Source organism: Mirounga angustirostris, unplaced genomic scaffold (genome assembly GCF_029215605.1).
Source record: "Mirounga angustirostris isolate CCGP_5_RB_7025 unplaced genomic scaffold, mMirAng1.0.hap1 SCAF_5, whole genome shotgun sequence".
Taxonomy (NCBI): Eukaryota; Metazoa; Chordata; class Mammalia; order Carnivora; family Phocidae; genus Mirounga; species Mirounga angustirostris.
The window spans coordinates 170,546,450-170,616,059 of NW_026991713.1; the positions used below are offsets into that span (position 1 = coordinate 170,546,450).

At 53.6% G+C, this 69,610-nt stretch overlaps 4 protein-coding genes and 1 long non-coding RNA gene across 5 annotated transcripts; 2 read left to right on the plus strand and 3 right to left on the minus strand.

Annotated features, from left to right (window-relative positions):
- Positions 1-9,482: 9,482 nt before the first annotated feature.
- Positions 9,483-11,220, minus strand: TMEM270 (transmembrane protein 270). Its single transcript, XM_045870860.1, has 3 exons — positions 11,149-11,220; positions 9,866-10,261; positions 9,483-9,776 (listed from the first exon to the last, which is right to left on the minus strand). Exons 1-3 carry the CDS (start codon positions 11,218-11,220, stop codon positions 9,483-9,485), a joined length of 762 nt encoding a protein of 253 aa, XP_045726816.1.
- A 12,114-nt stretch (positions 11,221-23,334) lies between these two features.
- METTL27 (methyltransferase like 27) lies at positions 23,335-28,171 on the plus strand. Its single transcript, XM_064593122.1, is given in 7 exon segments — positions 23,335-23,386; positions 23,637-23,763; positions 24,335-24,463; positions 24,691-24,826; positions 25,087-25,179; positions 26,783-26,903; positions 26,905-28,171. Coding segments are annotated over 6 exon segments (729 nt in total). The 5' UTR covers positions 23,335-23,386; positions 23,637-23,640; the 3' UTR covers positions 27,032-28,171.
- An 18-nt stretch (positions 28,172-28,189) lies between these two features.
- CLDN4 (claudin 4) lies at positions 28,190-29,841 on the minus strand. Its single transcript, XM_045875528.3, has one exon. The coding sequence runs from the start codon at positions 29,610-29,612 to the stop codon at positions 28,983-28,985; it is 630 nt and encodes a 209-aa protein (XP_045731484.1). The 5' UTR covers positions 29,613-29,841; the 3' UTR covers positions 28,190-28,982.
- A 25,442-nt stretch (positions 29,842-55,283) lies between these two features.
- Positions 55,284-66,709, minus strand: LOC135364582 (uncharacterized). Its single transcript, XR_010411983.1, has 3 exons — positions 66,571-66,709; positions 62,601-62,728; positions 55,284-56,242 (listed from the first exon to the last, which is right to left on the minus strand). It is a non-coding gene; the product is annotated as an uncharacterized LOC135364582 (long non-coding RNA).
- A 1,048-nt stretch (positions 66,710-67,757) lies between these two features.
- On the plus strand, positions 67,758-69,023 carry CLDN3 (claudin 3). The gene has a single exon (XM_045872058.3). The coding sequence runs from the start codon at positions 67,991-67,993 to the stop codon at positions 68,645-68,647; it is 657 nt and encodes a 218-aa protein (XP_045728014.1). The 5' UTR covers positions 67,758-67,990; the 3' UTR covers positions 68,648-69,023.
- Positions 69,024-69,610: the final 587 nt, after the last annotated feature.

Consider the following 69,610-nt stretch of genomic DNA (forward strand, 5'->3'; position numbering starts at 1 on the left):
TTCCCCACCTGACTCGGGACAGAACCCCAGGTGGGGGAGAGGGGGAAGGGCCAGGAGGGGCCATGGGAAGCCCACCTGGGGAGCCTGTGGGGGTCAAGCCAGGGCTTTCTGTGCAGTCCCCGAGGCAGGGGCACTGAGCCCACCACCCCTTCTGGCACGCGCAGCCTGCCCAGGGTGGAGGAGGGAGGTGCTATCCGGGCTGAACCTTCCTCCTTTTGCCAAGTTCAACCGTGTAGAGTCCAGTTAATCTGGGTCTTAGCAGGAGCCTCCTCCATTTCCTTTCTTCCCAGGCTGGAGCCCCCCAAGGAGAGCCAAGACCCCTAGGACCACAGGACAAGACCAGCACCCATCCTTCCTGCCTTGGTTTCCCCACATCAGCTTGGGCCATAGAACCTCAAAAGCGCACAGGAGGCGTGGCCCGGGGACTCGCTTCCCCCCCACCGCTGCCCCCTGCCCCATGGAGCCTGGAACCTGGCCTGTCTAGAAAGCCCTTCTGGCCTGGCCTGGGCTGCCCCCCTCACTTCCGAGAGGGGTTCCGCTCCTCCCACTCCTATTGTCCTCCCCCTTGGCCCTTGGCCAGCCCCCATGTCCAGGCTGAGCCCACTCCAAGCCAGCCAGCGAGGGAATGGGGGCGTCAGGCAGAGGCTCTGGGAAGCCTGGGTCTGCCCCAGGAGTTTGGGAAATGGAGGTTTCTCCCCAGCCCTCTTGGCAGGAGTGGGAATTAGGGGCTCAGTGAGAGGGGTCAGAACAGGCCTGGATTTGAATCTCTTGTCAGCGATGTGGACAATTGATTTATCCGCTCTGAGCCTAGGTTTCCTCATCTGTAAAATGGGGATGCGCATGATACCTTCCTGCCACACAGTGTGGGGATTGAGATATTACATCATGTAAAAATGTGCTCGGCACCAAGGAGGCGCCCGGTGAGGTCGATGCCATGTTCATGCCGAAAAGGGAAGGCGCTCTGGTTGGTGGAAGAGGTTGTCAGAAGGTGGCTGTGGGACAAGGAGGGCTGGTCAGAGTAGTCCAGAGATGAGGCCCCAGAAGGCCCTCTCCTCCTTCTGCTTAATCCCCAGGCAGGTCAAGTGGTGGCAGAAGCGGATGGAGGGAGCCCCCCCCAACCCCACCGCAGGCACATGCGTATCCGCAGAGACCCCCAGCCACAGCCCTAGGAACTCTCAGTGACCCTCCACACCACAGACAGTGCCCCCACCTCAGGACCAGGTGTTACCCCGGAAGACTATGCACAGCAGGTGGGCCCATAGCTGACCATGACAGCCCCCCGTGGCCCCAGACTCCTGCCTTCTAGAAGAGCCAGGGGAACGAGCCCCCTCACTGGCCAGCAGGACTCAGATTCAGGCAAAGCCTGTCTCTGTTTGACTTTGGAGGCTTTGACAAGGCAGGGACCGCTCCTCATGCCTGGACACCTCAGGCAAAAGCCTGGGGCGGGCAGACAGGACGAAGTGGTCCCTGTGACCGAGACGCCTATGCTTCTCCCGGGCTGGGGTCAGCAGCATCACCTCTCAGGGTCCGAAAGCCACCCCTGTCTCTGCCTCCCTCTGTCCCTTCTCCAGCCCTACCTCCAGAGCCCCCCACCCCGGCCATGTGCAGAGAGGCAGTGGTTAAGGACACGGACTTTGAACCCAACTCAGCACCCCCCCAACCCCGATGGCTAAGTGGACCGTAAGCCTCAGGGTCCCCGTCCATAAAATGGGTCCGTGATAACAACAGTACCTCCGTCACAAGGGAGCTAGGAATGAGTTAATACAAAGCAAGCCCTCAGAATGGTATCTGGCCCATCACGAAGCTCAATAAATTCTAGCCCTTGTGATTTTTTGTGTCTCTGTCCTGCATGTTTGTTGAGTCAGATTTTCCGTGGGTGAGGAGGTAGGGCAGGAGACATGAAGCTCCATGGTTTCCATTGCCTGGAGCTCCATGTCCTCCGGGCTGGAGGCTAAAGCAATAAAGGATTCCTTTCAGTTGGGGCCAGTGATGCTCTGGTAAAGGGTGACCACAGGATGCTAACCCTAACCCCAGGCCTTGGGGGCGGGGCCAGCAGCAGAGCCCAGGCCATTCTGGGTGGGGAGGCCCCAAGGCCCTGAGCCCCGGCCATAGGCTGGTGATACTTCTCTGTATGTTCGATGCCTTTTCCCCCCTTCCCCCCTGACCACCCTCTATGCCCAATATCTGGCCTCCACCCCAGGCCTGTTTGTACCTCCCACCGTGGGAGGCTCAGAGTCTGAGGAAGCAGCATCTCGGAAGTCTAGAATCTGGGATTACAGGGCCTAAGCGTAGCCTGAGGAGCTCACTACTGCAGTGACCCTGACGAGGTCCCTGTGCCGTCGCTCCATAGGGCCCCGGGTCCCCAGGGAGGTCAGGAGGGCAGTCTGAGGAAGAGCTGGTCCGGCCACCACTAGGCAGTCCCCATGACTCCAAAGTTTCCTCCAAGCCAGACCTGCGTCCCTGCCCCGGCTGCCCCACAGTGTGGCCCTGCCCCGCGCAGTCTCTCCGGCATGCCAGCCCTGGTTCCCTTGGGCAGCCTTGTTTCCCGGGCCCTCTTCTCTGCATCTGGGGCCTCTGGGAGAGCACGGGTATTGGCAGGGAAAGGGGGAGGAGCAGGGAAGTGACAGCCAGACGCATCATGTGAGGCAGGCTTCATGACCGGGATCCAGTACGGTCCCCCCACAGCTGGTGGACACCCCATAGAACCCTCGGTGCCCTGGGAGGGGCCGGGCAGGCGACACTGGGGGGCCCGGGAGGCCCTTTCAAGCGATGCCAAGGGCTGCAGGGTGAGTTGGTGCAGAGTGTCATCTGTCACCACTCCCGGCAAGGGACATGTGTCCCCATTATGTCAAAACTATGCTGTTCCCAAGGCAACCCCCAGGAGAAGCCCTATGAGCTGTGTCATCCAGAAAGGAAGAGTGAGCCCCCTGGGCACGGGACCCCCGCCTCAGGGAGGGAACCCCAGGCAGCCCCAGCTCCAGCCCCACCAGGCACGGGCAAGGCGGAACGACCGCAGGGCTCCAGCCCTCCAGATGTGCAGCCAGCATTCCTTTGTGGAGACAGGGCTGAGCGGCAGCCAAGGGCCCAGATGGGCCGCATTAACCTGGGAGCCGGCTCTTTGGGGCCCAGATGCTCCGTGTTTAGCCGGCTAGCGGCTTTGGGCTCCAGATGTGGGTCTGGGCTGGGGGCGGGACACAGCTCCAGATGTATGCAGTCTGAGCAGGAGCGCGGCAGGGCTCAGCTGCAGCGCCCCGGGCATAAGGGTCTGGGGCTTTGGGGACTGGGACAAGGGGCCTCCACACCTGCCCTCCCCAGCACCCCCAATCCCAGGGCCAAGAGGGGTTCAGGGTTCACACACACAAAAAAAAACTCTGACTCGGGAGCTGCAGAGCCCAAAGGTTCATGCCTCATTGTGTGAGCAGGGACAGAACCCAGTGACCTGCCCGGGGTCACACAAGCCAGGGATGGGCAGCCCCCCAGCTGGAGCAGAGGGTCTGACGTCTCTCCAATCACAGGCAGCGGTGGGGGAGCGAGCTTTGGGGATGGATGCCTGCCTCTCGCCAGAGGGACTGGAGCACAGCTAAGCAGAGGACCTGGGCCAACCCCTGACCCCCCCGGAGCCCCAGGCACTTGGCCGCCCAGGTGAGGTGGTGGAAGAGATGTTCCTATTCGCTGAGCCCCACCATGTGCTGGAGCCTATGCAAGCCCCTCACCTGCCTCGTTGGGTCCCCACAACTCCCGTGCAGGGTGTGGGGTCCTCATCTCATAAATGGACAGCTCCCGGGGGAGCCAGCCTGTCGAAGGCCACCGGGCCAGGCCAGGCAGAGCCAGGCAGAGCCAGGCAGAGCGGGAGGAACACCGGGGACCTGCCGCTGCCCAGGACTTGGTCATGAACTTGGGGATCTGCAGGCTGTGGCTCAACATGGCCTCTGCGGAAGACCTTTGTAAAGGAGCCCAGGCGAGGTGCCCTCCTTGGGGCCTGGCCCTCCTGTCCCCATATAGCCCATCTGCCCTGGATGGTGGGACAGCCGAGAAGCCCAGAGACCCCCGCCTGAGCCCCAGGCATATAGCAGCCCCTCCCACCGCCCAGGGGGCCCTCAGCCTAGAGAACTGGAAGTTCTCAATGTCTCCTCCTCAATATCAGGAGCTGCCTGCCTGCCACCCCCTTTCCCCAGACCCTAGGAGGACTGCTGAGATTGCAGGGATGCGGGCAAAGGGCGGGCCCAGCGGCCATATCTGCACACTGGCTCTGGGCTCCGAGCCGGGAGGGCATGGAGGCCGCAGAGGGCACCGGTCGGAGGCCAGGCCCAACTGACCGCCAGGGGAGCGCCTACAGCTCCTGGGCCCCTGAGGAGAGGGGAAGCAGACACAGCAACTCCCCAGGGCTGGTGGGCATCCCGCGGGCTCCTTCTGACCCTGCCCCAGCAAAGCCACCCAAGAGGGAGACAGCAGGACGGCACAGTGTGGCCTGGGTAGGGAGGCTGGCGGGGGGGAGCGGGCTGAGGCAGAAGCACAAATAGGTCACGTCAGGCGAGCGCTCTGGGCGGGGGGCAGGAGGGCCCGGGAACCTCCCTGGACCTGGCTTTTCCTAGTTGCTGTGGCTGGCCCGTGCCAAGCGAAGGGCCCCCGGCTGGCTTCCAGAACACAGGCTGACACCTGAGTCCACCCTGGGAAGCATCCAGGCCGGGGAGCTGGGGTGGCACTGAGCAGGGGGAGGCTTGCGAGAGGGACACCGAGGGCCTGAGGAGAAGGCCTGGTGGCAGACGCTTGGTTCCCTGGCTCTGGCCTGCTTCTCGCTGTGACCTTAGCTGAAGCTCTGCCTCTGGGTCTCCCCCCCTCTGGGCGGGGGGCAGGAGGGCCCACCTGGGGCCCACGCCCAAGCCCCTCACTTCCTCCGCTGCCCACACCCCACCCCAGGGCTCCAGGACTCCATCCCCCAAATCAAGGGGACCCCCATTTCTCTCCTGGGGCCCACGCCCAAGCCCCTCACTTCCTCCGCTGCCCACACCCCACCAGGGCTCCAGGACTCCATCCCCCAAATCAAGGGGACCCCCATTTCTCACTTGGAGGCTCTGCCTGCCGTCTGCCCAGTGCCCCCGCCCACCATTCGACAAGCTGCACCTGGACAGCGCCTGACACCCCTGTTTCTCCTGAGGTTGGGATGGTGTCAGGAGCTGGGGGACAGGAAGATGCCAGAAAATGAACCCCTTTCCCAGGGCTGTGGGCTCAGGCGGTGAGTGGGAGCTCAAGGAAGAAGGGGGAGGCTCACTGCAAGCAAGGTCAGTCAAAGGCCAGCGACTCAGGCCGGGGACTAAGGAGGGGGCCCCTCACAGTCAGTCATGGCTGGGCAGCCAGGGCCCTGTGTGTCTTGGCGGAGCGGGACCCCTGGGCGGCCAGGTATGTAACAATTCCAGCCATTTCCTGTCCTATTAATGAGAAAGGGGCTGATATAAATATACGCTCAGCATAAATAAATACAGGCCAGGCCCGGGGCTGCATAGCAGACAGATTGCGTGGAGCTTCTGGCCAGCCCTTCAGCCAGCTCCCCCGACCCTGCCCACAGTGCAGCCCCCCCCGCACCGCCCCCCACTTGTTTTCCTCCGGCAGACCAGGGCCCCTCCACACACAGAGGCCCGAGGCAGATGGACAAGCGCCCTTGCCCTAGGCCTCAGGAATGGGGTTCCCGTGGCCCCTGGGAAGGCGGCAGGCCCGAGAGAGGGAGCTGGGGTTCCCGGGCCCTCCTGCCTCACGCACAGACCCGATGACAGTCCTGTGAGGCCTGAGGTGCTATGCTCCCCAGGCCTGCTCATAGGTGGGGAAACTGAGGCTCACAAGGTTAAGGGACTTGCCTAAGGTCACACAACTGGGAGGTTGCGGATCCGGGATTCAAACCCGAAGCTTTCTCACCCCAAGGCCCGTGAGCTGCCCACTGTGTGTGAGGGGCAACCAGGGGCAGCTTCGTGCCCTCCTGCCTTCCTCCCAAGCCCCCGCCCCTGGATGCCAGGGCCCTCAGAAGGCCCTGGAGGACTTCCGGTAAGGCCTGGAAGTGTAGCTCCACGGAGCCGGACCTCAGCTTGGGGCCTGGCCCTCCTGTCCCCATATAGCCCATCTGCCCTGCACCTGCAGCCCCAGCCCCACCCCACCCCACCCCTGCCCCAGACCACCTCCCAGCTGGAGCATCCAGGTCACTGAGGTCCCTCGAGTGCTGACTGTCCCATCAGGGATAATCTGGTCACCCCACACTGCACAGACATGGAAACTGAGACCCAGAGGCAGAGCTTCAGCTAAGGTCACAGCGAGAAGCAGGCCAGAGCCAGGGAACCAAGCGTCTGCCACCAGGCCTTCTCCTCAGGCCCTCGGCGTCCCTCTCGCAAGCCTCCCCCTGCTCAGTGCCACCCCAGCTCCCCGGCCTGGATGCTTCCCAGGGTGGACTCAGGTGTCAGCCTGTGTTCTGGAAGGCAGCCGGGGGCCCTTCGCTTGGCACGGGCCAGCCACAGCAACTAGGAAAAGCCAGGTCCAGGGAGGTTCAGAGCCTGACAACGTTCATACAGCACGGGGCAGATCTGGGGCGGGCACCCAGGGGCTGTGGTGCATTCATCTCTTGTAAACTCAGTTCAAATGCCCCCTCCTTCAGGAAGCCTTCCCAGCCACCCGGGCCCAAAGGATGGGCTCCCAGTCTGCCCTCAGGCCTACTCTGCCTCCCAGGCCTTGAGGTATTCTCTCCCCAGTGTGTCATGTGAGTGGGCACTTAGCCCAGGCAGCCACACTGGAGTGCCCCCACCTCCTGCCGTGCAGAGCCCCAGTGTGGAAAGTGGAGGCCAGGCCTTTTCCAGCTGTGGCCTCATTCCCACCAGCAGCCAAGGATTTGGGAGCCAGCTGGATGAGGGGGCAAGTTGAGCAGGTGGGCATGCCCGGGACAGCATCATCCTGAGTCCCAGCTGGTCTCCTGGCCCCAGCCCACACCTCAGGTCCAAGGCCACGCTTGGCTCTCGGCCTCTGCAACCACAGCCCCTCCCCCAGCCCTGGTCCCCCCGGCCCCAGAGGTCTCGGCCCCAGACCGCTGGGGATGTGGCAGGATGGGTGGGAGCGTGGCAGGTGGAGGGTCACAGAGGAGCTCCCCAGGGCCCGGGCCACCGCCCACCTGCGCCCCTCCCTGCCCGCATGCGGTTCCTCTGGGGCCCACCCCCTCCGGTGCTTCAGAGCTCCCAAGGGGAAAGAGCAGAACTGGAAGCTGACCTCAATGCAGCCATTCAAAAGGACAAGACAGGGACGCCTGGGTGGCTCAGTCGTTAAGCGTCTGCCTTCGGCTCAGGTCATGATTCCAGGGTCCTGGGATCGAGTCCCGCATCGGGCTCCCTGCTCCGCAGGGAGCCTGCTTCTCCCTCTGCCTCTGTCTCTCTCTCTGTCTCTCATGAATAAATAAATAAAATCTTTAAAAAAAAAAAAAGGACAAGACATCCATGTGGACTGACTTGGAAACGGGTGGGCGGCATGTCGTCAAAGGCCAAAAAGCCTCTCGCCTAATGATGTGCGGAGTAGGATTGGTCTCCGTCAGAGATGGATCTGCAGGTGTAACATGGGAACATGCCTGCAGGCTTGCATACAACGCATCATGGCTGGAAAGATACGCAACACACAGATGACCCCGTTTCTCTCAAGTTTCGAACCAGAGAGGAAGGAAACCTTTTTATCTTAATATGTCCATATTGTGGGTAATGTTTGAAAAAGTTAGTAGAAGGAAAAATACTAGTACCACATACACAGTCTTGCCTCTAGCGGGACCACCGGCTGGTCCCAGCCTCCAGCCCATCCCCCAGCTCCATCCTGGCTCCCATCATTTCCCCCTTCCCTGCCCCCCACCAAAGCAGGCCATCACCCTTCCTGTCCCCCTCTGGCCGTTGAGGCCCCTCTCCACCTGCACCCTCCCTCCCTCCCAGCACCCCGGGCCCCGCAGGCCACAGTCCTGTCAAGCACCAGCTTGGGCCCATGCAGCTCAGGGCCCATGCAGCTCCATATGCCTGCCCCGGGGCCTCCTTCCCACTCCCCCCAGTCCCCAACCTCAGCAATGGGCCAAGTCCACACACCTCAGCACACAGCTTTCCCTACAAGTTGTGTACGTGTTCTGGAATCCCAGTCATGTTTACTCCAGCACCTTCCCAGCAGATGTTCTGCCTCGTGGGCCAGATGGGAGCCCCCAGGGGCAGGCCAGGTCTGCTTGTCAGACTCAGAGAAAGAGCCCCAAAGTTCACCCCACACCTACCCTGGGCCATCTGCAGGTCCATATGGGAGGCAGGGCAGGAATCTGGCCCTAATTTCCCCAGGAACCAGAATACAGAAGGTGAACACAGGGCAGAACTCTCTGGAACATCTCCCCATACTCACACACCCTTGGGCTTGGGAGTGAATGGAAGGTGATTGCTAACTCCCACGAAACCATCCCTCCCCATCCTGTCATGGAATCACTGACCTCGGGCAGGGGGAGTCTGCCCCACAGCCACCTGAGCTTGCTTAGCTCCCTCAGCTGAGATTTGGGATGTTTCCCTCTCCCTGGAGGAGATGGATAGATGGATGGATCTATGGATGGATTTGTAATCGAGGTGGGTGGATGGTAAGTGGGTGGGTAAACAGGTTGAGGAATGAATGGATGGGTGGGTGGATGGAGGGATGGATGGATGGATGGATGGATGGATGGATGGATGGATGGATGGGCAGATGGATGGAGGGATGGATGGAAGGATGGATGGATGGATGGATGGATGGATGGATGGATGGATGGATGGACAGATGGATGGACAGATGGATGGGCAGATGGATGGATGGATGGATGGATGGATGGATGGATGGAGGGATGGATGGACAGATGGATGGACAGATGAATGGGCAGATGGATGGGCAGATGGATGGATGGACAGGCAGATGGATGGATGGATGGGCAGCTGAGTAGTAAAATGAGGGGCTAAGGGTGTAAATGAATGGATGGGCTAGTTGCAGACTAGCTCAGGAGTCACTACTTCTCCAAGGAACTTTCTAAATTTCTGCAATGTGATGCCTTAGCACCCCCCAGAGGCCAGAGTCTCTAACGACTCATCTCCCTTAAAGCCCTGGGCACAGAGAGTCCTGGGAATCAGGGGCACAGACCTAGCGAAAGTTAAGTCTGTGCCCCAGTGCTGGCTCTTCCCCTGACTCACTCTGGGGACCTTGGGAATGTTCAACCTTCTGAGGCTCAATTTTCTCATCTGGAAAATGGAGCTAATCAAACCTGAAACCTATAATGCTATGAGATTTAAACAAAGTTATGTACATCAAGTGTCGGAGGGGGTTATCTGGCACAGATCCAGGGCCCACGGAATATGATTTCCTTCCCAGAGGCAGCCTTAGGGCACGCATGCGCGCACACACGCACACACGCACACCAGTAGGGAAGAGGGACACAGAGCGAGACCCCAGGCCACACCAGATCCAGAAAGGCAAATGGGACACACTTATTCTGCAGGGGTCCCGTGCTCCGGCAGGGCTGGCCCAGCCTTGGGGCCCAGGGGCTTGGGGAGCGGGGACGTGGACGAGGGTCCCGAGCCCTGCAGGGGCTCAACCTCCTGGGCCTGGGCCAGCTGGGCTGTGTGCTCAAAGGCAGCTTGCAGCAGGTGGGAGGCAAGGCAAGTGGTCCAGGTGATGAGATAGGCCAGGTGCCAGGTGAGCGCTGTTGTGGTCTCCACCCACCAGTACAGATGCCTCAGCAGGGCCCGGAGCTCCGGCACCACACGGTTGTCCAGCAGCGCCTGGAGGGGATGCGCCGATGGGCAGATGGCCGGGCCCAGGGCCCCCAGGCCTGCCCCCACGCAGCCCGGCCCGCGCCCGGCCCGCCCACCTTGCTGAGCAGCCCAGCCAGGCTGCAGCGACGGGCCCTCCGGCACAGCCTCCAGATCAGCAGCGACAACAGCAAGCCCGCCAGCATCAGGCTGTGCAGGCAGGACAGAAGCAGCTCCATGCCGGTGGCCGCAGACAGGCCCAAGGCCGGGGCCCAGCGCCGCACGCCCGCCCACACCAGCCGGGGCGCCCGCAGCCCCAGCCACACGGGGACGCCTAGCAGTCCCCATCCCGCCCGCAGCGCCCGGCCCAGGGGGCTGGCGGCCAGCCCGGGGGCTGGATGGGCCTGGCGGCCGCGGGACCCACAAGCCTCCTGAGCCAGCCCCGACAGCCAGTGGTTGAAGAGGAGAATCTTGAGGAGCAGCAGATTGTAGAGGTGGACCCGGTTCTGGACCAGCTGCAGGAGGGAGGGAGAGCCAACCCGTTGTCACTCACGTGGGGGAGGAGCCCCACCTGCCACCGCGGGCCAGGCCTCCTTCTCTCCAGGCCTCAACTGCCCCAACAAGAATGATCTTTATCTGCCCACCTCTAAGGACTCCTTTCTCAGGAGGGGGCTTTAGAAAGTATTTCGTATTATCCTTGGTTTTCTTTCCTTTGGATTGAAGTGAGTATTTATAATACTCTAGACAGAAGGAAGTAGGTTTATTATTATTATTATAGAAGGAGTGACCATCCATCCCCCTCAGCCCTCTGATCCTGCAGGATTTGAACCCCGGGCAGGTTTTGTCTCCCAAACACCTGGGCTCTCCTGCCCACCCGTTGCCTATTGGTGTCATGAGGGCACCTGGGGGCAAAGGGCAGTGCCGTTAGGGGTAGAGAGATGGGAGGCATGGGGGCAGTGACCGAGGGACTGAGGGACCTACGGAGAGAGAGGGACCCAAGAAGATCTCCGGGCTTCTGTCCTGGGTGACAGGGTGGATATGATGTCTCCCATCCACGGGGAGAAAAGAGTGAGCTTGAGTGGGGAAAGAGTCTGTAAACGGGTAAACTCCACCTGAGTCCTGGGGCTGAACAGCCCCTCTTCAGAGCTCAAAAGCCCCCTATCTGGATCCCATGCCCCCTTGTCCAGAGGACCACCTGGAGCGCTAGGGGGCGGTGTGGGATACAGCCACCTGGGGTTGGCTGTGCACCCCACCAGGGCCACCGTGGCTTGGGGGTGGGGCTTCTGAGGCAGGCAGTCACCTAGTGCCATGGGTTGGGACAGGTCCATGCGGTCCAACAGCTCCGAGGTGGCTGTGAAGGGCTGGGAGGACCCCACCCCAGTGCCCCCTGCACCCCACTCACCAGCACTGAGAGCTTCACCACCAGCAGCAGAATCCCCAAGAGGCTGGATCTGACCAGAGGGACGGCCTCCATGTCTGGCCCTTCTCCTCTTCCTCCAGCTGGGAGAGGGAGGGTGACCTCACAGATACTGCGGGTGGGGGCCAAGTTACCATGGGGACCCAGTTGCCGCAAGAGACCCCCTCTTACCTGCCTCCCGCCCCTGCCCTACACAAAAACTAGGGTATTTGTCTTCTCCGTCCTGTCCCCTTCCTGGTTGGAGACTGCCCCAGACTCCACATCTGGCCTGCCCACAGGGACGCCGAAGAAGGTCCTCAGATGGACAGCCGTGGGGCCTGCGTGATTCCCGGCAATCTGTCGGGCCCTTCCCCAAACCGTGGCTGAGGGTGGCTGGGTGCTACACCTGCCCACATCTGTGAAAATCCCAAAGTATCAAAGGCCCAGGAAATAGAAATCTTAACCCCCAGGGCCACGGGTGACACAGTATTTGGAAACAGATGGGAGCCTCAGCTGCCCAACCTGCAGGCTCCCCGCCAAAACACACACACCCCACCCCCAGTCACAAAGCAGAGAAATGAAGTTGTGACTTTTCCTCTCAGATCTTAATGATGCCTGAGAGCCGTGAGAGGAGAGCAGGGGAGAAAAAGTGCGCTGACCCAAAGGCCCCAGAGAGTTCTGGAGAGAGGCAAGGACTGAAGGAAAGGGGACAATTTGCTGAGCTAGCCCACTCCAGGAGGCCATCGGCCACCTGGAGCATCTCACGAAGCTTGCCGGACGCTGGGATTAGGGTCAGAGGCTTAGAATTTTCTGGGAGAATCCAGAACCTTGATCACAGGATTTCTCACTTTGCTCTCCCGTCTGGGTCCGGGTAGGGGGCCCCAGGAGGCTGCAGGAGGGGGCCATCACGCCTTTTAGAAAGTTTTAAAAGCACGCCCTCTGCAGGACAGGCTCCTGTAGTGCAGGGCCGGGTGACTGGAGGGCCCCCCGGTGCACATCAGAAAGGGCGGGTGCCACCCCAGCCCTGGCACACAGCGTGATTTCAGTCCTCACTTGCCACCTCGGCTGGGCACCCTTGTGCAGGATACAACCTGCCCAACTGGACATGGGAACCTGCCATAATGAGTCCCTGGAATGTCAAGGATGACCTCTGCCCAGGGCAGTCCTGTTCACCCATTCGTTTCCTCTCCTGGGGCAACAGCTGGGTTCTGGGGGGTGAAGTGTGCAAAGTCCCTCCACTCAGTCCTCTGCCTTGCCCCTCCCCCACCCGCCCTGTGTGCCTGCAACATTACGGCACTAAGGGGTCACCTTGAGCTAAGTTTTGAAGGGGGGCCATGGGGGCCGTGGAATATTCTCTTACACAGTGAGAGCCATGCAAGAGCTGAGGCAGCAAGGAGATTGCTGTGGGCTCTAGGACAGTCCCTCCCACTCGTGAGGAGGTGAGACTAGCGAGAAGGGGTCTGGGGCAGGGGCTGGGGGGCGGCATCAGCTAGGAATCCATAACATATACAGGGAAAGGTTCAAGATGGTACCCTACTTGCAGGCCAACCAGCCAGCCTGCCCAAGTTCCTTGGCTGCTGGCAGAAGCACGAGGTTCCTGGGTCAGAGAGGAAGGACCATCTACTGCTCACAGCACTAGCTGCTAAGGGTTTAGCATTGGTTCCTTGAGTCCCAAATCCCACAGAGTGACATGGACGGGGCCATAGGACACCCGTCCGCCCAGTGGGTATATTACGAGAGAGTAAGCCTGGGCTCACAGAACCCGAATCTTTTGTAATGGGCGGTAAGCAAGGCTGCCTTTTGCTCCTGAGTGAGACATTATCTTTATCAAGCTGGAGCATGCCCGCGTTTTGCCCCAGATGGAGACACCATATATGCCCAGGTTGTCTGATACGCAGATGTCCTGAAAAGATAACCCAGATCAAAGATCAGTGTGCGGAACCGTGAGAGACCTGTGCGCACTTGTTCCCAACAGAGGGTTGAAGAAAGAGAGGTAAAGCAAGGCAGGGGTCAGCCGTCCCCCTCAGAAAGCTTGGATGAAGGGCGGATGGCGGTGCTGCCCACCAAGGTGGGGGTGGGGAGGAGGCGTGGGTTTGGGGAAGGGCCTCCCAGATTGCTGGGAATCACACAGTAGGGCCAGAAAGTAGGATTTGCAATTTGTTTTCCTTCCTCCCTCTCCTCCCCCACTATCACCCAGCACCGCGCCATACCGAGAATTCTACTGTCACTAAGGCTGAGTCGATGGTCTTCAACCTCACACTGACCAAACCCCCTGGACCCTGTGGTCCGGGCAGGACGGCCAGGGCAGCCCCTCGGGGCATCTCTCAAGACCAAGCTGGCATCAGGCTCCCTGCTCAGCAGGGAGTCTGCTTCTCCCTCTGACCCTCCTCCCTCTCATGCTCTCTGTCTCTCATTGTCTCCCTCGCAAATAAATAAAATCTTAAAAAAAAAAATTAAAAAAAAAAGAAAAAGACCAAGCTGGGTCTCCATCCCACCTCCGTCAGCTGTCCCCCCACCCCCTCCAGAGCTTGGTCCCCAAGCGAGATTTCAGCAAGGCCTCTCTGCGGCTCTGTGCTTGCTCAGACCATAGGAGGCAAGGGACACAGAGGGGCCCACAAGCCTGGAAATCCAATGACAGAGGCCAGGAGCTCCCCCACACCTAGCCCCAGCCATGCAGTACCATTGGCCGGAAACCCCTGAGTCCCCCCACCCCCACCTTCCTTCCTCACCTTCCTGCCAAGCCTCCTGCCAAGAACGTGGGTTCTTAGGCCGGGAGCCCTCCATCTCCTTCTCCTTCCTGCTCAACACCTAGGTTCAAAGCCATCCGTGCACTATGGCGCTATAACGACTTCCCCTCCCTGGCCCTGTCCGCACCTTGCAGGGTAACGGGGAGGACCAGGTGGGTTAACCCAGTTACCAGTGGCCGCCGCCTTGCCCGACGCCAGAGGGCGCCATTCCTCCCCCGTGCCCCGCTGCTCAAAGACTCCCTTCCCCAGCCCAGGACTTAGGGCTACAGGAGGGCAGGCAGCCCACCTTGGACTTGCTCCCAGTCCTGGGGCCCGAGGGCTCTCAGGTGCGCTCCCCTGCGGGTGCAGGACGGCAGTGCGGCCGCGCGGGGGCAGCACACACCGGCGGTGCGGAGCCCGGCGCACCTGCGCGCGATGCTCCACTGGGTGGAAAGTTTTCCATGGCTATTTTGTCCCCAGTCAGTCTGGGAGGCTGGTTTCCCTGTGACAACAACCGTGCGTCATCCCGAGGAGCTCGCCCGGTGCGTGTCTCGTCATGCCTGGGTTACTGGAGGCGAAACCACGGGAAATGATCTGGATAAATATTCTCCTTTCTTTCATGTTCCAGGGTTAAAATCTCACTCTATTTCAAATCTTCATTTCCGCCCCCCCCCAAGAAGTACACAAAAGTGATAAATATGCTTTCATAGTTACTGGAATTTGTATATTTGGCTGTCTAAAAATGGCTTTATCGAAGCCACTTAAATACAAAAATAATAATTAAGAACTGATGAATGAGAGGAACCTGGACTCTGAACTGACCTCTGACGTTTACTCACAGGTCTGTGCTTCCGCCCCAAGTCCCTTCTTCTGTAAAACTGGGATATACTTTGTAGAACCTAGCAGGTGAGGTTATGGGGAGGAGTCAATGAAACAGGGTCTGGGAAGTGCTTTGAGCAACACCTGGCCCGGCACCAATGCTTGGTGGCTGGTGGGTCAACAAAGTCAGCACCTGTGGATTGGAAAGTTAACTCAAGAATTTTTCAAAACAAAATAAGCTACAAGTTAGGCAAAATTGCTTTAAAACATGCGCAAATTTGTAAAAAGAAATGACCTCCACGGTGCGTGAATTGAGTTGATTCATAAGCCAACATATGGAAATATTCATCTCAACCAAACCACTTTCAGGGGACTCACTTGGAGGCCAAGACTACATTTCTGAAATTCCAGAACATAGCCAAATAATATAAAGAAGGGTCAATGATACCTTTTAAAATTAATTCAATAAAATTTTGAACACAAAAATGAGTAAAAATGCCTTAAAAATATTGAAAAGGATATAAAGTGGCCAGACCATCCCATTGTTCAAAAACATTATTCATTCCCCAAATAAAAGGTCTGATAAATGGACAAAAATGCATAAATGCCAGCAACTGATTGCAGAGTCACACCTGTGCAGTGCAAAAATCAACAAATGAACAAACAGCAATGGGAAGCACAATTTTCACTAATTTGTTTCTTGATCAATTTGTTCAGGATCAATATGGTTAGTGTACTTGATTTCTGCCAGCTCACTTAGACCTCTCTCTCACAAATTCTCCCACCCACCACCCATCCATCCTCAACCACTCCCCCTCTCCCTGCTTGCTCTTTTCTCTTCTTGTGTCCTAAAGGCTTCTTGTGTCCTAAACAAAATGTTCCTCCATCCATTGAAGGACATTTAGGTTGTTTCCATATCTTGACTATTGTGAATTTTGGTGCAGTGAACATGGGAGTAGATAGCTCTTCACAATTCTGATTTCAAGTTCTTCGGATATATACCCAGAAGTGGGATTGCTAGATTCTAAGGTAGTTCTATTTTTAATTTTTTGAGGGCCTCCGTACGTTTTCCATAGTAGCTGTATTAATTTACATTCCAACATGTGAGAGATAGGTAGATAGGTAATAGATAGATTGATAGATAGGTAGATACATACATACATACATACACACATTGGTATATTATTTGGCCTTGAAGAAGGAAAATTCCTGACAACATGGATGGAGCTGCAGGACATTATGCTACGTGAAATAAGCAAGACACGGAAAGAGAAATACTGCATGATCTAACCAACACGTGGAATCTAATAAAGCCGAACTCAGAAACCGAAAGAATGGTGGTTGTCAGCCAGAGGCTGGGGTTGGGAGAAATGGGTTGGTCATAGGGTACAAAGTTTCGGTTATAAAGATGAATAAGTTCTAGAGATCACAGCATAGTGAGCACAGCTAACAATACTGTATGGTTTACTTGAAATTTACTAAGGAGATAGATCTTCAATCTTCTCAACATACACACACACACACACACACACAAATGGTAACTATGTAGAGGTGATAGATACCCTAATTAGCTGGATTGTGGTGTCCATTTCACAACGTATATGTATATTCAAAACATCAAGTTGTATGCCTTAAATATACACGATTTTTACTAAAAGGAAAATGTCCCTCCCCTCACCTGACCTTTTAAGCCATGTTTTTGAAATAAATGCTGCAGACATCTTATTGCCACCACCAGCCACTGGCCATCTAGCTTCTGCCCCCACATCCCCACTGCCACTGTCCTGGGCCAAGTGACCGATAAACTCTTTGTTGCTGAATCTGGTACAGAGACACCATGAGCAAAGCCGAAAGGTAGCATCAGCCTAGGAGAAATGTTTGCAACTCTTGAAACAGTCCAAAAATCAGTATCTAGAATATACAGAACATCTAAGGAACTCCTACAAACATAAAGATAAGTAAGATCAAATCAGGCGACTCAATAGAACACATAGGCAAAGACAACTCACAGCAGAGGAAACCCAAAGAGCCAACAAACTTATGAAAAGCTGTGCACCTTCATTAGTAATCGAGGGAAATGCAAATTAAAACCACAATGAGATACTCTCTCATACTCATTTGCAAAACCAAAAAAGTCTCACAAAATGTGTCAGTGAGTCGGTGGGGGCAACCAGAGCATCCAACATGACGTGTGCCCCCACCTGGCAATTCCATGTTGGGTTCTCAGACTCTGAGAGCCATCCATGGTAAGAAAGGTGTTATTCTCAGCTGCCCGTTGCCTACATATGTGAAACCGAAACAAGTTCACAAGACAATAATTGCCCTTACTATGTGCAATGTGCACTTTCTAGTCATTCGATTTTACAATGAACTGAATTGTTTTCGTTACTCCCTACCAGAATGCAAACCCCATTTTGTAAAGTACTCCTTCCAGAAGTATTCATTTGTGAACAAAGAAACATGTGCAAGGTTATTTGTGGCAGCATCATTTTCCATCAGTAGGGAAATGAATAAATGAATTGGGTGTATCTGTTTGAGGGATGACTAAGCAGTGGTTACCATGAATGTGCTCTGTAAACAGCAATGTGGAAAGATCTCAAAAACATAGTAAAGGGGGGGGGGAGTTGAGTGAAAGGGGAATTTACAGAGTAATAGCTATAAAATGATAGTGTTCATATACATTTTCTCAAACCCAGTAAGCATTATTATACGTTCCAGACACATGTAGTAAAAATATAAAAACAAGACCTAAAAGGTCCTGCCTGTTCAGGGTGGTAGCTGGGTCCCTGGGGCAGCAGATGGAGGAGGGAGGAATTCAGAAGGAGTCTCAGCTTCCTCTATAATCTTGTCTTTTTCTACATTCACATATTCTGGAGCAATAATGACAAGATGCTAACATTTGTTCATTCTGGGTAGTGGGTACCTGATGGTTGAGAACAAATCATTTAAGTGGAGATCTGAAGGAAGAGTGATCCAGACCAAAAACAGCAGCGCAAACGTCTTGGGGTAACCATGGCATGTTCCAGGAACAGCAGAGGCTAGGATGGTGGAGTGAGGAGAGAGGTTAGGGATGAAGGTGGTAAGAATTTGGATTTTAGGTTTTAAGCAGGAGAGTAAGCTCATCAAATTTATACTGTAGGGGTGCCTGGGTGGCTCAGTCAGTTAAGGATCCGCCTTTGGCTCAAGGGTCATGGGATCAAGCCTCATGTCAGGCTCCCCGCTCAGCATTCCTGCTTCTCCCTCTGCCCCTCCTCCTGCTTATGTTCTCTCTCTCAAATAAATAAATAAATAAAATCTTTAAAAACAATGTATACTGTAAAAACATTCTGGTTGGGCATATTTTGTTAACTGATCAACAAAAACATGGGGTCTATAGTGCTAATCTCTTGTGTGTTTGAAATTTTCCATTTTAAAAACAAAAGTCTATACTACCTCTGGCTACTCTGAGGAAAATGGACTGCGGGTGGGGGCAGAAGGGAGGCAGGGAGGCCAGGGAGGAGGCTGGAGCAGGGGTCTGGGTGAGAGGGGAGGGTAGACAGGACCAGAGTGGCAGGGGCAGAGGGGAGAGGCCATGGGCATGTGGGATGAGAGAAAAATGGCTTGGACTTAGCCCCTGGGTGCACCGTGGTTCTGGAGGACAAGGAGGAGGAGGACAAGGAGGGGCAGGTTTGGGAGTGGGGACAAGGAAAACTGGGTTTGGGAGCGATGCCAGGGAAAGGCTCGTGGCCTCCACGGGGAGGTATCGGGTGCACAAGTCCAGAGTTCAGGGGAGAGTCAGGGCTTGGAGTCACCTCTTTGGGGATCGCTGGCATAGACACAGGACAAGATGAGATCATATAGGAAGTGGGTGTAGTTAGAGACCAAGAACGGGCCCAGGACTTGGGGGTGGGGGGCGCTCTCCGACTTGAGGAGGAAGAGGGGAGAGAAGAAGAGGCAGCAAAGGAGACAGGAAACCAGAAGGAAGGGAAGTCTCTCGTCCCCAATCACCCTGCAACCTGTCAATCCCATGGCAGCCCCTCCCTGGCAGCCCCCCACCCCCCACCCCACGCTGCTCGGGACTCCAGCTCTGGCCCGGATCATTACAACAGGCTGGGGTCCACTCCCCACACTGCCTTCTGGGCGTCTCTGTGAAATGCAGATCTGAAGCTATAATTCCCCCTGTCCCCTGCAGGGTTAGAAAGCCTGTCCCGGCCTGGTGACTGTGGCCCTTGGGGACACTCCCACCCATCAGACACAGAGGCAGGTGGAAATGCACGTGTTTGCACATACCGAGGAGCGGGGGGTGGGGGAGGGCTGCACCTTGCACCAGCAGTCATCACCCCCTCCTTCCCTGCTTCCCACAGGCAGGGTTCACTTCCCACGCCCAAGCCTGGAAGTGCCAGACCTCCCTTTCCCAGCCTCTGGGCTCCTGGGAAAATGTCCTCCAGCCAAAGAAAGAGAGAGACAAGGAGACAAGGCCCAGCCTGCCTCGGGGTTTCTATGTGAGGACACACGAATGTCTGAGGTGCTGCCACCATCCTGTGGCCAGAAGGAACCCTCAGAGCAAACACACAGTGACGGACAGGAGACTGGAGCCTGGGTCCTTGGTGAAATCAGTGAGCCACGGGGCGCCTGACTCTCGGTTTTGGCTCAGGTCACGATCTCAGGGTCATGAGATCGAGCCCCACGTCGGGCTCCTCGCTCAGCGGGGAGTCTGCTTGAGATTCTCTCTCCCTCTGCCCCTCCGCCTGCTTATGCTCTCCCTTTCTCTCAAATAAATAAATAAATCTTTGAAAAATCAGTGGGCCACGGGGCCAGCCTTGGTACACGGACCAGTGGACTTCTGCTAAGACTAAACAGCGAACCCCTGCTATTTAAACCCCTTTGGGGTGGGTTCCCGGCACTTGCATCCAGAAGCATCCCAACTGACCCCCACATCCTCACGCATGCGCACGTCCCACCCTCACACGCCTGGCCCCCAAAAGTTGTGCCTTCCCCCTCAGAACTCTTGCCCATTGGCATCACTATGTCTTGCCTGTGGGCCCTCTTGGCCTAACATGGCCTCACCTTTGTCCACTTGACCCTTTCCCGCCACTCACTCTGGCCAGAGGGTGACTCACCTGACCTCAGCCACCTGCAGCCCTTGGCCTCTGGCTTGTACATTGGAGAGGCCACACAATAGTTTTGAAACATAAACTGCTCTTTTTCACCCCCAAAACCATTTTGGGGGGGCGGACTGGATGGTGTCCACTGCTCCAGGGAAAGGTCATTGTCAGAAAAAAAACAAAAACAAAAACAGGAAAGGCTTTGGGATTCCAAAGTTTAGGACTTAATGGGGCTGATAACGGGACACAGAAACCTTTGAGGTGTCAGAGAAACACCTCCTGCCCTGAGACTAGGACGGTTTCCTGGGGCTCTGGAGGGGAAGGAATGGAGTGGGCTCTGGGCAGAGAAGTCAGTGGGGCCTGGGGTCCATGGGAATAGCAGAGCGGCATCCTGAGACCACCAGCTCCCACCAGGAACCCCCGTGGCCAGTCTTGTTCTCTACCAGGGCCTAGAAAGCATTGCTGTAGGAGCCCTGTTGGTGCCCACAAACCAGGAAGCCCCCCATCAGTGAGTGGGGCACCACTGAGCAGAGGCACTGAGAGACTATGGGGACAGATAGGCAGTCCCTCTGGGGCCTCCCCAGGTTCCCTCTGATGATCCAACAAGACTGCCTTTGGGGCTATCCACTTTACTTAAAGGGTCATTCCTCATGACGACATCTTTCAACACCACAGCGCCCACCTACCCCCACCCCAGACAAAGGAGTGGTCCTGGACACTTGGGGGTGGGGGGTGGCTTAGAAGGAAAAGCCTGCACACACTGGGGCGCCTGGGTGGCTCAGTCGTTAAGCGTCTGCCTTCGGCTCAGGTCATGATCCCAGGGTCCTGGGATCGAGTCCCGCATCGGGTTCCCTGCTCAGCGGGAAGCCTGCTTCTCCCTCTCCCACTCCCCCTGCTTGTGTTCCTGTTCTCGCTGTCTCTCTCTGTCATATAAATAAATAAAATCTTTAAAAAAAGCCTGCACACAGATACTGAGGAGATAGTGAGCAGAGCCTGAACAGGAGAAGACACCCATCTCCCTTGCCCCACTAGGCCAGGGTAGAGTGGGGGCTGTTTCTGACTCATCTCTGTGACTCCAATGCCCTGCCCAGGGCCTGATAAACAGAAAGTACACAATAAATATTTATTGGCCTAAATGGGACATGAGGCTGTAGAGATGGGCCCCCACTGTCAGCTGACTGAGCCAGTCTTCATCACCAACCTCCCCCCCACCCCCCGCCCCTGATTCACCTGCTAGTGACCGCTCATCTGGCCAATAGGATGAAGTAGAATTCACGGGCCTGGGCTTCCAATAAAGCTTTTGTGATGATGAATAGTCTGAGCTGGCCTAGGTTTTTACCCTTTCCCCTGCATCCTGTCCTGTCTGGAGGTGTAGCAGCCATGAAGAGGTGACAGTCATGAGCACAAAGGCCTCCATGCAAAAGGTGGCAGAGAAGGAAGATGACAAGAGCGTGGGTCCCTGATGGCACAGCTGAGCCTCTGACCAGACTGCCCAGTCTCAGCTTCCTTGATGAGCCCTGCCAATCTCTCTGTCTTTAAGCTGTAGCTGTTATGTGTGTTCAGTTATTTGCAGCTGAACACAACAGATTCACAACATGTTCACTGTACGCCTTTGGACCAAAACAGATCTGGGTTTGGACCTTGGCAGGTGACAGCTGAAATCTGGGTTTGCTCCACTCCCCCAAAACTGCTCTTGCCAACGTCATTGTATTAATTAAGGGAAATGATGAGTTATTGTAACAGGCAGTCCTGAAATCTCAGTGGCTCAACACGATGAAGTTGATTTCTTGCTCCTGTTACAGTCCAATGCAGGTTGGTGGGGAGGGCACGGCCACACACAATTGTTTAGGGTCCCAGACGCTGTCATCTTAGCAGCCCCATTCTCCTCTGGGTGTTCGGAGCCCCTCCATAGAGGATTGGAAAGGGGGTGTTTATGGTCCAGGTCTGGAAATAAAGCACTTCACCACCATCCACCTTCTATTGGCCAGAGTTCAGCCACATGGCCACACACACAGATGAGGGAGGCTGGGGCACGACGTCTAACTCAGAAAGAGGAAGTAAATTTGGCCTCTGGTGGACACTATCAGGGTCTACCTTGGCCCCCAAAGACCTCCACATCCCTACAGACGGTGCTCACTTCTGAAGCCTCATTTTAAACCACCTCAGTGTTGGCCATCCCTCATCTTTTTGAAACACTCTGTTCTTGGCATCCTTCCTGACTTCTCTGGGTTCTCTCTAGCTCTCCTAGACACTCCTCTTCCTCCCTGAAGCGTTGGGAGTCCTCAAGCTGGGTCCTGAGCCTGTCCTCCTCTCTTTCTCTTCTCTCCCCACAACATCTCACCTTTACCAGCTGCCTCAATCACCCCTGGTTATACTCATGACCCTGAATCTGTCTCCAGCCTGACCTCTCCTGAGCTCAAGACTTCCATCAAACAGTGTCCTGGATGTCTTCACATATACACTTCAAACTCAACACCCTCAAACGGTGAATATCCTCTTTGCCCCAAACCTGTTCCTCCTCCCCGGCTTCCCTTGTTGAGAATGGCACCATCATCAACCCAAAGGCTCAACTCCCAACTGCTTGCTTCCCCTCCCCATGCCACACACTCTCAATCACCAAAGCCCTGCTGCCCAGGCTTCTACCGCTGAAACATCTCTGAACTTCATCCACATCTCTCCACAGCCATGACTGCTACCCAGGCTCATGTTACCAATACCTCCTTCCTGGACAACTGCGACAGGCTCCCAAACTCCTCCTGCCCAAACTTTGATCCCCAAAGGTTCTCTAGGCTAGTGCTTCTGAAACTTTAGGGGCACAGAAATCACGTGGAGAGTCTGTTTAAAGTAGATTTCTAGGGCCTCCCCACCCCTCTTGCAATCTGATTCTGATTCACTTGGTCTGGGGAGGGGCTCAGGAAGTTGCATTTCTAACCAGCTCCCCCTTAAGGGCGTCCCCTGGAGGAACCCAAGCTAAAGATGCTGGCACAGAGGTTGCAAGTTTGGGGACCGTACTTTGAGTAGCAAGGATCCCCGCTCTGTCCAATACGGAGGCCTCTAGCCACAGATGGCTATTTGAATTATTAAAACAAAATAAAGCTTAAAATTCAGTCCCTCGGTAGCACTAGCCACATTTCAGATGTTCAACTGCCCCATGTAGCTAGTGGCTACTCTATCGAACAGCGTCCAGTATCGAACATTTCCATCGCCACAGAAAGTTCTACTGGATGGCGTTGCCCAGACCAAGGGGACCGTTCTAAAAATGAAGCATGATCTTAGGTCCCCCTCTTGCCCATAAGATTTCAGAGGCTCTCACTTCCTAAAAGTAAAAGCATACAAAGGACGTCGAGAGCCGGGAGGGCACAGAGATGCTCCTAAACTGGGAAACCCTGAAAACGCTTCGGAGGAGTCCAGATCTTAGCAGACTAGAGAATGGCCAAGAACTTTGAGCTCATTGGATGATGGTGGAGGGGCGGTGCCAGCGCTTCCCTTTGATTGGGTACTTTCTCATAGCGGAAAGCCAATCATCGAGGGCGGTGGGGGCGGGGCCAGGCTCGGCCTTACAAGCCCCGCCCCGAGTTCCGGTGCTCTAAGCACGGCAGGGGGGTCGGATCGGCGGTGAGTTCTGACCCCCTACCTCCTTAGATCCCTCTGGTGCTGGAATCCGGCTCACCGCACTGGGAGTGGGGAGGTGCGGGCAGGTCCTCCCTCCCGCTGCCGGGAGCACCCTCCCCCCAGCCCTGAAGCCCACGTGTCCAGTCTCGCCCTGTGTGTACTGTCACCGCCTATGAAATGGCCTGGCGGGTGGAGGGTTGGGAATGGGAGGGATCGCAGTGGGCCTCGAGATACCCAGGCTGTGTCCCCACAGGAGGATGGCTCAGGAGGAGGGCCGGAGCCTGTCTGAGGCGCGGGCCCGGGTGGGGGTCTTACACGGCATCACCGACCTGGGTAACAAGCTGCACTTCTATAAGCGCTGGGCTCCGGACTATGACCAGGTAAACTGGCCAGGCTCCTCACCTCCACCTCTCTTGCTCGCCCAGCCTCAACTTTCCTATCTGTAAAGTGGGAAGAGTTAGCCTCGCATCACCCCAGGGTGGCTTGTGAGAATGAGGTGAGCCCCTGCAGTCCTGCCCCCTTCAAGGACTAGCCCTTCTTTGGCTCACCTACAGCAGCCCTGCCCTCTGGCTAGCCCCATGGCTCCACATTGGCAGCCCCTAGAAATCAGGAACCAAGACCTCCCCACCCTGGGACTGCAGCCCAGGCAGAGGGGCTGCCTGGAGGAGGTGCCTCTTGAGGGGTCACTATGGACTAAGGAGAGAGTGCTGCATTGGCCGGCAGAGCAGTTCCCAGCAGTGGGCTGTGCACTGACTCTCTAATGCTCGCCCTGGGCAGAGGAAAGCATCTCATGCTGGAGTCCCTACAGGGCTGGAGCCCTGCACACACACACACACACACACACAGACACACACACACACACAGCTTGACCTGGCTGACTCCTAGACAACCCCACATGGAGGTCCCCCAGTGGGGCAGTGGGTGTCCATCGGCTCAGCACTCTGTCCCCAGGATGTGGCCGCCCTGCAGTACCGTGCCCCACGCCTCGCAGTGGACTGCCTCACCCAAGCCCTTCCGGGCCCACCTCATGCTGCCCTGATCCTGGATGTGGCCTGTGGCACTGGCCTGGTGGCTGCCGAGGTGAGGCGTCCCTGGATCCCCTGCCCTCTCTTCAGCTCCCCATTTGTTCAAATCTCCTTTCACCCAGAATTTTGGCCCCAGAACTCTGCCTCCCCCCTCGGACTCACTGGTCCCAAATACTTGGACTGCATTTACAGCGGGGCCCACTGCCCTCCCCAGGTGCAGGGACCCAGCTGGGAGATGGCAAGTGTGAACTGTGACTGAGTCCCCGCCCCCCTCAATCTCAGCTGCAGGCTCGGGGCTTCCTCCAGCTGCATGGAGTGGACGGGAGCCCAGAGATGCTGGAACAGGCCCGAGCCCGTGGCTTCTACCAGCGCCTCAGCCTCTGCATTCTGGGCCAGGAGCCTCTGCCCAGTTCTGAAGGTACTTTCCTCCCACCTAGGCACCTTTCTCTTGCCCAGCCTCCATCCCCCTCCACAAGCCCCCTCCCCCACTGAGCCCCCCCAAAGCCTCACTGAGACCCTCTCTGAGCCCCTGTGAGCCCCTCTCTAGCACTCCACCCCATGATCTGATGTCAGCCAGGATGGGGCCACACCTGCCATAGCAGGCCTGGTCCCTCCTGCTGGGTATCATGAGGCCACGACAAAGACAGACCCCCACACACATCTCCACGGTCTGCATAGGGACCTTCGATGCAGTGCTGATAGTGGGTGCCCTCAGTGACGGCCAGGTGCCCTGCAGTGCCATACCTGAGCTTCTGCGAGTCACCAAGCCAGGTGAGGAGCGGCCTATCCAACCCGTGCACACGCCTTCCCCCTCACCGCGCGCACAGACACCAGCCTCAGAACCTCTCGGGCCAGGCGAGGGGCAGGGGCCTGCCCGGGGTCACACAGCCTAGCCTCCCATCCCAGCCACCGGCGGCCACCGGCAACAGACCCAGGCAAACGGGCGGGGCAGATGGGTAGCCAGCTGGCCTCTTAGCCGTCGGACAGCTCCCCTCTCCCCTCTGGCTCTGGCTCCTCGCCTCCAAGCAGTGGCAGGGCCCCAGCCCCCGTGGGATTGTGGCGGGCACTTTTTGTAAAGTCCCCATGTGGGTTCATGTGCAGCTGCGGATTCTGTTCACTGTGCTCTGACCTGTGCCTTGTGCCCGGCTGGGCTGCGCTCCTGGCCGCAGCTACACGCCCTGCCCTCTGCGCTTCCATCACCAACCCGCCGCACCCCAGGCCGGGGCCCGGGGAAGAGGGCCGGGCCACAGGGGAGCAGTCGGAGGAGAGCTGTGTTTCCGTGGGCCGGGCCGGGGAGTGAGGGCAGCCCACCCAGAAGGCGGTCATAGGCGGAAACAAGAAGTCAGGCAGACAGCCGCAGGAAGTCATGGGCAGAAAGGGGAATGGCGGAGCGGGAGGGTGGTGGGGCCCTGACTCGGCTGCGGGACAGGGTCAGCAAGCCCCAAAGGTGCCCCTGTTACAGCAAGACTGCATCTCCTCCCTGCCTCCCTCGCCCCCACTGGGCCCAGCAGGACCCGTGGCTAAGCCTGGGCAGGTCTGGGCAGGCTTTGGCCTCAGGGAACCGTGCAGGCTGACAGAAGTGGGGTCTTGAGTGGGGTCAGAGAGAACAGGAAGCTCCCATGAGAACCAGCCCAGCCTGTGCTCGTCAGGCCCCTCAGTTGGCCGGAGCCCCATCTGTCTGCCCACGTGGCACAGACTTCCCTGCTTTGGAGCCTTTCCTCCCATGGAGCCCCATCCACCCACCGCGCAGGGCCCTACTTCTCCTCACCGCTTCCTCCAGGAAGCCCTCCAGACACCATCTCTCCTACGTGTATCTGAGCCCACACTGGGCATGCTATAGGTGCCTGGAGAAGACCCGAAGGGATAGGTCATTTATTCATTCAGCCAGTGCTTAATGACTACGTAGTCCTTCCTGTGACCCCGGGGAATCAGCCCCACTCTGTAAGCTGGGCAAACAGGCTCAGAGAGGTGAGGGGACTTGCCCGAGGTCCAAAGTGCTTCCTTCCTGTGCCTCCAGACACAGCCTCATCCTCCGGCAGAAGAGGGGCTGGGTGAGCAGTGAGGACGGAGCCCCCCCTCCCCCCGTCCAGGGGATTAAGCCAAGAATTCCCAGGGTAAAGGACACTTGGGCCTGGAAGGGTGCATAGGAGGCTGTCAGGCTGAGGGCGCAGAAGGGTATTCTTGGGGCAGGAACGGTGAGCCCCCAAGGTGTGGAGGTGGGGAAAGGCTGGCCCGGGGACAAAGCTGAGAGGATATATGCCCTTGAGGATAGGAGTACAAAGGGACAACCTTCCCAGGAAGGGGTGGGCCTCGAGCCTGGAACCAAGGCTCCTGCCCCTCCCCCACCCACCTTCCCCCACCTCCCCCTCCCCAGGGGGGCTGGTGTGTCTGACCACCAGGACCAACCCATCCAACCTGCGCTACCAGGAGGCCCTGGAGGCCACGCTGGACGGGCTGGAGAAGGCCGGGGCATGGCAACGCCTGGTGGCCTGGCCCGTGGACCGGTGGGAACTGGCCACCTCCGAGCTTGAGGTGGGGCCTGGAACTTCGGACAGTGATGGCTTCATCTCTGGCATTGTCTACCTGTACCGGAAGCAGGATGTGGCCCAGGTGGAGGGAGTGAGGCCCAGTCCTCAGCCCCCCGCTGACCTCTGACCCTCCGTGTGACCTCAGCCAGGCCCATCCTTGGGCCTCCTCTGCTTCATCTGTAAAATGGGGCCCCTGTGCCAACCTTGCCCCTCAGGGAGTTCTGCCTATTAAATGAGTCCCAGAAGGGGTCGCAGGCCTCTGGCTCTGATTCTCTCCCCCAGGAAGGTGACATCTGTCCCTGAGAAGGACGGAAGTGAGAAGAGACGGAACAGAGAGGGCTCCCACCCCAGGCCGTCCCTGAGCCAAGCATGGTAGGGCCACAGATGTGACATTGTGACTCCTGCCATGGTGGCAGGTCCTCTCACCCCAACTGGAGGACCAGGAAACCCGTGCTCGTGCCTCTGGCCTTGACCAAATACTTTCACGTGCCCAGGATTCTCATTTCTAAAGAGAGTCCGAAAGCTCGGCTCCAGGTGTGTCTTGGAGGCTCATTAGGAAGGAGCCTTGGAGCTGGGCCTTCAGGACGAGCAGGATTCAGAGGGCTGGAGAAAGGGAAAAGGACATTCCAGACCCACAGCAGGGACAGCCTGGACCAAGGCCAGGACATGGGACCTGGAGGGCGAGCGGACCAGCCTGGCTTCCCAGACAAAGCGGGGACAAAGAGGGGGAGAGGGCAGGTGGCCCACTCCCCAGAGCTGAGTGTTCTTACCTGGCCTCCCTCCTGGGGTCCCCAACCCTTCACCACGGTTCAGGGCACACAACGTGTTTCCTATGTTTGGCTTCACCTTTTAACAAACGAAGGGTTTTGAGCAAGGTGATTCCAAAGGTGAGGGCCAGCTCTGATTTGTCACAATTCCTCAAAACCATTTTTTTTTTTAAAGATTTTATTTATTTATTTGTGAGAGAGAGAATGAGAGACAGAGCATGAGAGGGAAGAGGGTCAGAGGGAGAAGCAGACCCCCTGCCGAGCAGGGAGCCCGAAGCGGGACTCGATCCCAGGACTCCAGGATCATGACCTGAGCCGAAGGCAGTCGCTTAGCCAACTGAGCCACCCAGGCGCCCCCCATTTTTTTTTTTTTAAGTGTTCTTGTCCCGGCCACATCACAGTGGTCCTGCTCCTCGCCGACCCCCTGCCCAGGCTTCTAGCCCTGCCCTGCCCACCTTCATGGCTGAAATCAGAAACCACACGGTCTTCCTGTGCACAGGTCCCATTTATTGTAGAAAATAATAGTAATTACCATGACAAACAGATCTCAAGTTACAAAACAGAAACCACAGAGGAGGCAGGGAAAAGGCCCAGGACTTCCTGGGAGTGAAGGCCAGAGAGAGACCGCCCCCGGGCTGTCCCCAGGATGTCCAGTGACCTTGGCAGGGGTGGCGGATGTCGCAAGTCCCAAGAGTCCCGGGGTCCTGCTGCCGAGGCTGCTGAGATGGAGCCCTGAGGCTGCAGGGTGGGGGCAGGAAGGGGTGCGGGCTGCCTGGGCAGCCTCCATGGCCTCCTCCCCACCACTACCCAAACCAGTTTGTAGCATCTTCACCCCTCCCCTACAAACCCGTCTGTCAACTCCGTGTCAACTCTGGCTCCTCGGTCAGGTGGGTGAGCGAGGCCCCAGCCGATCTCCTGGCCGACACAGGCACGCGCAGGGCACGCACTCGGAGGCAGAGCCCAGGCAAAGTCAGGGCTGAGCTGTCCTGGCCAGCAGGAGCATGCTCCCCCCGCCCCCACCACACCTGTTACTTCTGCCCCCTCTCCTGTATCCCCCGGCCCTTCAGCGGAGGGTGGCACAGGAGTCTCTTTCTGTCCATCCTTGCTGGAGTAGAGGGGGCCTCAGGTCGGTGTCCAAGGGGGCTAGAAGGGGCTGAGGGCTGCCGGACCAATGGCCTGGCTCAGTCCCCGCTTGCCCAGCCCTGGGGCCAGCCTGGGCTCACGGGCTGCGCCTTCAGTCCAGGGAGGAACAAAGCCGGCGGGACAGAGCTGAGTCGCCTTACACGTAGTTGCTGGCTGGGGCGGAGCGGGCGGCGGAGTACTTGGCCGAGTAGGGCTTGTCGGTGCGGGGCGGGCAATTGCAGCAGAGGAGGGCCCCCCCCAGCAGCAGCAGGCCCGAGGCGGCCCAGCCGATGTAGAGAGAGGCACCCATCTCCCGCTTCTGGCCCGAGGCCACCAGCGGGTTGTAGAAATCCCGGATGATGGTGTTGGCCGTCCAGGACGCGGGCACCATGACCAGCAGGCCGGCCAGCAGGAACACCACGCCCGCCACAATCATGGTCTTGGCCTTGGCGCTCTCATCCTCCACGCAGTTGGTGCACTTGCCCCCCACCACGGAGAGCAGCACGCCCAGCACGGCCACGATGATGCAGATGACCATGAGGGCGCGGGCCGCCTGCAGGTCCTGCGGCAATGCCAGCAGCGAGTCGTACACCTTGCACTGCATCTGGCCGGTGCTCTGCACCACGCAGTTCATCCACAGGCCCTCCCAGATGGTCTGCGACGTGACGATGTTGCTGCCGATGAAGGCCGTCACGCGCCACATGGGCAGCGCGCAGCTCAGGATGGCGCCCAGCCAGCCCAGCACGGCCAGCGCGATGCCCATCACCTGCAGCCCCATGGAGGCCATGGCTCAGCGTCTGCGGGGCTCTAGGACCTGGAAGGCTGTGGGGGTCTGGCCCTGGGGGCTGTAGGAATCCAAGCGCGGAGGACAGACCCTCGGCGTCCACAGGGAAGACTTTCCCTTGGAGTCCACACACGTCAGATCAGCTCCCCAGCTCTCCGGAGTCAGGAGCCCAAGCCTGGCCAGTGCACCTAAACAGTTCCTTTCAGCCACGGGCTCTGCCCCCGATACCGGGAGCGGTTATATGGCTCTGCGATGGGGGCGGGAGCAGAGGGAGGGGTTTCAGTCCCTGGGTCCTGCCCCCTGACCAGTTTCTCTGGATTCCTGAACCCGGGCCAACAAAGGCACTTCAAGGCCTCAGCCCTGGGCCCCTGAGTCAGGATCCTGGAGAGCCAGTCTCGGGGGAAACTGCCCTCTCCCCCTGCCCCCGGGCCCGTTGCTGAGGTCAGCCTGGAGACAGACACTGAGTCACAGCTCCCAAGCACCTGGACGCATGGGGCGGGCAGCCCCAGCCACGGTCAGGTCCTGAACACCAGGATCCCTACACCTCAGGGCTCCCTCACTCCAGGCTTGGGTGGGCAGACAGGGTGGGGACCGTCAGGGAGAGGGTCTGAGGATGAAGTCCTGGGAATGTCAAAGAGCGGCTCCACCCTGATTACTGTATAGTCCCGTCCTTATCACCGTCCCCTCTGGCCCCATCACTACTATTCCGAGTCTCACCATCCGGGCACTTGCCTCCCCAGCGATTTTGGTGTGGGCTTGATGAGGGCGGTTTGGGGAACGAGGGGCTGGGGGACCAGGACTCCTGGGTCTGTCCCCTGCTATCTCCTCCCCCCTTCCCACCACCAGGCTTCCCAGCCCTGCCAGAGGAGGAGGTCTTTTGGCTGAAGAGAGAAGGAAGCCTGTCCCCCTGCCCCACTCCCCAACCAGGAGAGTTTCAGCCAGTTCCTTCTGGGGTTGAGGCCACTTGGCCTGAACTGAGTGGGGGAGGTCACTGAGAGCAAGCCATGGGCCAGGCCCTGGGAGCATAAGCCCAGCAGAAGACTGTTTACTCAGGGAAGACACACAGCGGTGGTCAGATAAAGCCAGGATGGGGGCAAAGTCCCATGAGACCTGGAAAGGGGAGAAAGAGCTCAGACTGGATGGAGGTGGGGCACTGGGGAGGGGGCTTAGGAGGGAAGAGGAGCCGCAGGGCACAACTCGGGGGGCGGGGGATGGGCTGTAGTCTCGGGTTATGTGCAGAGGGCACTAAGGGCAGGAATCACCACGAATGGGGCCCCTGGGAGTTGTGCAAGGCAGCAGGTCTGGGTGAAGGAGGACATTTGGGGAGAAGCAACATGGAGGACAAAGGGTACTGGAGCTGGGGAAATGCAGCTAGTTATAGGAACCTGGAGGAATCCAGTCTGACCAGACCCTGGGGTTGTGGGGGAGGGGCCAGAGAGAAAGGGCCAGAAACCTCTGCCCCAAAGATCACCCAGCCCCGGGATTGGCAAGGGCACTGGATGCCAGGCAGAGGGGTCCACACACCTTAGAAAGATGTCTCTGGAAACTGAATGGAGGTGAAAGAAAGCAGGGCAGGGTTTGGGGGGGTCTTTATGGGGGAGAGGGGTTGGGCCTCACTCATCCTGGCTAGATCAAGGGAACGCCTCACCCTCCACATGGTCCCCACCAACATGGCTCCCTGAGCTCACAGCATTGTCCAGCAACCAAGCCCGGCCCCCTGGGGTGGCCGCATGTCCTTGAGCTTGCTCCGGGAGAATCAGCAAGTGTGTGTGCTTTAGAGTGATTTAGGTTGGAGTCATCTGTGAGCCCTGAGCACACGGGAGGCCTCTGAGATCCCATGCGGATGGCCTGACAAATCACAGGGCCGGCTGGGACAATCCTGCATGGTGGGGAAGTCGAGGTCTTGCGTTGTGGGTGGCCCCTCTCTGAGGCTGGGGGCTCCCGGAGGACAGAAGCAGGGGTGCTCAATGAATGCTCAAGGCACTAAGGCAGAAGGCACTCTCCTGGTTCCCAAAGACCCTCCCCCACCTTCCCCTACACTTCCACCCCCCCTCCCACAGGCACACACACCAACACAAACAGGGATGGTTTCTGCCTGGACCACACCTCCCGGGTTTTCCTTACAAGGCTCGGAGGAACAGCACACGCGGACGCCTGCGGGCTCAACAACAGAGATAAGTACAATTCGAGATTGACAATAAGTGCTTTCCTGTGATGACCTCATCACAGTCTGCCCGAAAGTAAGTAGGGCAGGGACTCTTACAGCCTTGGTACAGATGGGTAAACCGAGGCCCAGAGAAGGCCGAGGGCTTGCCCAGGACGGGATGGGCACTCCATCATCAGAGCCTCCTTACTCAGGTGCCCCTCATCCATGGTCCCAGCGCTTCAGTAAGCTTTCTGAGTCCAGAAGTGGGTTGGCCAGGTGGCCAGACCCCCTCCCCGCCCCGCCCCTGCCAACTTCCTGCCCTTGTTTTCTTGTGACACAGCCAACTGGCACTGGAGGAATAGGAGTGGGGGAGGGGGCACACAGGCCCTAGAACTTTCCACCTGTGGCCCAAAGAAGTGACTAAGAAGCTGTCCTTCCCTGCCCAGTTCAGCCAAGCATATCACGGGTGGGGGAGGGGCTGAGCATAGGGGAAGGGCAGGTGCAGGGGGGGCCCAGGCGAAGGGCAGGCCCAGAGCAGGGGAGGTCTACGGGGAGCCTGGATGGGGCTATGGGCCCAGGTGTGCAGAAGGAACAGGAGGTCCCCCGACACCGTGAGCCGCTCTGCACATGAGTGGAGCTGGAGAAATATTTGTGGAGGCTTGACTTGGGCCAAGAGGCCCTGGCGGGGCCCCGCCCACCTGCTGCAGGAAAAACACCAGCAGAGACTGGACACTTTTCCTGCATGTGCTCTGGCTTCCGGAGCCTGCCGCTCCTAACAGCTTGAACAACATTTTACTGTGACATCTAATGGGTCTGCCATCCATCATCTTTGCCTCTGAGGTGAGCAGGGCTGGGTTGGCACTTACTTCCTCTTCTTTCTCCCAGTATTCACTGCCTAGTTTTATGCCGATAGAATTATTATCATACATGCTGGTTTTTTCAAGGACAGCCCTCTCCCCACATCTGTTCACCCATCCCTGCCCGCCTCAAAAGCCTCTTGCCAGCCATGTGACCTCGGAGAGGCCGGTTTCCCTCTCGGCCTCAACTTCCTTCTTTGTCAAATGAGGACATCGGTGCTCCTCCGCTCTCAAAGACAGCTGTCAAATGAGATGAGGCTGTGAAAATGCCTTGTCAGCTGGAAAGCGCACTACCAATGAGGACGAGGGAGCCACCCCTCGGCTCTGGTCCCCCTCCCACCGGGTGGGAGCTGGGACTCCTTAAGACTCCTCGTCCCCAGAGCCGTAGGAGCTCAGCCAAGCCTGGGATCACAACTCCCCACCCCACCCCCCCCACACACAAACCTTGTGACTTGTGTCCATTCCCCCGGCATCCCTAGGAAAAGGGCAGCTACAGTCTCCCACCCAAACCTAGCCATTCTGCTGCCTTCTGAGCCCAGAGCCTGTGTCCTTCTAGGGACTTCGCCCGGCCCACTGGACCCCTACCAGGACGGCCAGAAGAATCTCCATGGGCCAAGCAGACCCGGGTCCCGGGACCTTTCCTCCTTATTCCCTGGGAACAAGAAGACTAAGACCAGTGAGCTGGTGCCATCCCCCACCCCCCACCCCGCCCACACACCGAACGTAACATTTTGATCCTTATAAAATCAAGCAGATTTTTTTTAAGACAGAAAGGAAACAGCCTCACTCTCAGCTCAAAAATTGGTCTAGCTGAAAGTTGGTCCAAAACTATTTATTTCTGGGGCGCCTGGGTGGCTCAGTCGGTTAAGCGTCTGCCTTTGGCTTAGGTCATGATCCTGGGGTCCTGGGATGGAGCCCCCCATCGTGCTCCCTGCTCAGAGGGGAGCCTGCTTCTGCCTCTCCCCCTGGCTTATGCTCTCTCTAACAAATAAAATATGGTTTTAAAAAGCCATTTATTTCTGCAGAAGTTCACAAATTTCTCAGCCCACAGCCACAAGTTAAGATCCTGTTCTTTTTTTTTTAACTAGAGACAATGCCATTAAGTTCTAAGACGGTTAAATTCCAGTAAATAATCTGCAACGGAATTGTCACGGTCCTCGGTGAGTTTACACATTGTGTCACCAAGGTCACTTCAGAGCATCCCCCTGCGTTGTTCCAAGGCTTCCAGAACAGACCGGGGCCAGTGTGGACCGGCCGCCTCCTGCGTGGCTCTGGCTGCAACCGGGATTTCCCCAGGGTGGATCCCGCTCCGCTGGGAAGGCTGGGCCCCGGGCTGGCACTCTCAGAATCTGGGGGAGGACATGGTGGCCCCTTTGTGGCTCCCCTCTGAAATAACCCCAGCCTTCCCTGGGTCGAGTCCCAGTTCTAACACTACCCGTTCTGTGACATTGGGCAACGGCACTGAACTCTCTCAACTGATTTCCTCATCTGGGTAAGGAGGATGACGAGGCCTCCTTCCCAGGCTCTGGGAGTCTCAGGGAAGACACAGAGTCAGGGCCCAGGAGCTGGGCCCCCTGAGATTCTTCTGGCCACCCTGACCGGGGTCTGGTGGGCCCAGAGGAGAGGCCCCAGAAAGCCACAGTTGCTGGGCTCGGAAGTGGAGGTCCAGCCCCAAGCTGAGCAGGTCGCCCTTGGCCCTCAGCCTGGCAGCCCACACCAGTGGCCATCCTCCCCACTGGCTCGGGGTGGGGTAATGACAGGCCTGGCTGCATGGGAGGCCTGAGTGCCCAGCCTGGCCAGACCGGCTGAGCCTGTGCTGCCCCCAGGCTGGGCCACATGTGGGCTGGTGGGGGGGGTAGGTCGCAGTTCCAAGGAAGAGTAGCCGGGCTGGCCAACCCCAGCAGAAGGACAGGGATGGGTTCGGAGAGGGGGAGGGGCTTAGGGAGGGGCTGGGGGCCCCCCTGAGTGTGCTTGGTTAGAGAGAGGGTCAGATGCGGCTAGGATTCTGTGAGGGGGAGACTTACAGAGAGGACAGGACTGAGTGAGTTTTTAATTGCTTCCCATTAAATTTGTGCCTTGGATCCCAGCTTCAGGCTGGCGATTTCAAAGAGCCCCATATTTATGGGTGACCGTGGCCATCCTCACCATCCCACCCTGCTGTCCAGCCGTTCATAGACGGGCCACTCCCCTACTTCTCAGAAAAGTCCATCCCAGGCCCCAGGCATGAGACCTCCTTCCCACCCACCCCTGTCCCTCCCGCCCTGCGCCCCACCTTCTCACTTCAGGGCAGCCCCTGTCTCTGCTGGTTGTGTCTTCAATGTTCCAGAAGCAGTGGAAGGAGAGAACCTAAAGGCCAAGGGATCCTTGAGGACTCTAATCTGATGGAGGAGTTAATCCTGCCCAGCCCCACCCCTCCCCAGCCAGGGAACCTGCTTCCGCCAGACCCCTCCAGTCAGTTGGTCAGCAAATAGCTTTCCCAAAATACCTGACAGGGGCCAGGCACTAGGCTGAGGGCCTTAGCATTATGGGAAATCATTTTCTCTTACCACAAAACTATGTGGGGGTATCATCGTTCCCACTGTAGAGATGGGAAAACTGAGGCTCTGAGAACCGATGTGACATTCAGGGCCACCAGAATAATGACAAGACCAGGATTCACACCCAGCCCTGCCTGATTCTGGGGCTTGTCCTCTGCATCCACCCTCTCTCCTGCACTGGACTGGCCCAGGGCTGGCCATGGAGCTCAGTGGGGAATCTGGCTGGCACCTGCCCTCAAGGCCCCCAGATCTGAAGAGACAATTTCCTACACCAGAAAGGCCAGCTCTATGTGAACTCTGCAAAGGAAAGGGCCAGCTCCACCCGGGGCCCAGAGCAGGCTTCCTGGAGGAGGTGACAGGTGGAAGAGAGAGTTCTCCAAAAGGGGAAATGATGGGGGGGCGGGGGTGGAGGGCCTCTGTGGGGAGCCAACAGACGATGGAGCTGGGCTGGAAAGCAAGTTGGGCCTATCAGGGGAGGCCTTGAGTGCCGAGTCCAGGAGTCTGGGGGCACAGGGGAGCCAGAGACAGGCTTTGAGCAAGGGCAGGCCCAGCCAGCTGTGACTCATGGGTAGGTACCTGGGCCAGTGTGGCAGGTTAATTGGAGAATGAGAGACAGGACGGCTTCCCTGCTTTCAGGTGGATGAAGGAGCCTCAGGGCAGAGGAGACGGGGCTTCATGGGGGCCGGGGTGGGGGGTCATCTTGACCCAGGACCTGCCTGGACCCCCAGAGCAGCCCACTGGCCCTGGGCTAAGCTGGGCCGTGTCTCCAGTGGGCAGACCCAGGGGCTGGGGTCGTCCCAACCTGCTTCCTCCCCACCCCGCTGGTGGGAGCCTCCGAGGAGCCTGGAATCCAGCACCCTTGCCCTCCAAGCAGCCGAGGCAGGGCACACGCCTGCGGACAACAGAGCAGAGAAGCTGTTTCTGTTTCCATGACACACCGAGAGGGAGAGAGAAACCAGCAGGCTGACCTGGGGACTCCCAGGCTGGTTGCCAGTGAGTCAGCAGTGACAGGCCAGGAACAAAACATATCCAAAGTTTAGGGATCCTAAGTGGCATCACCCCAACCCCAGGTGACTCAGAGATCACATTACCCTTCCCTCCCGCTGCAGAGGCCCCCCAGGCCTGGCTTCTGAGCCTCTGGCCCCGATGGGGCAGACCCCACCCCCAGATCCTGACCCCTCGCCTCCTCGGGCCCCGTCAGTCCAGCTGCGAGATCTTCTTGGTCCTCCTGCCAGGTGCACCCACTGACCCAGCCCGGCCGGCAGCCTTTATTCCCCGTGGCTCCCAGCTCCGGATGGGTCTAGCTCCGAGGAAGGGCACCCAACCCGACCTGCCCCATCAGCTGGGGAGCGGGAGGAGGGGGAGAGCCTGGAGCAGCCACACTTGTGTTTAGGTTTGAACTTTTTTCTTTTTCAATGTTCTTTTTATGGCATGGCTTAACCTACCTGGTTTGAACTTCTGACGGGCGCCCGAGTACCCACCCGCAGCACTCAGTCATGCCTTTCCCTCCCACCGCACACCCCTGCTTCTCTCCAGAGTGGCTGGGGGAGCCTCAGGTGCCCGGGGGCGGGGGGGGGGGGGGCGGCTGGCCGGCCGCCACCAGGTGTCACCACCCTCCCTCCACGGCTCTCCCCACCCCGCGCAGCCTGCCCAGGCCTCGCCACCCAGGCAGTAGGAAGGTCCCCACAACACACCTGAGCGAGTTTCGTTTCTTTTCTTTCACTCACCTTATTCCAGCCTTTAGCATCTCCGCCAGCTGGCAGGAAATCCAACCTCGCTCCTTCCTGCAGCTCCTTCTTTACCCAGGGATCCTCTTGGTCCCAGGACACCCACGAGTCCCTCCTTGTCCCCTCAGCCATTGCCAGGCCCTGGCTGCCATGGAAACCTCCAGGCTCCAGGCCCAGTGGCTCCTCCAGGGCCTGGGGCTCAGTGGCCTCTCAGCTACACGGAGGAATCAGAAGTCACTGACCAGGAACCATATAGCCATCACCTAAAAGGTACCACCTTCTGTTCCTGGGAATAGCGCTGCCGGGCACATAGTAGGAGCACATGTAGGAGCTTTCCCTGTCACGGCCCATTCTCAAGTGGCCCACAGCCACCTAAGTCATGGCATCCCTAAAGGAGGCACCTCTTCCCTGTCCTTTTGGTCTGTCTCCACTCCAAAACACCAAACCCTGGCTCTTCTTGACCTTGGCCTCTACCTTGGGGTCAAGCTCAGGGAGAGCTGCTGCCTCAGCCCCGTCTCTCTTCCCACCCACCCCCCACACCAGCCACTGTCTCCCCAGCCTCCTTGCTGGCCTCTCTCAGGCCTCACCCTCCACACCAAGCGCACAGTGACCGTGAGACACACACTAGCCTTTTAGGCTTCCCCGGTGCCCCAAGTGAGCAAGATGACGTCCGCCTCCCGGAGCGGACCCTAAAGTCTACCCTAGTTCTAGCCCAGCCTGTCTCTCCTGCCACATATCCTAATGTCCTGATGTCCGCCGCGTCCGCCAGCCACTTGTCCCTTATCACCACGCTCTGCACACATCGTGTCCTTCTCAAGCCTCCTACCTTTGCACAGACTGGGGCCTCTGCCCGAGGAGCACGCTCATCATTTTGCCAGCACGGCAAAGCCCATCCCATCCTTCAAACCCCAGCTCTCAGGCCGCTCAGGGGCGACCCGTGGGCTCACCTACATGCTTGTGGTCACCCCCATCGGAGCACCTGCCAAGGTGCGCGTGGATGTGGCTTCTGCCGCCTGCCCCCCAACTAGGCGGGGTTTCCAGGTACTGCTCCCTGGCTCTCCCAAGGAGAGCCTGTGTGTGTCAGAACAGCCATTAAAGGCTAGTTCCTGGGGCACCTGGGTGGCTCGGTCGGTTAAGCATCTGCCTTCGGCTCAGGTCATGGTCCCAGGGTCCTGGGATCGAGCCCCGCATCGGGCTCCCTGCTCAGCAGGAAGCCTGCTTCTCCCTCTCCCACTCCCCCTGCTTGTGTTCCCTCTCTCGCTGTGTCTCTCTGTCAAATAAATAAATAAAATCTTAAAAAAATTAAAAAGGCTAATTCCTGAATTCTTAGTTATCACTGAACACAGGTGGAAAAAAAGAAGGCAGATATTACTAGAAATAAATGATTGGCTACATAAAGGGAGGAAAAGAAACAAATCTCCGGAGCAGAAAAGTTCCAAAAACTGAGCATAAAGGCTGTACCTTCATTAAGGGAAAGCATAACCCCTCGCCTCAAGTGTGGGCTGCAGTTACTTCCTTCCAAAGAGGACAGTACGGGAAGGGGGAGAAAAAGAGTAAATTTATAGTCAAGGAACCTGACAAACACTGCCTCAGCCAGGTAATCAAGATCAACATCAATAGCCAGAAACCATGTTGGTCGTATATTGCCTGGATGGTATGTGAAAAAAATAGCACTTTCCGGGGCGCCTGGGTGGCTCAGTCGGTTAATCGTCTGCCTTTGGCTCAGGTCATGATCCCAGGGGCCTGGATGGAGCCCCACGTGGGGCTCTCTGCTCAGCTGGGAGCCTGCTTCTCCCTCTCTCTCTCCCTCTGCCACTCCCCCTGCTTGTGCTCTAACTCTATGTCAAATAAATAAATAAAATCTTTTAAAAAAAAGCATTTTCTCTCTGTGATCTTGCTCCCCCCCACAAAATAATCCCAGTCTAATCATGAGAAAACATCAGAGAAATCCCAATAGAGGCGCATCTTACAAAATATCTGATGATCAGGACCCCTCAAAACTGTCAAGGTCACCAAAACCAAGGAAAGTCTGAGAAAGTGTCCCGCAGCCAAGAGAAGCCTAAGATAGGATGACCAGACACAAGGTATCCTGGATGGATCCTGGGGAAGAAAAAAGCCCTTAGAGGTAAAAACTGGAAATCAAAATAAAGTATGGGCCTTAGTTAATAACAATGTATCAATATTGGCTCATTAATTGAAACAAATATGCCATACTAATGCAAGATGTTAATAAACTGGAAAATTGGAATTAAAATAAAAATAATTAAAAAAACAATAGGAAAACTGGGTGTGAGGATTATACGGAAACTCTCTGTACTATTTTCTCAATTTCTCTGTAAATCTAAAACTGTTCCAAAAAATAAAGTCTATTTTGGGGTGCCTGGCTCAGTCAGAGCAGCATGTGACTCTTGATTTTAGGGTCGGGAGTTCAAGCCCCAGGTTGGGCGTGGAGCCTACTGAAAAAATAAATAAATAAAAATAAAGTCTATTTTAAAAAGAAAGTAGGAAAGCAAGCAAGCTAACTAGCTGAGCCCAAGCCCCACCTCCTTCAGGGAGCCTTCCTGGTTCCTGCTTGGGCAGTGAAGGGGCACTGAGGTTGCAAGCGGGCACGACTCAGTACTCAGTTCTGCTCATGTTCCAGAACCTCTCTAATGGGGAACGTCATGTTTTAGGAGATGCATGCTGAACTATGGGGCAGCCAACTGTCACAGTGTATTCGCCTCTCAGATGGGTCAGAAACAAAAAGTATGTGTGTGGGGAGGGGAGAGAGTGAGCAAATGGAGCAAAAGACTAGCAACTGGTGAACCTGGTGGATGGTGAGCGTGCATTGCACTCTTCTTGCAACTTTTCTGTAGGTTTTCAATTCTTCAAAATGAAAAATTCAGGGACCCAGCAGGAGGGTGGGTAGGAGGCACCCCCCTTCCAGGTAGGGGAAACCACAGGTGCAAAGGTGGTGAGATATGGGGGGGGTGGGGAGGGAGTAGAGGTCTGGAAGGCAGGAGGGGCAGAGAGTATGGGAAGACAGGCAGGTGGGTGAGGTGAGGGCCCCAGCAGCTAAGCAGGGGTGTGGGGTGGGGGTGCTGAGGTGCAGTCAGCAGGCAGGCAGGACAAGACAGGAGCTCCTCAGGCCTGGCGCATCCCACCACCCTGCACCCTGCAAACCAGGGCCCCAGAGCTGCCCAAGGGCTGGGGCACACGGATACTGCCCCCCCTGCCCCAAAACACACCTACAAGGGCTCTCCTAGCTCCCATGTCCCCAGCCCCATGGCCACCCATGCCTCGATTCCCCAGCCTCTCCCCAGCACCTGGCCCCAAACCGATTACACTGGGCTCCCCTGCTGATGGGAAGTGGCCTCCCCTGCCCTACCTAACTCCACAGCCCCCGGCCTCCCTTTGGAATGAGTCTGGTACCAAAGCAACCCTCCCAAGCTCTTTCTCTTCTCTGTGTTCTGGCCAGGCTGGGGAGCTCAGACCTCGCTGCCTTGGAGGCAAGGCCAGTAACAGTAATAGTAATGCCCCGAATGTTCATAGCACTACTATCCCAAGAGCCAAAATGTGGAGACACCCAGTGGCCATCAGTGGATGAATGCATCAACAAAGCCTGCTATGTCCCTACACTGCAATTATTTTTTTTTTTTTTAAGATTTATTTCCTGGGGCACCTGGGTCGCTCAGTCGGTGAAGCGCCTACCTTCTGCTCAGGTCATGATCCCGGGGTCCTGGGATCGAGTCCTACATCGGGCTCCCTGCTCAGCGGGGAGTCTGCTTCTCCCTCTGTCCCTCCCCCTGCTTGGGCTCTCTCTCTCTCTCTCTCTGTCAAATAAATATATAAAATCTTTAAAAATAATAATAATAGGGGTGCCTGGGTGGCTTGGTCGTTAAGCACCTGCCTTCGGCTCAGGTCATGATCCCAGGGTCCTGGGATCGAGCCCCGCATCGGGCTCCCTGCTCGGCAGGAAGCCTGCTTCTCTCTCTCCCACTCCCCCTGCTTGTGTTCCCTCTCTCGCTGTGTCTCTCTCTGTCAAATAAATTAAAAAAAAAAAAATCTTTTAAAAAAATAATAAAGCGGGCGCCTGGGTGGCTCAGTTGGTTAGGCGACTGCCTTCGGCTCAGGTCATGATCCTGGAGTCCCGGGATCGAGTCCCGCATCGGGCTCCCTGCTCGGCAGGGGGTCTGCTTCTCCCTCTGACCCTCTTCCCTCTCGTGCTCTCTGTCTCTCATTCTCTCTCTCTCAAATAAATAAATAAAATCTTTAAAAATAATAATAATAATAATAATAAAGCTACTTCAAAAACAATAATAACTAGCACTTCCCCAGTGCCTGCGGTGCCAGGCAGTCCCCACACAGCTGCTGTTACCCCTTGGGAAACGCCGATCTGGTAATATCGGCGCGTTCTACCACCGAAGAAACCGAAGCTTCGAGCACTGCAGTGACTTCCCCAGGGCCACACAGCTCGTGGAGGCAGAACCTGAACCCAGAACTGACCAAAAGCAAAGCCGGAGTGTGTAACCACGACCACAAGCGTCAGGTCTGCTCACGCTCGTTTCCAAGACATTACTGAGTCCCCAGCTCGCTGGAGCTGCGGGGAAAGTCAGAACCCCACGGGCCCCGCCTTCAAGGGCTGCAGGTGGGTCAGGCCTGCCTGAGATGGCGCGGGGCTGGGGTGAAGGGTGCGGGCACGCAGCAGGGCAGTGGAAATTCAGGGTGCCTCTCCACACCCCCCGCCCACAACCGCCCCGTCCAGAATGCGCTGGGACGCCCAGCAAGCGGACAGAGCCCTTGGCAGGGGCGCTGCACCCCGAGGACAAGCGCTGGCTGTCCACCTCCCCGCCAGGGTTGGGCCAGCCCCGGGTCTGCGGCCACCCTCCCAGGAGTCGCCCCTGTGTGTTTGCTTGTGGGAACTGCAGGCTCCGAGGGGGCACCGCGCCCAAGGGCCCGAGGGGCAGAGTTTGGAAATCCCGCTCCGGCGCTCGGGCGGGTGGAGTGGAAGGGAGCACTGTGACCGGCAGGGATGCGATGGGGCCAGTGGGGTTCAGCAGAGGGCGGGCGTGCAGTGCAAATCGTGAGCCATAGATGGGGTTTACGAATTTTTCATCATGATGGAAAATAAAAGCCGACCGGTGCCGTGGGTTGGGGGGTGCGGCTGGGCAGGCCTGAAGTGGGCGTCTTGGGTGTCTCAGAGGACACAGCAAGTGTGGCTGAGGCCCTGGAGCAGAGGGCGGGGAGGGGACCACCCAGGGCAGGACGGTGAGGTCCACGGGAAGGGGACAGCCCATACGTGATGGGGTGGCCCCGGGAGCAGGGGAGGGGCCACAGGGCAGGCAGATGGCACTACAGCCCTGGTACCCTGTCCTGGGTCTGTCGGGAGGAGTGGACCTGAGAACTGAGCTTGGACATGATGGGAAGGACTGCTGTCCCTCCACAGAGGGGCAGGAAGGAGGTGGGGGGAGCGTGGGCTTGTGTGAGAAGGGGAGGAGGGGCGGGAGCTATCCCGGAGCCCCTGGGGTGATGGGGACTCCAGAGTCAGGGCCCCTGCTGTCCCCTCCCCTGCCCCATCAACCCCTCGGCCACAGCAGGCCACCTGGGCCTGGGAAGGTGGTGAAACCCTGGCCCATTGGAGAGGTAGCCTGGCCAAGGTCAAGCTGGCCATCTCTGAGACCCCGCCTTCAGCCCCTTCCCCTCTCTCAGTGCCAGCCCCTCGCCAAGTCCCTGCCTTTGATACAGCCTGCAGCCTCCCCAGGCCCCTGGGGAGAAAGAGAGCTTCGTAAAGAGACAAGGCACAGAGTAGGAGGCTGGGTGCAGGGAGGGCCTCAAGCTGCCTAGTGCCCGGAGGGCTGGGGCTCATCCGGGCAGCGCCCCTGGCACGGTTTCCAGGCAGCCCCCAGGCTCGGTTTCAGCAGGCCTGGACGAAAAAAACGGAAGAAGCCTGGGCAGGGCAGGGCCTCTTTATGGCTTCTGGTGAAACCTGGCCCTGGGGACAGGGAAGAAGTTTCCCTGAGCAGGTGGGGAGGGAGGCGTGACTCATTCTTCCCTCCCAGGCTCCCTGACACCGCACAGCCTAGGAATTACCCCAAAGCAGCCAACCAGGCCGGTCCAAGAGAAAACAGCTCCAACCCCACCCTGGCCACTCTCACCTCCCACCTCCCACCGCCACCCACAGGAAAGGACAGACCACACCCGGAACAGTGGATTCCCTGGATGAGAAACACACACCCTCTCACATAAGCACAAACCCACACAGACACACACATACCCAACACACACCCCAAAGTAAACACCCACCACCCACAGATGCTCACAGGCGTACACACCCAGGAGGCCCCGGGTGCCCACCCTGAAGCCCACCCTCGCTGGCTCCCAACACAGCACAGCGCCCAGTGAGTGTAAAGACCTGCTCGGAGACAGAGCAAGACCTGGGCACCCCGGCTGACCCCAGAACCAGTTCTCAGTGGGCCAGTCGAAGAGGCTCCTGAGGGAGAGGGAAGGAGATAAGGCAGCGAGATAAGGAGATAAGGTGGAGGGGATGCCAAATTGGGGTGGTCACAGCTGAGGAAAGAAGACACAGATTGGCTCTTAGACAACTGGGCCAGGCACTTTTTGACCACGAGAAGCTGAGGTGCCCCACGCCTGACTTCACTGCCTCCAGCCCCCTATCTTAGGCCTAGGATCCCTACCATAAATCTTACTGTCCCGGCGCAGGTGTCCACAAAGAAAGCCAGGGGCAAAATCACTCCCCAAGAATCCCTGGAATCGACAGCACCTGGCCACACTGGCTATTTCTATCAGCACAGCCCAGAGCTGAGGACAGGGCCAGACCTCCCAGGCTGTGGCATCTGCTGATGTGTTTGGCAACTTCCGGTGCGTATGATTCCTTCATATTTTTATACCTCAGACAGGCTTCCCAGGGCAGGGCCTGTGTACTCCCAGAAAATTCTCCCCAAAGGCACGGCCATGGCTCTCCTGTCAGACCAGGGCCCCCGTGTTAAAGACAGAAGGAGTGCTAGATATGATTATTTTTATTGACGGCAACAATAACTGAGCATGTTTCACTTAAGTCAAAAAATATATATATATATAAGAGAACTGGGGAGAGCAGAGATAGCATGCCTACTGGGATTTCTCATGGAGCAAAATAAGGGTCACCAAATTCCAAAAAGGCACAAACTGGGACAGCTTGGGGACCAGCATAGTATATTATATACATATATATTATATAAAATATATAAATATTCATATATAGTCAATATATAAATTCTAATATATATATCAGAAATAAACTAAACTAGAAATATATATAATTATATAAACTAGAAATAAATATATAAACTAGAAATAAATTAAATAAAATTAAATTCATCTGAATGAAAAGAACTATTATAAAACTTTCAGAAGAAAATAGAGGAGAATATCTCTTTCTTGGAGCTAGGGAAGCATTTTTAAATAAGATTCAAAAGGTATGAAAGATGAAAAAATTGATAAACTTGGGCACATTAAAAAACTGGCATGATCAGGGTGACCAGCTGGCTCAGTCGGTAGAGCATGAGACTCTTGATTTCGGGGTTGTGGGTTCGAGCCCCACATCAGGTGTAGAGATTACTCAAGAACAAAATCTCTATGGGGACGGGACTAGAGGTGGATGGGATGGATCTGGCCCTGGGGACAGAGCTACGTGTCCTCTAGACCACTTAGCCCATCTCCCAGCCTCTCTTAGCCCTACCTAAAGAAAAAGAAATAAATAAATTAAATTAAATCTCTAAAAAAAAAAACCTGGCCTGATGAAAGATAATAAAAAAGTTATACAACCCACATAGCCAACAAATGGTTAGTAATCAGAATAGATAAAGATCTTCTACAAAATCTATAAGAAAAAGACAACCTAACAGAAAGACAGACAAAGGCTATGAATTGGCATCCTATAGAAGATAATCGGAATGACCAATGAATCTATGAAAGGTGTTCAACCTCACTAGCCATCAGAGAAATGCAAATTACAGTAAGTCACCATTTCACATCCACAGAAGAACAAAACTACCAAGTGTTGGCAGGGATGAGCAGCAACAGAAACTCTCCAACATGCTGCAGGGAGTGTTGGTTGGTACAATTTTAGAGAATCATCTGGCAATACCTCATAAGGTGAATGGTATGTATACCCCATGACCCAGCATTTCTGCTTCTAGAGAAACTCTCAGGCACATGTACCTGGAAGACAAGGACACATGTGTAATAGAAAAGCAATTGGAGGGGAGCCTGGGTGGCTCAGTCGTTAAGCATCTGTTTTTGGCTCAGGTCATGGTCCCATGGTCCCAGGCCGGTCCAAGAGAAAAGCATCGGGCTCCCTGCTCGGTGGGGAGTCTGCTTCTCCCTCTCCCACTCCCCCGCTTGCGTTCCTGCTCTCGCTACCTCTCTCTCTGTCAAATAAATAAATAAAATCTTAAAAAAAAAAAAAAAGAAATGGGAATCAAGCCAAATGCTCATCAAAAGAAAAATGAAATATGAACTGTGACACAGTCACACAACGGAATACTATACAGCAATGAAGAGGGAACCAACCACTCACACACCCAACAGCATGCATGGACCTCACATTGAGTTAAAGAAGCTAGAAACAGATGAGTACATGCTCATTCCATTCATATAACTATCAAAACAAGCAAAAGTAATCAATGGTGAAAGAGGTGGCCATCTCTGGGGAGACAGAAAGAGAAGGGACACCAGGAAACCTTCTGGGATTATGGAAATGCTGTCTTGATCTGGGTGGTGACTACCCAGTACATACAAATGTAAAGATTTCATCAAGCTGTACTTAAGATTTGTGCATTTTAGGGGCGCCTGGCTGGATCAGTCAGTGGAGCATGCAATTCTTGATCTCAGGGTTGTGGAGTTTGAGCGCCACGCTGGGTATAGAGATTACTTAAAAATAAAATCCTTGGGGGAAAAAAAGATTTGTGCATCTTAAGGACCTCACTGAATGTACTTTAGGCCTCAAAAAAAGAAACTGCATGGCAAAAGACTCCATAAAAATGGGAAAAGATAAGCTGCGGTCTGGGAGAAGATATTTGCAACAAATGATTAGTATTCCGAATATGTAAGTTCTATAACTTGGTAAGAAATGGACAAACATTCCAATAGAAAACAAAGCAAACTCCATCAATAAAGTAGCCCACGGAAGTGAACACTGAAATGAATGATAAACAAATGGGAAGATGTTCAATGTCGCTAATAACCGGTGAAATGCACACAAAATAATGAGATGCCACTTGACACAGAATGGCCAGATAAATAAATGAATAAATGAATAAATATAAAAATAAAAAGTCTGACTCTATGAAGTATTGCAGGATGTGTAGCAATAGGAACTCCCCAGCACTAGCTGGTAAGGTGGAAGGTGTGTATACCTTATAATCCAGCAATTCGCTTCCAAAGAAACTCTCACACACATGCATCTGTAGGCATTTATAAAGATGTGTGTCACATCTTACTTGTAATAGTGAAAGTGGGAAACAATCCAAATACTCGTGGAGAGAAGAGATAGAAACTGTGGTAGACTCACCTGATGGAACGCTTCACAGCAGTTACAACGAATGAACTAGAGCTTCTTGCATAAAAGTGGATCAATTTTGAAAACATAAGGTCAAGGAAAAAAGCAAACTGAAAAATGATACGTGCAATCTAAGACCATTTATGTGAAATTTTTAACGCACAAAAGAGATCTAAGTATCATAAGTGGATGTAGAGCTAAGTGGCAAAAACATGAAAACATGAACAGCGGGGCGCCTGGGTGGCTCAGTCGTTAAGCGTCTGCCTTCGGCTCAGGTCATGATCCCAGGGTCCTGGGATCGAGCCCTGCATCGGGCTCCCCGCTCAGCAGAGAGCCTGCTTCTCCCTCTCCCACTCCCCCTGCTTGTGTTCCCTCTTTGGCTGTCTCTCTCTCTCTCAAATAAATAAATAAAATCTTTAAAAATAAAAAAATAAAATCAGCATGTATTACACTTTCTCTTTTTTGTATTACACTTTCAATCAGATAAATATTTTATATTTTTATTTTTTATTTTTTTAAAAGATTTTATTTATTTATTTGACAGAGAGCAAGAGAGCCCAAGCAGGGGGAACGGCAGAGGGAGAAGGAGAAGCAGACTCCCCTCTGAGCAGGGAGTCCGATGCGGGGCTCCATCCCAGCACCCTGGGATCATGACCTGAGCCGAAGGCAGACGCTTAACCGACTGAGCCACCCAGGCACCCAGTACATTATATTTTTAAAAAGAAAAAGGCAGGGCACCTAGGTGGCTCAGTCGTTAAGCGTCTGCCTTCGGCTCAGGTCATGATCCCAGGGTCCTGGGATCGAGCCCCGCATCGGGCTCCCTGCTCCACGGAGAGCCTGCTTCTCCCTCTCCCTCTCCCCCTGCTTGTGTTCCCTCTCTCGCTGTCTCTCTCTGCCAAATAAATAAATAAAATCTTTAAAAAAATAAATAAATAAATAAATAAATAAATAAAAACATGAACCGGAAGATGGCATGTCAACTTTAGGACAGTGAAGGGATAGTGAAGGGACATAAAAGGACTTTAGCGGAATAAGATCTGAGTGGTGGAGTCCCGTGGGCGTTTCTTACATTAGTCTTTGTACGTTCCTGTGTGCTTGAAATATCTCATAACTTTAAAGATATGTTTGAAGGGCAAGAGGGCAATTTTACAGTGTAGCGGCAAGATGGTGGGTGGGCTGCCAACTTGGTTTCTGCAGCAAATCCCAGGCTGTGTCCCCCTCCTCCTTCCCTCCACGGCTCAGCTTTGGAGGCTGGGCCAGCACACTTCTCCCATGGAGATGGCTTGACCTTCATTCCTGGGCCTCCTAGCCTTCGGTGGTCCTGGAGGTGGGCTTCTTTCTTTTTTAAAGATTTTATTTATTTATTTGAGAGAGAGAATGAGAGAGAGCACATGAGAGTGGGGAGGGTCAGAGGGAGAAGCAGACTCCCCGCTGAGCAGGGAGCCCAATGCGGGACTCGATCCCGGGACTCCAGGATCATGACCTGAGCCGAAGGCAGTCGCTTAACCAACTGAGCCACCCAGGCGCCCCCTTCGGCCTGTTCTTATAGGGGCACAAGGAACCCCAAATGGCCAGGAGGTCCCCTCCTTTCCAGTGTAGTGGGCCTGTGATCATGCAGTCCTCCTCGAGAGCATTCCTTCTTCAGCAGAGTTCAGAACACAGAATAGCTAAGAGTGGACCATAAGGTGTTCCTCAGGGTGATGCCGCCCCCATTTTTGCCCCTCAGTTCCTGGATCCACATATAACACCAAGATCCTGGAGACCTAACTCAGCAGGCTTGATGTCCCATTCACAAAGCACGACCTAGAAGTATGGAGGAACTCCCTACCCCACCCTTGCCTTTTGAAACATGTCAAAAGTATGGAGATATGTCTACTACAACAGATGAGAACCTCCTTTCCTCTCCACTCGTCCCACCTCCCACCCCACAACTGATCCTAAGCAGATCTAGAAGCTTCCCCCAAAACCTCTTTTCCACCCCCGGTCTAAAGAGTTGTTCCTGTCCTGCCCACCTCAACACTTTATTATGTATATCCACATTGTCTTTCCCCCAGCAAGCAATTCCTCCTCCTTCCAACTGATGAGATGGGGGAGCAAATCCCATCTCAATTACTGAGTCCCCTTTAGCAGACCAGGGGAGGAGGGCGGTCCTTGAATGCACACGTGTTCTGCGTCCAGGAGAAACAGCACAAGGTGTAGAAGCATCTGCCAGATGGCAGTCCAACCTCCCAGGCTGTTGTCTCCTGGGTGGAGTCACCGCCATCCCCCAAAGGCCATTGCATCATCCTGCAGAGCCAGACGCTTCTAGATGGTGGGGTCTGTGATAAAAGCAGGACTCTCAGGACATTGCCCTTGCTTCTTTTGCTGTAAAGCAGCTTCTAGATCAGAAGCAATATGGTGGGATTCACCAGAACAGTGCATGAGGCATTAGTGAGCTCATGAAGGGTCCCAGTGACAGAAGCATCATACACCAGTAGAACTACTTGGCTCCCAGTTGGGCACTGGGGTCAGCCTTGGTGAGAGAAAGCCCTGCCTAGCCTCCCTGCCTGGCCTCCCTCCCTGCCACAGTGGCCTCTGCAGTCACAAGCCCATCAAGCAGGCACTGGGCTGGCGGGGGGGTGGGAGGGTGGGGAGAGAAGGCTACTTGGCACCCACAGGGCTGTTCATCAGCCCACAAAGCAATTTGAGCCCCTTCAGCAACAGGACTGTCCTTTGGGTTGGAGCTCAGAGTCAGAGCACCAGTGCCCCAGGACTGTGCTGACAGGGGAGCGTGGCCACCATCAGCGATAAGGCTAGGAACACTAACGGTTGAGTAACCTCTGATAGAGAACTATCTTAAGTCAACTTCTCTCTCCTTGGGCCTCAAAAGCTGCTTTGTTTAACTTCGTGCTGCTTGGATGAAGATATGATAAGGTCCCCAAGGCTTACATAAACTTAGAATGCAAGAGTCTATTACTCTCCACTCCCTAAGAGGGAGGCTTCCCGAGGTAAGGACACAAGACCCTGCAGGAGCTGAGGACTGAGGTCTCACGTCCCTCTCTCCCCTGCAGTGCCCTCAGCCCCAGCCTATCCCCACTGACTTTCCCTTGGGTTTCTTTCTTCTCCTCTCCCCTTTTCTCATTTTGGTTGCCAGTAAGGGATCCAGGGCCAACACACAGAACTATAAAAGCCAAGATGGACATTGGGGAGGGTATGTGCTATGGTGAGCGCTGTGAATTGTGTAAGACTGATGAATCACAGACCTGTACCTCTGAAACAAATAATACATTATATGTTTAAAAAAAAAAAAAGATAGTAGGAAGGGAAAAATCAATCAGGGGAAATCGGAGGGGGAGACTAACCATGAGAGACTATGGACTCTGAGAAACAAACTGAGGGTTCTAGAGGGGAGGGGGGTGGGGGGAATGGGTTAGCCTGGTGATAGGTATTAAAGAGGGCACGTATTGAATGGAGCACTGGGTGTTATATGCAAACAATGAATCATGGAACACTACATCAAAAACTAATGATGTAATGTATGGTGATTAACATAACATAATAAAATAAAATTTAAAAAAAAATACAACCTCTTAAAAAAAAAACTAAGCCAGGGGTCTCAAACTCAAGTGGTTACAGGAGATGAACAGGTAATGAAAATGCATACTCAGAGCCAGGTGTAAGACAATAGGTGGCGGACTTCCACTTCTTAGAAGAAGATGGAGTAGATGTACTTTTCCCTGTTCCTTCTGCCAAGTACAACTAAAGCCCCGGGACTTTATAGCTAAAACAAACATGGGAAGATTGCAAGGTGGAGAGAAGGCAGACCAGCTAGGGACATATTATGCCCTCGTTGTCACCATCCTGCTAGCCACCTTCAGGCTCCTTGTGACACATGGTGAGTGCTCTGGGTTTTGTTTTTCCTTCCTGTATCCCAGACATGGAAATGAGGAAGCAGGCAACTGGGAGACACCAATGGGCACAGACAAAGCCCCAAAGAAAGCTCTAGTCAAAGGACCAGGAAAAGGGCAGCCTAGAAAGACAGAAGTTTTAGACAATAGCCACCCGCACTCACACCATTTGTGTATCCAGAGCCTAGACTTCTACCCTCCAAAGGCTGTCCCAAAGCAAGCAACTCCTCACCAAGGTGGGGTGACGACCCCAACCCCGTCAGTGTCAGCAGAGACCACATGGGGAAGTTAGCCATCCACTCACCGGGGAGTACAAAGCCACCACACATCTCCGCCACCGGGTTGTATCAGAGGAGGTCGCCCCCATCACGCTGTTGGTAGAAACTACCTGAAGAGCCAGAACTCCCATCCCTGTCCAGAAGTAAAGAAGAGCCACCCTCCTCCCTGCCCCAGATGTCAATCAAGGCCAAATGGGGAACTTGGAATTTCTACTTCTGCCTGCCAATATGAGGAAGCCCCTTGTCCTTCTCCTGTAGTGTCAAAATAAAACATCTAAAACAGAAGGTTTAAGCAAGATCCAGACTCTCAGAACATAATACAAAAATGTCCAGAATTCAACTGAAAATCATGCATCATTCGAAGAAACAGGAAGATCTCAAACTGAATGAAAAAGACAATCAATAGATGTCAACACCGAGGTGACAGAGATATCGAAACTTCCTGACAAAAATCATCTTAAACCAGCCATGATAAAAATAATTACATGAGCAATTACAAATGCACTTAAAACAAATGAAAAAGAAAACTTCAAGGGCGCCTGGGTGGCTCAGTCCTTTGGGCAACTGCCTTTGTCTTGGGTCATGATCTCAGGGTCCTGGGATCGAGCCCTGTATCGGGCTCCCTGCTCAGTGGGGAGCCTGCTTCTCCCTGCCTGCTCCCCCTGCCCCCTGCTTGTGCTCTCCTCTCTCTCTCAAATGAATAAATAAGATCTTTAAAAAAAAAGAAAAGAAAAGAAAACTTCAGCAAAGAAATATAAGTTATAAAGAAGAAACAAATGGAAAGTTAAGACTTGAAAAATATGATAACTCAGTGGATGGGCTCAAGAGCAGAAGGGAAAGGACAGAAGAAAGAATCTGTGAGCATAGAATAGAAATTACCCAATCCGAACAACAAGAAAAAATAGACTGGAAGAAAAATAAAGAGAGCCTCAGGCATCTGTGGGACTGTAACAAAAGATCTAACATTTAGGTCATCAGAGCCCCAGAAGGATAAGGAAAAGAAGGAAGAGCTGGAAAAGTACTTGAAGAAATAATGGCGGAAAATTCCCCAAATCTGGCAAGAGACATACACTTACAGATTCAAGGAAAGCAAATCTCAAACAGGATAAACCACCCCAAAAATATACACAAAGAAATATAATCATTAACTGCAGAAAACAAAAGACCGAGGGCAAAATTCTTAAAAGCAGCCAGAGAAAAACAACACCTCGCCTTTAAGGGAAAACAATTAGAATAACAGCAAATTTTTCATCAGAAATCATGGGGGCCATAAGTCAAAGGAAATTTTTTTTAATGCATTAAACTAAGTGAAAATGAAAATACAACAATATCAAAATTGTAGGACTCATAAAGCAGTGCTGAGAGGGAAATTGGTAGCATTAAAGGCATGTGTTAGAAAGGAGGAAAAGTCCCAAATCAATAATCTAAGCTCCCACATCAAGAATTTAGAAAGAGAAGCATGGGCGCCTGGGTGGCTCAGTTGGTTAAGTGACTGCCTGCGGCTCAGGTCATGATCCTGGAGTCCCGGGATCGAGTCCCGCATCGGGCTCCCTGCTCAGCAGGGAGTCTGCTTCTCCTTCTCCCGCTCCCCCCTCTTGTGCTCTTTCTCTCTCTCTCTCTCAAATAAATAAATAAAATCTTAAAAAAAAAAGAAAAAGAGAAGCAAAATAAACCCAAAGTAAATGAAGGAAGGAAATAATGAAGATCTTGAAAATAGAGATCAATGAAACAAAGAGCTGCTTCTTTGAAAGAAAATGATGAAAATGACAAGCCTTTAGTAAGGCTGACAAAGGAAAAAAAGAGAAGACACAACTTACCAATAGGAATAAAACAGGAGCTATCATACAGACCCTATAGACATCAAAAGGATAATAAGCAAATATTATGAACAATTCTACACCCATTAACTCAACAATTTAGATGAAGTGGACCAATTTCTAAAAAACAAAAAAAACCAACCACAAACTACAACCCACCCCATATGAAATAGGTAATTTGAATAGCCCTGTAAATATTAAGGAAATTAAATTTGTAATTTTAAGGGCGCCTGGGTGGCTCAGATGGTTGAGCGTCTGCCTCGGCTCAGGTCATGATCCCAGGGTCCTGGGATCGAGTCCCGCATCGGGCTCTCTGCTCCTTGGGAGCCTGCTTCTCCCTCTCCCACTCCCCCTGCTTGTGCTCTCTCTCTCACTGTGTCTCTCTCTGTCAAATAAATAAATAAAATCTTTTAAATAAATAAATAAATAAATTTGTAATTTTAAAACTCCTGGGGCACCTGGGTGGTTCAGTCAGTTAAGCATCTGACTCTTAATTTCAGCTCAGGTCATAATCTCAAAGATAATGAAATCAACCCCACATCAGGCACCGCACTCAGCATGGAGTCTGCTTAGAATTCTCTCTCCCTCTCCTTCTGCCCCTCCCCTGCTAATGCTCTCTCTAAATAAATAAATCCTTTAAAAATATAAATAAATCAATAAAACTCCTAAAAAAGAATTTCCAGGCCCAGTTTTCACTGGAGAATTCATCAGGGTTACCCAGAGAAAGGAGAGAGAGAGGGGGAAATTTTAGGAATGGCTCAGCCAGTTACGGAGACCGAAAAGTCCCACAATCTGCCATCTGCAAGGTAGAGAATCAGGCAAGCAAGTGGTGTAATCCAGTCCAGTTCCAAAGGCCTAAGAACAAGGAGCTCTGTTCTATGAAAAGTAAGTATATGCAAAACTGCAAACAACCTCCAAAGGCTGAAGAAGCTGTACCACTGAAGAAAAGGCCAACAGTACAGCTTGACCAGAAAGGGCTTATTAAGGGGACCAACAGAAGCATGTCCTGCACTGCCACATGATGAGTAGATCTCCGCAGCTCCGCTCCCCTTAAGAACCGCTTTTCTAGCCCTAGAGGCTGGGAGTACATGCTGGGAGACCACCCAAGAAGAGAATGTTTAAGAATCATGTGTGTCATAGTCATATCTCCAGGGCGGATCAAGCACCTTATGCCCCAAGGGTGTACTTAAGGGTATGGTTAAACAAAAGGAAAGAATGGGTGGGGGCGTGCTGTGCTCAAGGTTTCAGGTCACAGAATGATTATCATGGCAGATTTGGTTTCAGGTCACAGGATGATCATCATGGCAGATTTAAACATTTTGTTTAATATTATCCTGATACCAAACCCAGACAACTACAATACCAAAATCGAAAACTTCACTATCGCTCGTGAATACAGACTCAGAAATCTTCAACAAAAATGTTAGCTAATAGGGGGCGCCTGGGTGGCTCAGTCAGTTAAGCGTCTGCCTTTGGCTCAGGTCATGATCCCAGGGTCCTGGGACTGAGTTCCACATCAGGCTCCCTGCTCAGTGGGGAGCCTGCTTCTCCCTCTCCCCCTGCTTGTGCTCTCTCTCCTCTGTCAAATAAATAAATAAAATCTTTTAAAAAAAATGTTAGCTAATAAAATGCAGGGTACATAAGAAGAATGTACCATGACAAATGGAGTTTATTCTAGCCATGCAAGACTGGCTCATTATTCAAAAATCAATCAATATAATCCACCACATGAACAAGCTAAAGAAGAAAACTCACATAATCATTTCAACTGATGCCGAAAAAGCATTTGACAAAATTCAACACTCATTCATGATTTAAAAAAATATATATATATATAACTCTCTGAAAAATAGGAATAGAGGGGGACTTCCTCAACTTGATTAAGAGCATCTTCGGGGTGCCTGGGTGGCTCAGTCGTTAAGCGGCTGCCTTAGGCTCAGGTCATGATCCCAGGGGCCTGGGATCGAGCCCCGCATCGGGCACCCTGCTCCGCGGGAAGCCTGCTTCTCCCTCTCCCACTCCCCCTGCTTGCGTTCCCTCTCTCGCTGTGTCTCTCTCTGACAAATAAATAAATAAAATCTTAAAAAAAAAAAAAAAAAAGAGCATCTTCAAAAAAACCTACAGCTAACATTCTACTCAATGGTGAAAGACTGGATGTTTCCACCCCAAGATCAGAACGAAACAAGAACGGCTGCTCTCACTACCCTTTTTCAGCTAATGACCAAAGCTGTAGCCAGAGCAGTAAGGCAAAAAAAGGAAATGCAAGGTGTACAGTTCAGAAAGGAAAGAATAAATCTATCCCTATTTACAGATGACATGATTGCCTATGTAGAAAATCCCAAGAAATCTACAAAAACATTCCTAGCATAAGTGAGTTTAACAAGGTCTCCGGATACGAGATAAATATATAAAAATAAAGCTTTTGCTCTTTGTTAAGAGGACAAAAAGACAAGCTAGAGCGGAAGCAACTGTTGTGTTAAAATTAATGAAGGGAAACCTCACTAAAACGGAGTCGGGAGGCCACCAGTAGGGGGAGTTCTCTCATGTCCTACCACTCATGGTCAATTGCAAACCCAACAGGAAGAAACTGCTTGCAAACTGATTCTACCTCACTAATCCAGCAGGAGGAGGAAAGGCTTTCCTGCGACCCGGCAACAGCCCAGCCAATGAGAGACTGTCACCTCTCAGCCAATGAGAAGCCACTAGACTCTGAGCTCCCAGTTTCCTCCAATGGACTTGTTTTTAACAGCCTTCTCAACACCCCCCCCACCATAAAAGAGCATTCCTCCCATGGACTTGCCATAGCTTGTTTGTCATAGGTTCTGATTCTCCTTTCTTCCCAGATAAATCATTTTTTGCTGGTAAAATAACTGGCAGTTTTGGGGCGCCTGGCTGGCTCAGTCGGTGAAGCCTGCAACTCTTCACCTCCCGGTGGCGAGTTCAAGCCCCACACTGGGCAAGGAGCCTAGTTAAAAAATAATAAGTAACTGGCAGTTTTATTTTTTAAGGTTAACAGTTGCAGATCACATATTCAACAAAGGATTACTATGTAAGATATATAAAGAACTCTTAAAACACAAGAGCTAAAAAAAAAGCAAGCAATCCAATTATAACATGAGCAAAAGCTACAAAGAGACATTTCGATAAAGGAGATACACAGATGGCAAATAAGCACATGCAAAGATATCTAACATCATTAAGTCATTAATGAAATGCAAATTAAAACCATAGCAAAATACCAATATGCACCTATCAGAATGACATCAGTAAAATACAGGGACAGTACCAAATGCTGCTGAGGACGCAGAGAAACTGGATATCTCACACACTGCTGATGGAAATAACAAATGGTACAGCCACTCAAGAAAGCAGTTTGGCCGTTTCTTTAAAAGTTGAACATACAACTACCATACAACCCTGAAATTGCATCTGTAGGCATTTATCCCATAGAAATGAAGACATGTTCGCACAAAAACCTGTACATAAGTGTTTTTCAACCGCTTTATTTATAATAGCCCAAACCAGAAATAATCCAGACGTCCTTCAAGCAGTAGATGGTTACACAAAAGATTTACATCCATACCAGACAATATCATTCAACAATAACAAGGGACAAACTATCAATACACACAACAACCTGGATGAAGAAGAATCATGCTGAGGGGCACCTGGGTGGCTCAGTTGGTTAACCGTCTGCCTTCAGCTCAGGTCATGATCTCAGGGTCCTGGGATCAAGCCCCGCATGGGGCTCCCTGCCCGGTGGGGAGTCTGCTTCTCCCTCTCCCTCTGCTACTCCCCCTGCTGTGTGTTCTCTCTCTCTCTCTGTTGAATAAATAAATAAAACCTCTAAAAAAAAAAAAAAAAAAGAATCATGCTGAGTGGGGCGCCTGGGTGGCTCAGTTGGTTAAGCGACTGCCTTCGGCTCAGGTCATGATCCTGGAGTCCCTGGATCGAGTCTCGCATCGGGCTCCCTGCTCGGCAGGGAGCCTGCTTCTCCCTCTGACCCTCCCCCCTCTCATGTGCCCTCTGTCTCTCTCATTCTCTCTGTCTCAAATAAATAAATAAAATCTTTAAAAAAAAAAAAAAAGAATCATGCTGAGTGACCAAAACCAACAGCAAAAGTTACAGTACATACTGTGTGATTCCATTTACATAACATTCTTTTTTTATTTTTATTTATTTATTTTGTAAAGATTTTATTTATTTATTTGAGAGAGAGAGAATGAGAGAGAGCACATGAGAGGGGGGAGGGTCAGAGGGAGAAGCAGGCTCCCTGCCGAGCAGGGAGCCCGATGCGGGACTCGATCCAGGGACTCCAGGATCATGACCTGAGCCGAAGGCAGTTGCTTAACCAACTGAGCCACCCAGGCGCCCCATAACATTCTTTTTTTAAAGTTTTACTTATTTGCATAATCTCTATGTCCAACATGGGGCTCGAACTCATGACCCCGAGATCAAGCGTCGCATGCTCCTCCGACTGAGCCAGCCAGGCGCCCCTATTTAACATTCTTGAAATGACAACAAATGAGTGATTGCCAGGGACAAGGAGGGGGTGTGGCGATTAAAGAGCAGATGAGGGACCCTTGCAGTTTGCAAATGCTCTTTGTCCTATCAATGTCAATATCCTGGTTGTGACATTGTACTATAATTTTACAAGATGTCATCACTGGGGGAAACCTGATAGAGAGTATGGAGAGCTCTGCATTGCTTTTTTTTTTTTTTATGTTATGTTAATCACCATACATTACATCATTAGTTTTTGATGTAGTGTTCCATGATTAATTATTTGCGTGTAACACCCAGTGCTCCATCTGCACTGCTTTTTACAACTGTATATGAATCTCTCTGTATTATTTTTTACAACTGTATGTGAATCTACAATGATCTCAAATTAAAAAGGTTAATTAAACAAAGAAAGAAAGATATTAGGTACCATCAGCAACTGGGGTGTGCATGCCCCACTTAGAAGCATTCTAACTCAGGCTTTAGAAAAACTTTGTGCTGGTCCAACAAGACCGCAGGCTGAATTCTGCCCCTGGGCTGCAGTTTGCAACCCTTGGCCAAGCACTGGGAACATAGATTAGCTCTGTGATCAAATGAAACTGATAACAAAGTTTAAAACACCCATTTAGCGATACGCATAATCGCTACTGTTTATTTCTCATCCTCACACATCCGGACACATCATACACAATACTGCACACCCACACACCCTCCACCACACTGACACCTAGACACTGCAGCCAAAGGGTGACACTTCCCGCAAGGACTCAGCAATTACAGTAGGCACAGGTGGGTCCCCCGTGTACCCTTGTTCCTGAGCTTCACATGGTTTGCCCCCAGCAAGGGCATCTGGGTCCCCAAACTCCTCAAGCCTCGGGCTCTTCCCCTCTGCCCCCACCTCTGCACACAGCTCTCACGGCTTCCCACGCTGGAGACTGTAAGAGTGTGGTCCCAGTGGAGACTGCCTCCTGAGGTGGGTAGAGGAAGGGCCAGAGCGTGCGGGGACTGGAAGAAACAGGAGGATGCCACAGGGGCCGCCATCGGGGGAAGCTGGCCCCAGGGCCCTGATGCCGACTCTAGGGGGTTGGACACTGGGCAGGAGATAAGGAACAGGCTAATCTAGCTGCAGGCACTCTTCTCTCCCTTCCTCTTTTCCCAGTGCTTTGCTTCTTGGAATCACACACACATACACACACACACACACCATTCTACCCAATCACACCTAGTGCCTCCAGCAGCAGCAGAGGGAGAAACAGGCTCCCCGCTGAGCAGGGAGCCCAATGCAGGGCTCGATCCCAGGATGCTGGGATCATGACCTGAGCCGAAGGCAGACGCTTAACTGACTGAGCCACCCAGGCGCCTCTGAATATTTTTTTTTAATGGAATCACAAAACGTGTCATGCTTTGTGACCGGCATTTTTAACTTACCATAATGTTGTCAAAGCTTATCCATGTATGGTTGCCTTATTCCTTTTTATGGCCAAGTAATATTCCACTGATAGACATACCACATTTGGTTAACCATTCACCAGCTCACACTCGAGATGTCTCTACTTTGGGGCTATTATGAATAATGCTGCTATGCACAGAACATTCGTGTGCAAGCTTTTGCATGAACTGATTTCTCCTTTCCCGTGAGTAAATACCTAGCAGTGGAATCGTGGGGCAAATAGTAACTCTACCTTTTGAGGAACTGCCAGACTGTTTTTCAAAAGCAGCCAAGACATTTTACATTCCCAGTAGCGTATGGGGGTCCCCATTTCTCCAGTTCCTTGGCACCATCTGTCCTTATCCATCTTTAAGATTCCATCCATCCCCGTGGGTATGAAGTGGTATCTCTTTGTGGTGGTTGTTTTTTTTTAAGATTTTATTTTTAAGGGGAGCCTGGGTGGCTCAGTTGGTTAAGCGACTGCCTTCGGCTCAGGTCATGATCCTGGAGTCCCAGGATCAAGTCCCGCATCGGGCTCCCAACTCAGCAGGGAGCCTGCTTCTCCCTCTTACCTTCCCCACTCTCATGCTTTCTCTCTCTCTCAAATAAGTAATCTCTACACCCAACGTGGGACTCAAACTCACAACTCTGAGATCAAGAGTCACAGGCTCCATGGACTGAGCCAGCCGGGTGCCCCATGTCTTTGTGGTTTTAATTTGCATTTGTCTAATGGCTAATGGCTTCGAACATCTCTTGATGTGCTTCTTGGCCATTCGTATGTCTCCTTTGTCTATTCTGAATGTCTATTCAGATCCTTTGGCCATTTTTTAAACTGGGTTATTTGTCTTTTTATTATTGGGTTATAAGAACCGTGGAAGATATTAAGCACAAAGTTGATTGGAGCTGTTTGCCCAGAGCCAAAGTCTTATTTGCAGAGTCGCTGAAGTTTGGCCCCTGGGCATGAAGCTTCCAGTCCAGCTGTCACATCTCCTCACAGGCCTGCCCAGCACACCCCCATCCCTCAGCCCCAGGAGCCAGGCACCTCTCCTTGCCCACCCGCCTAACCCAGGCAGCTCAGAACAAGCCCCTCCTCACAGCTGAGGAACTTGAGGCTCCGGAAGGAAAAGCACTTGCTCAAGGTCACATGGCTGGGGAGGGCAGCTGGGCTCACATTCGGGTCTGTCCAACTACACCCCACGCTCTCTCCACACATTCTCAGCACGTTGGCGTGTCCTGCCTGAGTTTTTTTTCTGGTTTACACTCACATTGCGTCCATTCTCATCCCAGCCCTGCAAGATGGGTCATGCGGACACTGTCTTCCTTGTTTTACAGAAGAGGAAGTTCAGGTAAGAGAGGTGACATGACTGTCCTCAGCCTCCCAGCTAGTGAGAGACAGAGCACACAGCCCTCCCCCAGGGCACCACCAGCCAGGGACCCAGGCTCTGGCCAAAAGCAACTGACCTCGGCGCCCCCCAAACCAGGCCATGCTGCCCAGGCCTCTTCTGGCCCAAAGCCACCCCCACGAACCAGGAAACTAGCAGCCAGCAGTCCACTGAAATGAACCCGGGCTACTCGAAACTCCTGTAGGGGCAGCCCCCACCCAGCACCAGCTGGGCCCTCTGGCCGGACACTCCCAGCCCTGCCTGGCCCAGCCCCAACAGGCCCAGCCCAAGAACTTTGCCCCTGCAAGAAGCAGGACCCTAGTTCTCATGGGCCTCTAGCCCTGTTTCCCTTACTCTTCTATCACCCCGGGGCCTGGGCACTTAAGGAAGAGGACACAGGCTGCATGCATGTGGTTTGAAAGATGTGAGCAAACCAGAAAAACCCTTAGGTCTCTCATCTCCCTTGGAGGTGCCCTTGGTTCCTACTAGATTACAAAGCTCCCTCCTGGCAAATAAAACTGGCAGAAATTCTTGCCCGTTTGGGGACATTCTGGATGCCCCAATGGAGCTGATATATGGGAGAAGAGAAAGAATGAAAAATAAATAAGAAAAATCGAGTATGGGGCACCTGGGTGGCTCAGTCGGTTCAGCATCCAAGTCTTGATTTCGGCTCAGGTCATGAACTCAGGATGGTGAGATCGAGCCCCACATCAGGCTCTGTGCCGGCGTGGAACCTGCTTGGGATTCTCTCTCTCTACCTCTCCCTCTGCCCCTCCCTCAAATAAATAAAAATAAATCTTTAAATAAATAAATAAATAAACCTCAAATTTCCTACGTTCCCTGGACCAAGGCTGGATTACCAGTCTTAAGTAAACGAGTTTCCTAAAGTGACTGAGCACCCCAGTAGTTTGCTGATGAATCTAACAGTTATTCAAACCTACCAACCTGGTTTCTCAGATTTATCTCAATCAGTCTGCATGCCTGTTGTTGAGGACCAGGCCAAGCACGGGATAAACGAACAGGAAAGTAACATCTTGAAAGGGATTTTAAGAAAGAAACCCCTAACTTTTGGCAAAACGTTAGAACACTCGCTGGAAATCCCCTCCGAGCAATTACAAGATTCCGTCTTGCACACAGAAATCTGATGAACCTGCTCATAACTATTACAGCCAAATTGTCCTTTAAGGACATTCTGGGGGGGGCGCCCGGGTGGCTCAGTCGTTAGGCGTCTGCCTTCGGCTCAGGTCATGATCCCAGGGTCCTGGGATCGAGCCCCACATCGGGCTCCCTGCTCCGCGGGAAGCCTGCTTCTCCCTCTCCCACTCCGCCTGCTGTGTTCCCTCTCTCTCTCTGTCAAATAAATAAATAAAATCTTAAAAAAAAAAAAAAGGATATTCTGGGGACACCTGGGGGGCTCAGTCGGTAAAGCGTCCGACTCTTGATTTCAGCTCATGTCCTGATCTCAGGGTTGTGAGTTCAAGCCCCATGTTGGGCTTAAAAAAAAATAGAAAAGAAAAAGAATATTCTGGTCTCCCTTTAGATATTAACACCACCCAGGAAAGTTAAGTCTATGTTTATTAACAGGCTGAACCAGGATCTTTCTCTTTCAATTAAAAGGACCAAGGTGGAATGGAAAACTGACCACTCCAGATTTTGACTGGCTTGCTCACATTCTAGATGAGTCCCCTAAAAGAAAGGCCACTAAAATTCTCAATTTTCAACTCTGGCAAATGAAGGCCCCCCCAAACCTTCTAGTTTCTATTACTATTGCAAAGAGCCAGGGCATTTTAAAAAAAAATTTTTAACATTGTTACAAATATAAGCACTCCAGTTGCCTTTAGCCCTCTGGTGGGTCTTTCCAATGTCCTCCCAGTTCCCAGGGTCAGGGCTTCCAGAAACTACAAGGGGCTCTTCCCAATCCTCGCTCTTAATCAGCTTGGAGAAACCCTCTCCAGACCGGGGATGAATCTGTCTCTGTCTTTATTGACACCAAGCTATACTCTCAGGGTTCAACTTCTCTGCTATAAAGCAACCCCTGTCTCAAAGTATTAAAATAATAAGGGTTCAAATAATAGGGGTTTCTAATAAACCTCAACAGGTTCCTGCCTCTGAACCTATCCCTCTTGTCCAGGCCCTTTAAGAGATATGCACCCTTTTCTCCTTACCTCCTCTGCCCGTATTCATTTACTGAGCCAAGACTTCTCAGAAAAGTATTGTGCCAGAATTTCTTTCTCCTAAAAGGGAGAAATAATTCCAGAAGTTGACAGCAAAATAAAATAAAACTGAAATAGCCAAACAGGAGAAATAAATGATCCTTTGGCGTGTTTTCTGTACTTTGTCTCTGATTGCACTGTAATTGAATCTGGGGACACTGATCATCTATTCCTACCAGATCAGCTACCATCTTCTTTATGGGCAAAATCCTCAACTGATATTGGCAGAAACACCATGCACCTGCCATCAAGATTCAAAGAAATCCCTCAAAACCTCTTCCCATAATTAATCAATACCCTCTACGTAAAGAGGACCTTCAAGGCATCAAGCCCATAATAGACAGTTACAAGGCTCAGGGCCTCATTATTCCCTACACAAGTCCCTGTGACACCCCTATTTTACCTGTAAGAAAACCCAACAGCCAAGGATGGAGATCTGTCCAGGACGTCTGAACAATAAATAACACTGTTATCCCTCAGCACCCTGATGTTCCTAACCCCAATGGGCTACTACCAACATCCATTCCCACTGAAAGCAAATTTTTCACTGTAATTGATCTATGCGGTCATTTTTAGTATTCCAGTTGATAAGGATAGCCAATACCTTTTTGCCTTTTCTTGGAAGAATGGAAATACGCCTGGACAGTAATGCCCCAGGATTTCACAGAGTACCTTACCTTAAAAGCTGATTTGGATGATAGAAAGTTTTCTGCGGGGACACCTGGCTGGCTCAGTCCATAGAGCATGCGTGCGGCTCTTGATCTTGAGGTCGCGAGTTCGAGCCCCATGTTGGTCTTGGAGATTACTTAAGGAAATAAACATAAATTAAAAATGAAAAAAAGAAAGTTTTCCGCAGACTCTACTTTGTGAAAATATGCAGATGCTCCCCTCCTCAAACCTCTTCACAGGAATACGGCACCCATCTGTTAAAACTTTTGGCCTTGAAGGGACATAAAGTCTCCAAAGAAAAACTACAGCTTGCACAAGTTTAGGGTAGATACTTAGGGCATCTGATTTTGGAATAAGGCTTACATACGGACCCAGATGAAACTGCTTAACATGACTGCTCATGACTCATGACTGCTTAACACTGACAGATGAAATTTTGACACCCATTGACAATTATAGGAAACTCCTCTAACCAATGCAGATTTTTCATGGTTTACTTATGGTTCTTCTTCTTTTTTTTTAGATTTTATTTATTTATTTCAGAGAGAGAGAGGGAGAGAGCACATGAGCAGAGAGTCAGAGGGAGAGGCAGACTCCCTGCCGAGCAGCGAGCCCAACACTGGCCTCGATCCCAGGACCCGGTGATTACGACCTGAGCCAAAGGCAGACGCTTGGGTGCCTGGGTGGCTCAGTTGGTTAAGTGACTGCCTTCGGCTCAGGTCATGATCCTGGAGTCCCTGGATCGAGTCCCGCATCGGGCTCCCTGCTCGGCGGGGGGTCTACTTCTCCCTCTGACCCTCCCCCCTCTCATGTACTCTCTCTCTCATTCTCTCTCTCTCAAATAAATAAATAAAATCTTTAAAAAAAAATTAAAAAAAAAAAGGCAGACGCTTAAACGACTGAGCCACCCAGGCGCCCCAGTTTACTGATGGTTTTTATTTACAACTGTCTACGGATTAAACAACTGGTCTATTGACAAAATGATAGCATTCATGAACCAACATTTGTAGAGAAAAGTTCCTAAGGCCACAAAAAGTGCCTACCTCATTTGTCCCACATGTTCAAAGGATAATCCAGGGAAACCCATTCATATAAATGGATTTCATATAGCTTCCCCATCTCATGGATAAATATGTTTTAGTCATGGTTTGTATGTTTTTTCACCGGACCAAAGCTTTCTTTCATAGACAAGCTAATGCTTCCTCTGTTGGAAAAGATTATCACAGGGTACCTGGCTGGAGACAATCAATGCCCTTAAGCAGCACACCTTACAACCTGGAGATCTCATCAGTTGGAAGAGACACTTCCAGAAAGACTCATCAAACTCGCTGGAAAGGCCCGTATCAGAAACTGCAAACCAACCCTGGGGCTGCCAGGGAATAGGCTCTTGGATTCCTGTGATGCATTAAAGAAAGCACCAGACCCTGGGGCAGCTGGGTGGCTCAGTCGGTTAAGTGTCTGACTCTTGATTTCAGCTCAGGTCATGATCTCAGGGTTGTGAGATCAGGCTCCACGCCCAGCGTGGAGTCTGGTTGTCCCTCTCCCTCCCCCCGCTTGCTCTCTCTCTCAAATAAATGGATAAAATCTTAGAAAGAAAGAAAGAAAGAGAGAGAGAGAGAGAGAAAGAAAGAAAGAAAGAAGAAAGAAAGGAAGGAAGGAAGGAAGGAAGGAAGGAAGGAAGGAAGGAAGGAAGAAAGAAAGAAAGAAAGAAGAAAGAAGAAAGAAAGAAGAAAGAAAGAAAGAAAGAAAGAAAGAAAGAAAGAAAGAAAGAAAGAAAGAAGAAAGAAGAAAGAAAGAAGAAAGAAAGAAAGAAAGAAAGAAAGAAAAAGGCACCAAATCCTGACAGGACCTACACACCATCTGGTGCCTTGAAAAGCAAAGATTGCCCAGAACTGAAACGAAGGGCATCTAACAAGACAACTTTTCCAGGATGTCCGGACCAAACCTGTATGCCTTTTTCTCTTTTCCATAGGACGAAAATGCCCTTTCTCTGCATTTCTCAAGCCTTTGCACAAGGGGGAAACCTCTTGTCTTGATTATGGCCTTTCCGAAACAGCTTCCTCATGATCCCGGAACAAAATAATTTTTCACTTGTTTTTTTCTGAAGGCTTAGATGGTTCAGAATTCATAAAAATCCTTCTTTCATCTAAACTATCAACTGACAAAAATTTTTAAAATTAAAAAACTATTTAAAATAATAATAATAATTTTTTAAAAATCAAAATAAAGAGGCACCTGAGTGGCTCAGTTGGTTAAGCGACTGCCTTCGGCTCAGGTCATGAGCCCAGGGCCTTGGGATCAAGCCCTGCATCGGGCTCCCTGCTCCTTGAGGAGCCTGCTTCTCCCTCTCCCTCTGCCTGCCGCTCCCCCTGCTTGGGCTCTCTCTCTGTGTCAAATAAATAAATAAAATCTTTAAAGAAAAATAAATAAATAAATAAAAATAAAAACCAACTATTAACTGATGATGGATTCTTATCCAAATCCATGGTCTCTGAACTTACAACTTTACAGACTGTTTTATTTAATAACATTTTTTTTCAACACAGTTCTTTTGAGATAACAATATTTATTTTTTTAATTTCTCTCTTTATTTTTTTAAAGACTTATTATTTATTTCGGGGGGAGGGGGCAGAGAGAGAGGGAGAAAGAGAATGTCCAGCAGACTCCCTGTTGAGCGGGGAGCCCCACTCGGGGCTTGATCTCATGACCCCGAGATCACTGCCTGAGCCAAAGTCAAGAATCAGAGGCTAACCTGCCTGAGCCACCCAGGCACTCCTCTTTTTTTTGTTTTTGTTTTTTTAAGATTTTATTTTTAATCACTGAACTCTACCTCTGAAATTAATAATACACTATATGTTAATTAATTGAATTTAAATAATTTTTTTTTAAGATTTTATTTTTAAACTCACCTCTACACCCAACATGGGGCTTGACCTCACAACCCTGAGATCAAGAGTCACATGCTCTTCTGACTGAGCCAGCCAGACACCCTGAGATAATATTTTTTAAAAAGTCTCTGAAGTGTTGCTACTCTGAAAGAGATCCGCTACTGCTTCATGTTGATACTTAAACTGTATCTTCCCAATGCACTTGATTGGTCGGTCCCTCGTGCAATATTTACTATTCTGCTTTTGTAGCTGCTTTAAGCAGGGACTTCCAGGAAGCATCCATGAGTCCAGGTTTGCCTTCATAGGGAGAAACTTTTCTTCCCTAAATTGGAGTAAGTGCCAATAAACATGTTCAGTCGGCTACCTTCAGTCCAAGGGTCCCGGTTTAGAACCAACATACAGTTTGAAATTGTCATGTTATTTTTGATTCTGTACTTGCCTATCAATCTTTCGTAAAAACAATGTACCCAATAAGGTGATGCTGGCTCAACACTTCAAGACGACCTCCGACGCTCATAACCTTGAGAAGATACAGACTTCAGATGGGAAGTACCTGAGAGTTCCCCCTCCTTACTCTCCTTGTTACTCAAATGTGGCCCTAAGTGGTTTCCAATTGCTATGCACTTTCCTTCCAGTGTGGTCCTTCCAGGCACTGAGGGACAAAACCACTCTATACAAAATACCTAACTCTTGATCAGCGATGCTTTCAAGGAAAGATCTTGATCTCAACGAAGGAAATGTGAAAATTAATGAAGGGAAACCTCACTGAAGCGGACCTGGGATGCTGGAAAAGGAGGCTGGTAGGGGAGCCTACTACTCCATGTCAATTACAGGAAGAATTGCCAATTATAGACCCCAACAGAAGAATCTCAACGGGACAGAATCATCAGTTATAGGTCCCCAAACGGAAAGATGTACATATGGCACCTTCTATAAGAAATCGACCACCTCTGCCACTCAGCTAATGAGAAAACCTCATTACCCTGAACTCTTACTTCTGGACTTTTGTTCAAAACAAGCCCCTCCCCCCCATTTCCTTCTTCTTCTTCTCCATAAAATAATGTTCCTCTCCTTTGTTTGTTGGACTTACCCACGGTTTTGCTGCAGCTTGCTCGTCCTGGGTTGTAATTCTCTGCTTTTCCCGGAATAAACCCATTTTTGCTGGTAAAATAACTGGCAGTTTTACTTTTCAGGTTAATAGGAGCAAGGGCTGGGCGCCTGGGTGGCTCAGTCGTTAAGCGTCTGCCTTCGGCTCAGGTCATGATCCCAGGGTCCTGGGATCGAGTCCCACATCGGGCTCCCTGCTCGGCGGGAAGCCTGCTTCTCCCTCTCCCGCTCCCCCTGCTTGTGTTCCTGCTCTCGCTATCTCTCTCTCTGTCAAATAAATAAATAAAATCTTAAAAAAAAAAAATAGGAGCAAGGGCTTTGCAAATAACATCTCTGACTTTCCACTTTCGCCTAGATCAAACCTTTCACCACCATTTCATTAAGGTGGGTCACGGCACTCACTCGGGCCCAGAGGTAGGGAGGACAAGGCTGTGCAGAAGGCGGGGAACCAATGAGGAGGAGGGACTTCTGGAAGGGGAGAGCAGCTCTGCTAGAAGGTATCCAGGATCACTGGAGGAGTAAGAGCTAAGGGACCTGCAGTGGGGCTGGAAGTGAATTTGAGTTCAGCAACTGCTTTGGGGCATCTTCTCGGTGCCTTTGGTGGGGAGAGGCGGGTTCCTGGCTTCTGAGCGCAGACCTCCAGGGCCTGGATCAAGCCCGGATTGTGCGCCAGCCAGGGCCGGAGGGGCCGAGGAGCAGGTGAGCAGCTCCCGGGGCAGCCGCCCTCTCCGGAGAACAGCCCCGGTCACGCCCACACTGGGTCCTTCCAGGCCCCATGGATCCCGGCCAGCTGGCAGAGACCCCCTTCCCCACGCCGCCTGTGCCAATGGCGCCAAAAATGTGGGGAGGTCGCGGAGTGTCAAGCAGATCGTGATTTGTACCGCAGCCCCTGCCAACCCCGGAGACTTAGCTTGGGAACCGGCGGGAACGAGGAGCGAGGGGCGGGGTGGCAGGCCTCGGCCCCGCCCTCCCTTGGCACCCCACCCCCCCACCCCCCACCCCGAGTTTGCGCCACTCCCGGCAAAGTCCTCCCTCCCCCGGCGCTCGGTGAAGGTGGGAAGCGGGGCCACGTCACTGTCCCCAGGCCGGGGGAACCGCGGCTCCGCCCCTCCCCCCCCCCCCCCCCCCCCCCGCCAGAGCGCTGGGCACGGATCTAAGACTCACCGGCCCCGGTCCAGGGCCAGCCCAGTCGCCGCCGCCCGCGCACAAAGCCACAGGCAGGTGCAGGCGCTGCCGAGGCGCGAGCGGGCAGAGCCGAGCCGTTAGCGCGCGCCGTCCGTGCGTCCGTCCGCTGAGGCATCCGTCCGTCGGCGCGCCCGGCTCCCGCCCAGGCCCAGCGGCCGCGGCCCCTCGTCGTCCCGCACCCTGAGCCGCCCGGCGGAGCCGGCTTTGGCGCGGCAGCCATGTCCATGGGCCTGGAGATCGCCGGCACCTCGCTGGCCGTGCTGGGCTGGCTGAGCACCATCGTGTGCTGCGCGCTGCCCATGTGGCGCGTGACGGCCTTCATCGGCAGCAGCATCATCACGGCGCAGATCACCTGGGAGGGCCTGTGGATGAACTGCGTGGTGCAGAGCACCGGCCAGATGCAGTGCAAGGTGTACGACTCGCTGCTGGCGCTGCCGCAGGACCTGCAGGCGGCCCGCGCCCTCATCGTCGTGTCCATCCTGCTGGCCGCCTTCGGGCTCCTCGTGGCGCTGGTGGGCGCCCAGTGCACCAACTGCGTGCAGGACGACACGGCCAAGGCCAAGATCACCATCGTGGCGGGAGTGCTCTTCCTGCTGGCCGCCGTGCTCACCCTGGTGCCCGTGTCCTGGTCGGCCAACACCATCATCCGGGACTTCTACAACCCGCTCGTGCCCGACGCGCAGAAGCGCGAGATGGGCGCCGGCCTGTACGTGGGCTGGGCGGCCGCGGCGCTGCAGCTGCTCGGGGGCGCGCTGCTCTGTTGCTCCTGCCCGCCGCGCGAGAAGAAGTACGCGCCCGCCAAGATCGTCTACTCGGCGCCGCGCTCCGCCGGCCCGGGCACCAGCACAGCCTACGACCGCAAGGACTACGTCTGAGGGGCAGCCGCGGGGACAGCCCGGCACCCCTCGGGCTGGAGCGCCCACCAGTCCGGCGTGCGGCCTCCCATCGGAGACCAGCCCACCCCGCACGCTGGGAGCTCGCGCACTGGACTGGGAGGGACCAGCCCGGCGGCCCCCTCCGCAGCTGCACGCCCCCCGCTGCCCCCCAGCCCCCGGGCCGGCGAGCGGGAGCGCGGCGCGGGGGACCAGCCCGCACGGACAGTGAAACCTGGCTCCTCCGGAGCGCGCGGCTGCGGTGGCCGCCGCTGCTTGCCAGCCCCGTCGGGCCGCGGCCCCGAAGCCCGCGTTGGGCAGGGACCCGCAGTCTTGAAAAGGGCCAGTTGATGTTTTTCAATAAAAGCCTTTCGTTTTGCATTTGCGGGCGCCTCCTTGTCCTGAGAGCCGACGCGCCTACGCCTCCCTGCAGAACACCCACCCCCGCCCCCCTCCCCCCTACCGCGCCGGCGTTGGCCTTGGCTGGATTCTGCTCTACCGCTGCTCGCTGCCCGGAATGAAGCTTAGAGAGGGTAGAGGTTGGGTAACCGAGAAAAGTGGGGCTGGAAGCTGGGCTGGGCGCGCCCTAGGTGGCCATTTGGCCTACTCCCTGCGGATTCAGATGTTGAAGGCCCCCTCTGGAGAGGCGGGTATGGGCAGTAACAGCCTGCTGGGTGGACAGAGAGGCGTGGGGGAGGTGGGAGAAGGGTGGGGGGGGGCTCTTCTCTAGTCTGTGCTATCCGGGTATTGTACTCCTAGTCCTCCCCGGTATGGCTGCACAGCGAATCTTCCCTGTGCGTATGAAAGAGCGCATTCAGTGCCATGATTTCATATTGGGGAGAGGAGAACAAAAAGACCTATTGTTTTTGTAAAACAGCATCAAAAGTAAAGCTGGGCAGAATATTCTCACCTGGAGGAGAGATGAGAGAGGGGCCTCATTTTCTTCCCGGGGCCCCGAGCAGGAGA

Excerpts from the sequence above, each read along its gene's own strand:
- TMEM270 (XM_045870860.1), bottom strand. The coding sequence starts at position 11,220 with ATGGAGGCCGTCCCTCTGGTCAGATCCAGCCTCTTGGGGATTCTGCTG. Across the intron at positions 10,262-11,148 it reads TGGTGAAGCTCTCAGTGCTG|CTGGTCCAGAACCGGGTCCA; the intron begins GTGAGTGGGGTG and ends TCCCTCCTGCAG. Across the intron at positions 9,777-9,865 it reads TGGCTGGGCTGCTCAGCAAG|GCGCTGCTGGACAACCGTGT; the intron begins GTGGGCGGGCCG and ends CATCCCCTCCAG.
- CLDN3 (XM_045872058.3), top strand. The coding sequence starts at position 67,991 with ATGTCCATGGGCCTGGAGATCGCCGGCACCTCGCTGGCCGTGCTGGGC.
- CLDN4 (XM_045875528.3), bottom strand. The coding sequence starts at position 29,612 with ATGGCCTCCATGGGGCTGCAGGTGATGGGCATCGCGCTGGCCGTGCTG.